Below are 56,484 nucleotides of genomic sequence, written 5' to 3' on the forward strand. Positions count from 1 at the left end.
ACTTCCTCTGCTTCAATTTGTGCCCGTTGCCGCTTGTCCTGTCGCTGGGCACCACTGAAAAGAGTCTGGCCCCATCCTTCTGACACCCACCCTGCAGATATTTGTAAGCATTTCTAAGGTCCCCTCTCAGCCTTCTCTTCTCCAGGCTAAACAAGCCCAGCTCTCTCAGCCTTTCCTCATAGGAGAGATGCTCCAGTTCCCTATATATATATATAAATAACCCACGGGAAGGAACTGCTGTTTTGGGGGCTAATCACTGAGGCGGGGGGGAGGGGGGGGGGGGTGGATAAGCGAGGCGAGGCAATCTCCAGAGACTTTGTGTGAAAAGGGGAAGAAATCTTCTCCGTAGAGAAGGGGGGGGGGGGGGGGGGGCTCCCGGCCGGCCCCGCTGATGCTCGGTGACGAGCAACAGCCGGCGAACGGGAGGGAAGGCGGCGGGGCCCGGCGGGCGGTCGGCGGCAGGAGGCCGCCCCTCAGCCCCGCCGCTACCTGCGCCGCGCGGCCACGCGAGCGCCACCTCAGCGCCGCTCCGCGCCTTCAAAGGCAGCGGCCGCAGAGCGGGAAGGCGGCGGTGGCGGCACCGGCCGCGCTCCCCTCAGCCGCCTCCTTGCCCGGGAAGATGCTGCAGTCGCTGGCGGGCAGCTCCTGCGTGCGGCTGGTGGAGCAGCACCGCTCGGCTTGGTGCTTCGCCCTGCTGGTGCTGGGTTACCTGCTCTACCTGGTGTTCGGCGCCGTGGTCTTCTCCTCGGTGGAGCTGCCTTACGAGGACCTGCTGCGCCAGGAGCTGGGCAAGCTGAAGCAGCGTTTCCTGGAGGAGCACGCCTGCCTCTCGGAGCAGCAGCTGGAGCAGTTTCTGAGGCGGGTGCTGGAGGCCAGCAACTACGGCGTCTCGGTGCTCAGCAACGCCTCGGGGAACTGGAACTGGGACTTCACCTCCTCGCTTTTCTTCGCCAGTACCGTCCTCTCCACCACGGGTAAGGGAACGGCGGCCCAGCCCGCCGCCGGAGGCCTTCCGGGGAGGCCCGGACCCCCCCAGGGCCGCCTTTTCCCTCAGCGTGGGGACAGCTGGGCCTTGTGGGCTGGGGGACGGGGCTTGCCGCCCCTCCACCCCCCCACCCCCCCGCCCAGGGCCGCGGGGCTGGTGCGGGGCCGGCCGGCCCCGCACCAGCCCCGCGGCCCTGGGCGTGGGAGGGGTCGTTTTGGTTCCGGTGCGGTCTTTACTTGCCCAAACTCTCTCGTGTGAGAGGAATATTTGATGTAAGACGCATCACCCATCTTTTAAACCCACCCTGCTTAGCGCTAAGAGCCAGATGGCCAGCTCCCCCCCCCCCCCCCCCCCCCCTTTGAAAATTTTGGTGGTTTTGAAAAGCCGGCCAGGTTGTCCCTTTCTTTCTTTGAACTTTTAAATGGTTTTTTGGGGGGGCGGGTGTCTCTCCTTAGGCTCTTGGCCTGCTTTGCATTTCTTTCAGTCTGAATTGGGGGAGGGGGAAAACGCTAACCCCAGTATTATAATGAAGTTAAATTTCAGTTTCATTTTACCATCGGTTTCCGTTCAATATGTCCATGTGAAAGACTAAAAGATAATCATAGAATGGTTTGGGTTGGAAGGGGCCTCACAGATGGTCTAGTTTCCACCCCCCTGCCATAGGCAGGGACACCTTCCACTAGACCAGGTGGTCTTGCTCCCAAATAGCAATTTTCGTTGGTATTTTGAAAAGCTCGAGAAAGCATTCCTTTGGCTGTAGTGTTTTTTACAAGCACTTATTTTTACAGCAGTTGTTTTTCACGTGAGGTTGTAGTAGACAGCCTTCTCGTGAAGGATGTGTGCAGGCAGGTGTGCCAGGCTGTGGTGGTTTGAATGTGGCTCAATGAAATGACAAAGGCTTCTCAAATAAGAAAAGCTGTAAAAAAAGAAAACCTTAAAATTAGTCCAGCCAGAGGGTTTTGAGTCTTGGCAGTACATTGATACTACTATAAAAAATGCAATGCTTTTTTTTTTCTTCCCCCGAGTAAGCACTCTTTCTATTAAGTGAAATATAATCAGCTGATACCAGTAATGGCATTTAATAATTTACTTACTTGATCGTGTTTCAGTGCTTCCTGACTGATTTCAAACAAGCAGTGCCTGTCCTGAAAATAGTTGTCATTAAGTGTAGAGATCAGGTTGTCTGCTTGTAACAAGGAAGTTGTTTTTTTAAAAAAGTAAAATAGGGTTACGAGTGTCCTTGTAACACCTCCTCCCATCTTAATAACTAGAGTTTGTAAGAAGAGAGAAAGTGACATGCTTGTGGCAATTAAATGCTTTCAGTGAATAGATTTCTAAGTGTTAATCAATGTACAGTAATACTATTGGTGAGAAGAGCATGGAATTGTGATAGTACTTCAGCTCTTAAATCTGGGGGTTTTTTGTGGTGGTTTTTTTTTTTTCTTTCAGTAAAACCATAAAGCACTTCAAACTTCAGGTGCTGAATTGACCTTATGATGCCCATTTCCATTCCTAATCAATTACACTTTCTGGGACTATAAAATGTAAATGATTTTATCCAAGAGCTATTTTTGTATGAAAATTATTTTTCTATAAAATAATAACTCTTGTTTTCAAAAAAGTTATTTGAAAAGGTTCTGCTTTTTCATTTGTTCTTATACAGTATAGTGTATGTAATGTCTCTTTTTTTTTGATCAGACAAAAATGTAATCCACAGTCTCTGCAGTTTATTCTTTTTAAAACTGGCAATATTGATTTCTGAGATGAATCAATCAAATAATGTTCACAATCAGGACAGTGGGGATGGGACTGAGTTGGTAACACTTTAATACTGCCTGCTAAGACACAGCTACAGGGTGTTTGGATTGGGTAGTATAGCTCAGGCAGAGACACCGCTTTGCCGAGGCATAACCTGGCCCTGCATGTTTAGCTGATTTGGCCGTAGAGGCCCCACAAGGAAAGTATTGAAAACACGGGGTACCACTGCCCAAATTGAAAACCTTTCAGAAAACTCCACTTAAATGGCATACAATTAGAAAGCACAGAGGTCTGAAATGCATGCGTTGTCATTATATCTGTGAATTTCAGAAACTGAAATTCATCTAGTCATCATTAACAGAATAGACCAGGCATCAAATGGTGTTACGTCCTTCTGTGTCCGGTAGGTCTTTAGGTTGGACCCCTTTTAACAAAATCCATCTGCTTGTTCTATGCAGTGGCCTTCAGCTTTAGTTGTTTTCTATTTAATGTAAATAGGAAGTTGTGCAAGTAGACAAGTATAAGTGCAGACCAAGATAATATGTCCACTGCTTGCCCAAATTCTTTCCAGAGTGCACAGATTTCTGGTGAGGTGGATTGCCCCCCCCCCCTTCGCCCTTTACTCTGCACCTGTGCAATAAATCTTTCAAGTCTTCTGAAATAGTCATTAAAATGAAAGACAAGCAAGAAGTAGAACCGGCCAGGTCGTCTTGAAAAGCTGTTTGGAAGTGTTTGAACGTTCAAGAAATGCTGTATTGTTACAGACTATACACCTGAAATGACCTCTCTTTGCCAAGTACAGTAAGGACAAATGCAGAAAGGAGAACCCTGGTACTGATGGTTCCAGGTGAGGGTTTCTTCTGTGACAGGAGAAGTGAAATGAAATTGCAGGGAGCACTGGAATGCTCTGTATGTTCAGCTGACTGAATTTGTGATTCGCTGTGTAAATAAATGCACACCTACCCCCTTGTACAGAGGATAAGGGTTATTTCACAGCCTTTTAGTTTTCTGTATAAAGCCTGCAGGGAAAGTGTTTAATTTTGGCATCCCCAAATCCATTTCTTGTTTCCTTCCATCCTTATTATATTCTTTGACTTCTTACTGACTAGAGAAAATCCTTGAAGAAGATTATAAAGCCAGTTAAGAATTTGGAAAAATTCTTAAATGGGGGGAGTTTGCAGGATAAAGACAGTAAGGCAAATTGTTACTTGAAAGCAGTTGATATCGCTGCACACATGGACTGTCACAGGACTGTCACAAGCTGCCTGGAGGACGGGCAAACAAAGGGTAGTGAAATGGGCTGCGGGTGAGGCTTCAGCAGATTACAGCAGTGACGGGCAGCAGGTTATTCTTCTAACAACTTTATACTTCCCTGTGCAACTTAAGCAATCATGCAGAATGCCAGATGAGCAGTGTGCAAGAGGAAGCAATTTGGTCATTAATCATTGACAACATAAACACTAAGAATAGGCAATTGTGTGCATTTAAATAGCATCTGTCTTGAAAACTCTGTAATTATGACCTTATGCACATCTATGGTCATCGCTTGTCTTGGTGCTAGATGTCATGAATGATCTTGCTGAAGCAGTTGTTTATGGTTGGCTTTGTTGTGGGGCCATCTGTATGAATATGTGCTTTACTTCTAACAACAAAAATGAAGTTATTTTTTGCGCTCACTCTCCCAGGTAGTGCATTTTCACTGTTCTTGGCATGCTGTTAGGCTCCAAGATCTTACCCCCATATTGCTGCAATATGGGAATACCCCACTACATGAACTGTAAGCAGAATGGAGTAAAAAAAGCAATCTATATTGGTTGCGTTGCAAGATAAGGAAGAGTAAAGTGCCTTTTGTTTGTTGAAGGGACACAGACAGGGAAGGACAGGAGATGCCAATATAAGAACTTAGGGCATCTAGTTTTATGTTTGTCAGCACTTTATGCAAAAGGACCATAAATCTTACGCTGACTGTCCAGCTTTGAGTGTTTCTGCCTCCACCACAAACATGACTGTAGGCTTTATTTAAAATCTGGATACCAGAGATGCTGAGTAAAAGCTCGTTTGGATTCTTCTCTGTTGTGATAGAGTTGGCAACGTGCACGTTACAAGGAAGGTAGGATAGCCTTGTCCTGATCTAGGGTTTTGCAGAGGAAGAGTGAGGAAAAGTTGCGTCTTCTGTGATGGCAATGCACCTTTTTCATTTGTTGGTCAAGATCAGGCTGGACTCTCATCTGAGCCACAGGAGTCAAGACAGTAAGAGAAGGGAGGAGAGGGCTGTTAGTATTCAGCCTGAAGAAGAGAAGGCTGCGAGGGGACCTTATAAATGCCTACAAATATCTGAAGGGTGGGTGTCAGGAGGATGGGGACAAGCTCTTTTCAGTGGTGCCCAGTGACAGGACAAGGGGCAATGGGCACAAACTGAGGCACAGGAAGTTCCGTCTGAACATGAGGAGGAACTTCTTCCCTCTGAGGGTGACGGAGCACTGGAACAGGCTGCCCAGGGAGGTTGTGGAGTCTCCTTCTCTGGAGATATTCAAGACCCGCCTGGACGGGGTCCTGTGCGGCCTGCTGTAGGTGACCCTGCTTCGGCGGGGGGGTTGGACTAGATGACCCACAGAGGTCCCTTCCAACCCCTACTATTCTGTGATTCTGTGATTCACCCACTTCTGAAGCCCACAGTGTGGTTGTCTGCAGGGTGATTAGTGCATATCAGCATCTCCAGAATTCAGCTGGTTTCAGTGTTGGCGCTGAGGATGAGTGTATTATGCTACGTTGCAAGGAGAGACGCCCAAGATCCATGACGTACTAAAAGCAGGTTTCTGCTTGCTGTGTTCTGAAGAGAGGAAGGAACATCTGTGCAGTTGTTGTAGCTAAATGCTGACAGTGGCTATTACCTTGAAACTGCTTGGTTGAAGGACTAGTAGAGAAACAATCTGGCTTTTGGGGCAAGTTTTGCGTTTAAGTTAAATAGCTTATATGAGTCTTACTGTCAAGCAGTATGAGGAGTTAATGTTAATGCACATATCATTTGATTACTAAGGGTGTTCTCTGTTTGGTCTGATTCTCATAAGCGTTGCTGCTGATGATTTGCAAGAGAAACTAAACTATGCCTGCATTTGTGAAAGATAACAGACTGGGAGATTGTGCAGGAGTCAGTGGACATACTACAAAAGAAGGTGCAGTCCAGAAGAAGAGAGCAGGGAGAGAGAAACCTGTCAGTCTTTGTCATTTTCTCCACATTCTTCTGTCAAGAAGTGGTGTTACTCATTTTTCTTCCCCCTGAGAGGAACAGACGTCACATCCAGTGCATATTTAGTGTGCAGTACAGATCTTAACAAATCCATGGAAGGTTAGGGCATGCCATGAAAGCATCATGATGTCTTTGTAACACTCGGTTGTAAGATTGATATTCTCTTACAATAGAGCGCTCGGGTGGAATAGGCTGCTTGGGTCTTTCATACTTTATGGAAGAATGTCAATTTAACTTAATTAGAAAGAGGATAAATCACAGTGGCTTTAGGGAAAGCAGAATTTTTTGTCCCATACTTGAATTTAATGTAAAATGCATATTTTATTTTTCTGGCATCAGAATATGTGGCCTGTGTCCCTGAGGATGCCTGTATTAGCTCATTAACACACCCCAAATAAATACATTTCATAATTCATACCAAATGTATGTCTAGAGACCTATCATAAGGTTCTCTGCCTCTTGTATCAAAACGTACAAACTGTTATCATGGTTTAAACTCACATTAGTCTCACTAGTATTCACCTCTGACTCAAGCAGAAAACTGAAGGCTTCATTGTGCTACTGCTCTGACTGTAGAAGTCATAGATCATTTAAATACCTGTCATAAATTGCAGCTATTCACCAGGGTGGGGATGCCAAACTTTGGGAAGGAACTTTGTTACTTAGCAACGTCATATACAGGAAAAGGTAGTTTGCTGGGGATAATTTAGGAGACAAAGCAAGTTTGTGCTGGGCTCAGCAACAGTATGGTTTTTATCCTGGAGTGCTTCTAAGAAAAATAAAGGAAGTGAAGAGGTAGGCTGAGAAAGATGCCAGAGGAGAAGGATTGCATTCAATAGGCCAACTGTTTGGACACTGACTTAGGATGTGAAACCTTGCTCCAGGAGAGTGGTTGAATGCTACAGGGTGTTCTGGGACAGGGTAGTAGTTATAGATAGCTCCTGATCCCTTCCAGATAGATCAGTAGACTGTCCTGGAACCAGGCGTCCCACCTCTCAGATTAAGTAGTACAAACACAAAGTGAAAGAGTCATTCTGTCTGTCTGCCTGTCTGCTTTCCTCTTGGGGAAACTGTCATATTCTAGTCTGGCCCCAGCGTTAAGGTGATGTCTTCTGGGACGTGGGAGGTTTCAGTTGAGTTCTGCTTAATGCCATTCTCAAGACAAGGATTTGAACTGAGGTTTTCTAGCTGTCTTTAGGAAGAGGAAACAAAGAGACTACATCTAGGGAAGCTGTAAGAGGAGGTAAGATGAATATGTGTAGACTAATACTGAGAAAGTAGATTAGATGCTTCTGGTCTCCCTGTCTTGCAACACAAAAACATGGGAACATTGAACAAAACTAAAAAAAAAAAAAAAATCAGAAAAGAGGAGACTTAACAAGTTTAACAAAAAAACCCAAAATAAACAAACAACAAGCCAACCCACCAAAAAAAGCACAAACCAAAAATCTCTTGTGTGAATGTCTCAAAAATACCTGTATTTGTCAAAATTAATGATAACAAACTTTATGGGAAGGATGTTAGGTTCCGTGCTTCAGGACACAAGCCACTCTTTAGTTACCAGAGATGACAGTTACAGCCAACAGACCAGTCGCATGATCTCTTGTGTGCCCAGGACAAAGGGACAAAGTTCTTGTTTTCCCTGCTGAAGTAGGCAGTAGCGGATAGGAAATCCGGGTTCCAGGCAGGGTGGCGGTTCCAGGTTTATCATGTGAGTACAGCAATTGGCTGTGCCAAACTCCTGCTTGTGCTTGCTGAAACAAAGGGTGGCAAGAATAGCTCTAATCCAGTGTTTATGCTTTGCAGGCCAATGAGTAGTAAAAACCATGTCCTGGTAGAAATCTGAGAAGCCATGGAGTAGCATGAGTGTAATACTGTTTGGAGCAGTGCTGGCTGCTGACGGATGGAGTGTCTCTCTTACAAGCTCTGTCCTCACTTCCGTGTCCTGCCTTTCCACCTGCCTTGTGAAATTCCCAGTGGTGAGCAGCCAGCCCAGCAGCTCTCCACAGGTGAAGGACTGCAGCTGCAGCCTCTGTAGTCCTTCTATGTCAGGTCTAGGATCATTCTTCCTCCATTCTTCCCGAAATAAAAAATTTACAATAATAGTAATAAAAAAAAAAAAAATCACCAAACCAGTCCATTGAACTTGGTGTGATACACAAAGTGTAACTGGGGTAGAACTGACTTAATGGTGTTCTACCCTGGGCTTATTAATTGAATCATTTTTTGTAAGTGTTAACTTTGCTATTTCTCTGTTTTTTCTTAATTTAGCTATGTTAAAATTATTTGCTGTTTATTGTAGATAAACAGGTATTTTTAAATAAGTCGTCTTTCAGATCTGTAGTTTCTTCTGGTTTTTTATTTGTTGGCTGGTTTTTGTTCTTTCTTTGTTTAACTTTGGTCCATTGCATCACCATTTTAATAATCTATGGGTTTTTCAGATAGAAGAACATCATAATCTATGGAGAAATGTCTGCTTTAGCCACTGCTCCAGGCTGATTGTAAAGTAGGCCACAAGCTGCTATAACAATATGAAGACCAGGATATTTCTTGGCACGTGTGGAAGTGGAATTTTAACAGTTTGAGAAAAATTAGGATACCTGTGAGAGTTTTGATGCCTTCAGGATTAAAGAATAGCGATTAAACGTTTCTTGAGAATTAGCTGCCTGAATTCCTACTGTCTCTCTGGATCTGACCTCAGCTGCTTGAAGGTCGTGATGTTTGTACACAATCCAACAAAAGTCCTAGAGTACTTACTGATGATGGCCCAGAAGACCCTAGGAGAAATGTGTCAGTTTGCTTTTTCACTGAAGCACCTAGCTGAAACCTTAAACAGATTGCATTGCTTATGAGGACAAAATGATGTGGTCCTCATTAAGACCAGGACTGAGAAGAATGAACGGAACAAATCTTTTTAAGTGGCTGTGTTTCAGAAAAGTATTGGAGTGGCTTTTGCAAGAACATATGGATTTTCTCTCCCCTGGAAAGAAAAAGATACACATTCATCTCTGAAAATAAGTATGCAAACTTCCTTGCAGGAAAAGCACATATGGATTGAAGGGTACACCAGCTGTCACCAGACCCCAAACGTTTACTAACTGATGCTTCCTAAGAGATTATCATAGTCTGTACTCTAAATTGATGCTGTGCCAGTAGCTTCAGCAGCTTCAGAAGGTATCACAGCGTCTTTGAGGCACTGAGGGAATGCAGATGCAGAAGTAAGGCGATCACCTAGGCAGTATTCCCTGGCAGCAGCTGAGGGAGGAGGTAGGGCTGGGAAACAGGCTTTGCCGGTGGAACAAGCCGACCCAGCAGTCTTCTGAGTACTGCTCAGGCTTGGGTGTGAGAAAGTGGGGCTGTGCCCTCTGACAAAGTTGCATGCTGTTTACCAGTAGAAACTTTAACAGCAGTTAAAGCTGTTCTCCTGAGAGTCCAAACTGTTGTTATGCTAAGAGCGAGTAAAGGCTTTCTGCATCATTTTACTGTCCTCTACTACAAAGTGAAACTTCTAGAGTAATGAGAACTTCTATACAGAATGTTTTCAAACATACTTTAATACCATTGCCTGTGCAGCTTTTGAGAGAAATGGTACCATGAGAGTGGGGTTTTGTCATCTCTTTTGCTCCTCGTGCATTTCGTGTTCAACACACGACATGTGTTTTCTCAAGGTGTTAAAAATAACTCCAGAAGCTAAAATGAAAACGTTAAGATGTACCTCTGAAATTCATCCTACGTGTAGTATCTAAGTACCTCCTTCTGTGTCTTTCAGTTATTTAAAGACTGTTTAAATCGACTTGGCTAAATAACCTTAAATTCTTTAACAGTAGCTACTTCACAAATGGTTTCTAAGAGTAGAAATATGAGTTGGTTTGAGGGGGAGAGCGGGACCAACCAGAATTAGATATTGACGTGATAGGGTCAGGACATACATTGCACCATTCTTTAGATACTTTTTTAATAAGCAGAAGCTTAATTCTAATGATGGATGAATTTAGCTTCATAGTTCTGACATTTGCAAAAGCAAATGTATTTCAGGCAACACTTAGATTTCAGGCTACACTTAACTTCTTTGTTGTACTGGCTGTATGATATTGCTAGTTGTAGTATGCTGAAATGACTGTAAAAGGAATCCTTTTCCCTACTTTACTGAAAATATTTTATTTAGAGGTTAAATGTTTTTCATTCAGTGCTTACAGTAAAGGCTTTGCATGTAGTCAGTGTGACTATATGCTGTTAAAGTAGTAAATAAGTTACATGTTTGCTTCAGCATGTTTCCTGCAATGTTGATAAAAGCTGTGTACCAGGCTTTTCATATAGAAACGTGCAATGAGACTGAAAGTATGAGCACGTGGTCTGTTGGGGAAAGAAAAGTAGTCTGCCCTACAGAAAATTCTACAACTACAAAGCCTGCTGGGAATTCTGTCACGAGTGCGCATCTGCTTTTGCATCTTCTGTGCTGTAGTACTGTGCCTAAAGTTGACACATGAGCATCCTAAAGCTGAGCTAAACACAGAATTACAGGGAAAAGGTCTCCTGCATCAAGGAGAAAGGGGGCAGCCAGCTCAACAAGGACTGTAAAATTTACTATTGTTTCAGAAAGTTCTTCTCCCTTTTTGTTACACACATGAGTTAAATACATACTAAAACCATAATTACTTCAAAATGTTGAGAAGATTTCTTGGTGTTAAGAGGCAAAAGTGATCCTTTAGAAGACCTTACGCCTGTTTTTGTTTTAAAGCCTGTACTGAATTGCCTCTTACATGACACTTGGTCTTTTACTTTCTTTGTTGGTTTTTTTTTAAACCTACGTGGCACCCTATGAACACATACTTTGCTCAGTCGAGCTTTTAAAGTGTGATTGACAGGCTTAGACATTGCAACATGCAGTAATGCCAAAGTCTACAGGCAAGCTGGAGTAGGTATCCTCCTTTGTTTACAATATAGTTTGAAAAAGGGTTTGTTACTTCAGAGTCACCAAATAAAAGGCAAGGCAAAGATTCAGATTGCATCTACTCCTCAATAGGCTGGGATCATACTATACATGATTTGAAAGAAAGTTGTAGTGAAAAAAACCCCTGTGTTCAGAAAGTAGCAACGTGTTCAGAGATCTGCTAAAAAATTAAGTAGCTTGGATGTTTAAGTCTTGGGGACTTCACTGTATAACCCTATACATCTCACTTCATAAAAGGGGAAAAAAGCCCTTAAAACTGCTTGTTGTATTTAAGATTAATGTGATAAGGCCAGGAAATCTTTACTCTGTATTTTGTTTAGTACTGGAATGCTGACTCAGCAGTACAGCAAAAATGATTAAGGCTCAAAGATGTATCATTGTGTTACTGTTTGAAAGACTTAGCTACTGTAAACTGTAAGAGCGATACATAGAAACTAATGTAGAATGCTGTAAATCATTTGAATCGTTAATAGTTGGCAATGAAGGTCTCTTATGTGAGGGTAAGAGATTGTTTCATTTGCCTATGTGCATTTGCACATCTGTTGAGAAATCCAGGCGCCCAACCTGGCTTCTGGTCCACTGCTGCAACTCTAGTTGGGCAAGCAAAGAAGCGTGAACACTACATGATGTTGCATTGCGTGGATGAACAATTCATGTTGATAAGAAAAGAGTAACTCTAAGGGTGAACTCCTGCCTTAGTTTATTATTGGAGTTATTATGCATTTACTTTCTGCCTGCCTACAGTGCAAAGATAAATGTTTATCTTCCAGTCATATTGTTTAGTGCAGCTGTTTGTACTTCGTGAAGCCAGCTGAACGTTCAGGTCATGCTTTCTGGGGGTGTTTGTCACCTGACAGGATTTTGTATGCTGCTTTGAGGAAAATGTCATTTAAACTAGAAGTTGTTACTAGCCATGAATCTCAGCCAAAGCAAAAATTAGAAACTCTCTCAGCCATCTCAAACAGAAGTTTGAGTCCCAGGTTTTAGCCTTGCATTGTACCATGTCCTTAGATGCTAAGAGGTAGATGGTGATAATCTTTCACACTTCTGAACACCTGTTATCAGTAGATCCTGAAGCATGAACGTATCAGGAACTGCTTTAGTCGTTAGAGCACTTTTATGCTGTTCTGCATCTTGTGAGATTAGAGTGATATTTCTGTAGGTACTATGCAAAAGAATGAACCAAGACAAAGAGGAAAAACAGTTTTGAAGGATCGTCTAAGAGCCATTGGTATGGTTGAGAACAGGAGTCCGTGAGTTTTGTCTTGCAGTTCTCGGCTCCTGCTGCTAAGGCTGCATTCCCACTTCAGCATGCTTTCATTTTCTTGCATTGGACTTTCTTCTTGTTTTCCTTTAGTAATTCTGCTCAGTAATACTAGAGGAAATTGAAGCTATTTGAATAGGGTCTTACAGAAGCTATATCAAATTGTGCAAAACGCTTTGCTGTACCTTTCCTTCAGTGAAGACAGCAGAAATATTGCCACTCCCTTCTAGGAAATTGTTCAGTTGTGTACTGTGTGTAGAAAACAAACTAAAAATCAGTTAATGCAGCCACATAACTTACAAAATCTATGAGTAGCCTTTGTGGGAAGAAGGCAGCGTTTGCTGTGCCTTAGCATGCTGGTTGCCTCTCCTTATACCTAGTGAAATGTTTGCTCGGTTTGGTGTAAAACAAAATGGGCTGAGCCTACCTAACAGCTCTGCCAGCGGAAGAAAGATAGCCTGGGCTCCTGATTCCCACTCTATGGTCCAACCTTATTCTCTGCGCTAGGACTGTTGCCTACTGGACCACAATAGTAAGCCAAGTCAGTTTATCAGACTGGAAGAAACCTATTCACTTTCTGCTTGATTAGTTTGCCCTGAGCTATTGCAGTCAGGTAAACTACAACCAATGCAAGAGTGGGCAGACCCACACAGAGAAAAGCATCTTCTTTCTTGGGGATTAGATTAGACATTTCATGTAACAACTTGGTTAAAGCACAGAAACAAACAGAAATGCGTGGCCATGCAAGAAAGGAGCTAGCAACCTAAGAACATGTTTTCTGTAATGATAATGCATCTGACAGTTGCTGGCTGCCCCTTGTAAAGGAGCATTATTTCAAGCAGATTAAAGTGACAGCTAGCAAAGCTGAAAGAACTTAATAAGACTCCTCTTTGTTAATACAGATGCCACCACTGAAATATTTCTATTTGGTGTACATCAGGTACATGCATCTCAAGGGGAACTTTATTTTTTCCCACTGAGTAACTAGTGTTATGTGATAAATTGCATCATCTTTGAAACTAGTAAGGAAGTAAAGCGGTCAAACTGTTGTATTTAGATACTATAATTAGTTTACAAATTCTAATCATTGACAATTACAGGGAACTGGGTGCGTTCATAGGGCCAGACACTTGCAAAGAAATCCCTCCCTTGAAAAGCTGTGTTAACTATCCATTTACACATTGCTGTCCAGGCTCTTCAATGCTAGGCCTTTATTTTGCAGTTACCAACCATTTTACATTCCCTGTCCCTTTATATAAAGGTCTGAGAAATGCCACTTAGAGCATCCTGCTTGCTTTAGAGTCACAGGTTGCATCAATCCATCTTTTTTCATGTAGGCCATGGTTTGCAAATGCAAGCTGGCAGGAGGGTGTTGAACATGAGAAACCTGAGTATTAGCAGGATTCAGTCTTCAGCCTGGCTGATTACTAAGTGTTTCTGGTATGTGTGCTACCTTATCATAATGGGATTTAAGGAAATGGGACTCAAAATCACTGATCAGTGTTGACTGTCTTTGACTGACATGGTGGGTCCAGAATTGTGATTGGGCAGCTGGAGCATTTTTTGTGAATTATCCTACTGATTTAATGTTGCCTGCTTCCATTATATGCAGGGCTGTCTTATTCTGTCCCTGAGAGGTTATAATGATGTATTTTCACTAGGAAAATAATCCTATAGTTGTTAGAATTTCTGAAAACATCAAATAGCCCACCAAGAGACATTTTTCTAACAAACTGGAGAGGTTTACTGTTTTAAAATAAATTGCCATTAATCTAAACAGACAACATAGTGTTTGAAAATCACATAGCTTTTAAGTTGCTCTGTCTTTATCTTTACATTGGTGGTTAAATATCTTGTATCTGTAGTTTGTCTTTCTAAGTGCTACATCACTATTTCTAAATAGCTGCTTCTACATAAGCAAGCCCATCTACACTTCATCCTCTTATGTTCATAAACAGTATGTGCAACTACAGTGCTGTTATTTTCTTTTCCTTTCCCTTTATTTGCTGGTAGGACATACAGTTGTGATTATCCTGATTCCAGTGTAACTGTTCAAATTTATGGTTCCCACAATTAGTGGTTGCTGTGCAGGATGTCCTAAACATGTGAATGATTCAGTAGGACTAGTTATATCTATAAAATTTGCTTATGGTTCAGTAAGCTGGTTCTCACAACAGCTGAAGTATTTCCACATTGGGCCTTGCAAATTAATGTTCTATTTTGAGCATGAAACCGTGAGTATATTCAGATGGCAGAGTACCATCAAGCATCATATTTATCACTGTGATTTAGAGTTTAGAATAAGCTGTCTCATCTGAAAAAGCATCTCACTTTAGCCCTTGTGTAAATATTGTCTCTACATTTCTCTTAATTACTATTTTTAAGTCAGAAATGAATATTCCAGATGGAATACGCCACATGTAAAAGTGGAGGCTGATGTTCTTCAGTTCTGTGTGGTTTTGTTAGTTGCTTTAGTGATTTTTGCTATTTGTGTGAAATTGATTTGCTTCTGTTCTGCTTTGTGTGCTGTTCAGTTCTTCGTGTTTCGGAGAAATAGCTATTAAAACAGAAGACAGAAATAGGATTTATTTGTATGCAAATACATTATGATGTCTGATTGATGTATGTATGAAATACTTCAGTATCTTGCAAAGATAGGTAAGGACTATGTGTCTTCCTCTGCCAAAAAAGGGAGCTGATGCTAGTAATTTCCCCGAGTTCCACATGTTAAATAGATAACAAGATTAGAAGTATAAATTCCTATTCCCCTGCTCTGTCTAGTAGATAACACTTTCTTCCATTTGAGGTTGCATTTTAATGTAAAGATGCTGCTTACAGAATTGATTTTAACTCCACAGCATGAAATAGCCTAATTTTTTAATACTGTGTGATAATTCTTTATTGCCCATAATACCAGTTTCATTCGCTGTTTTCATGCGCTGTTCTTTCTGATGGTGCAATAAAGCAATTTTTGTTTCAGAAGTGGAGGTGGAAAGCATACTAATTTGCAGCTGGTTGTTTCTTTTTATTCCCAGATCGTAGAAAGAACAACTGTGGCTCATTTCAGTGCAAGAAATGATAAGTTAGCAAGACTAGATAGGTATTCTTCACTAATTGGGTAAGTGATTAAAGCACTGCAGTAAATACCACTGCAACGCATTCTTTTGACACATCCCAAGGTGCATTTGGGATGGTAACAGGTGCAAATTACCAGTTTTCAGAAACCTCTTCCCAGTAGTGCCTGGCTTCAAGCGGAGTACTGTACTGCACAGGTGCTGGATTCAGCAGCAGCAGCTGGCACATCCCCGTGGTACACTATGCATAAACAATGTCTTTCAGGTGGTGGAGGGCTGAAGTAATTGATAGAACTTTAAAACCTGTTACAGAAACTTAGAGGGGGTGGGGAAAAAAAAGGTTGCAGCATGAACTGAAACCATAGTTCCAGACTTCAGACCTTTTCTGGAAGGAAAAAGCTCCATCTTCTCCCAGTCTCTTCAGAAAGTGTGTATCCTCTCGGCTTCACAGCCAGTTTGAGGCTAAATGTGTCTTAGTGACTAAAATGAGTTTTTGCATAGGTGTGAACTGCCACATCCGAAGACAAAATCTGGAAGTATTACTGTTGTATAACACACATCACCTTTATGCTGCAGTCAAGGTGAAAATCTCATCATGCTTTTTACCAAATTAACATGAGAAATGAGAAGATCACTATTGTGGACAAGCTACTGGCTAAATCTAGTCAATAATGTTGTTTTCGCTTTCCTGGTCTCTCTGCCAAAACATGTCCCTGTTAAGATTCCGCCCCCACCCCCCCCACCCCCGCACCCCAACTTTGAATATTTCAGATTAGGAATCCTGGGAAGAACCACAGAAAGGCTTGTGCTCCTTTCAGTATGTTGAAGTTGGTGTTGAAGTTCTTAAGAAGATTTTTAATGAGCCTGTTTCTTTGATTACATGTTAGTCTTGGTGATCAGTGGCTTTAAAATCCATTATTGTGGGAATGCTGCTTCACATGTGTTGCTGAACATAACAATGCAAAAACCCTTAACAAAAGACCAGCATAAAAACCTTGTCTTGTTTTCTAACGTTTCTGAGGACTACAAGGAAAGCTTTCCTAATAAAGCTCACTTGTATGAGGTGAACCTTTTGTCAAATTCAAGTTTCCGAGGCTTACAGTTTGTTCTATCAGGAAACATTCACAATAAAGCAGTCTGTTGGTGGGGCCCCTACTTTGATACAGATTTTTGACCATCTGTTGCCTAGCGGGCAAGTAAACCAAGAGAAGAATAATTGGAATTTTCCTGGCTGAATTCTTGGAGGAGCCCTTAGAAAGTCTCACCTTGCTTTTGACCTGTTGGTTGAGTTTTATTCAGCAGACTCCGTTCAAAAATGAATCTGGGACAACAGGGAGCATAACTGTTGAAACAATATACAGGTTTCTTATGCTAAATCTTTTCTAGAGGCAGGTCTAAAGATGTGATGTTTGTGCTTTGGATAGGTATTTCTAGAAATGTGCTGTTATTGAGAGGTTGAGAAGGGGGTTGATCTGAACACCAGGTGAATCCTGGTTTGATTGCTGTTTAACCCTTATAGGGTCTTAAATCCAGGATAACACTAAGAGGAACCAATTTCTAGTGCAAAGTCTTTGGGTTTAAAAAGAAAAGTGCTGTTGACTTTAAAAAAATATGACAAAAAACTGATAGAGGGGATTGTAAGAAATGTGAAACTATAATAAAAAGCCTTAATATTTTCTAGTTTTTAGTAGTCTTTAGTACTGTAACTTGTATTTCTGCATGCATAGTGATCTAACAATATAACTGTTACACTAATCCCTGTTTTCTCATTAAGGAATGTAGTGGAAGGACATGGGCACAAGCTATCACTTAGTCGTTAGACAAAATAATTAAGTGAAACAAAAGTGGTCTTGATTTTCAGCAAATAATTGGGATAATTGTGGGATAAAAGAGACTCCTAAATAACTCTACTCCAGACAGCTCAGCCTTGGGAGGGCAAATGCGCTAAGCTACAGAGATAAGGAGGCACCAAGAGAGCAACAAGACTGGAGCAAAACAACCTGAAGGACATGATATACGTGATGCTAGAACTGAGTTTGCGCAGAAACAAATGTCAATCAGTGAACAGCGTGATGAAGAGGATGGGCCTTCATCTTGGGACCCCCGAAGACCACCCAAAGATACTAACAGACATGCGTGAAAGATATTTACATATGCTAATTAGTTCCTAGAAATATAATGAATAATTACCTGTGTGATTGTATTTAACCTGAAGCAACAGGGTGTCTGGCGCGCACGTTTGGAGGAGAAATCCCCCGTGTGCCCGGCGCCACAATAAAGAATACCTGCTTAACAGTATACATTGTACTGTTAGGTTTTTCTTACCGGATCTTCGAATCAAAACCCAAACAGCAAACCCAGAGATGCACGCATCTCTCTTGCCTATCAGCTGTGATAGAAGTAAAGCCTGAATGCTTTGCCACAGAGGTTTGGCAAACCTCTGTCTGCTCAGTGCACTCACAGATTTAGCTTTTGCTCCTGCCTTGAGCACTGTGAAGCACGTGGAGGGCATGAAGTCTTTAATGACCATTGTTTCCAAAAACATGACTGAACTTGTCAGGGCTCTGTGGGAGCGCAGGTCCAGCCCACACAAACCTCATGCCAGGCTGCAGGTTTAGCATATTACAACAAAAAGGAGTTTCTCGATGGACAGTATGATAGGAGCTGTATAGCTTACAGCCAGGGTTTGAAAAATCTGTTCTTGAAGGACAAGTGGGAAAGCTTTGCCAGTGAGGGCATGGAGAACCCAAGCTCTTCCTGCAGAGAGCATGTCCTTTTTGAAGTCGTGTTTACTGGCCTTGGAATGGAGTATGTGCCTCACCTGGAGTCCTGCCACCCTTGTCTCACACGGTAGATCCCTTTGTAGTGGCAAGCGATGCGTGCTTTCGTGTAGGCTGCGCTGGAAGGATCTAACAGTTTCCTTGGGTTGATAATACCTGCTTTACTTATACGTAATTTATCCAGGCAGGATTAGCAAGATCCAGTGTCGGGCCATGGCATGAAAGAATGCTATCATTTTCCACTTAAAGTTACTATCCTTTGGGTTGTATTTCTTTCCAGTACTTTTGATGGGAAGAGACAGTATTGCACTAAACACTCACTAATAATCATCTCAGATGCAGGAGAGACCTACTAATTTCTGTACTTACTCTTTTGTCTGTATCTGGTTCCTGTGCAGTGGGTTCCATCTGCTGTGGTGCTGCTCTAGTACAACACATCCTTCTTCTCTGCAGTATCTGTACTGAGCACTTACTTATAATCTGCCCAGTATCGATCTTAACTGCTGATGTGGGAATGACTTCATTAGCATCACTGCTATATGGTTGTTATGTTTTGGACTTCATAGTTACTATCAGTAAATACTGTCTAAACCAGCAGTCATTGTAAATGGTCAAAAAATTACTGCTTTCTAGCCATTCAATATGCCCGTCAGACTGTAGTCTGCATCTGGCATGCATTGCCTCGGATGGTGGTGTTAGCAAGACATGGAGGACCTTTCCGATGAAAGAAAGTGTAGAATATCTGGGTTAGAATTAGAAAATTTTAGCATTTGTTTGGTTTGGCCCAGAGTTATGTCTGGTGTGCCTTCGCTTCATAGAGCGTTCTTGTATGTTGCTGAGTGTACTCTGGTTCAGGTGGCCTCACAGACTGTCAATACCATCGTCGTTCATCTTAATGAGTCATGACGGTAGTTCAGAAACTGTAAGTGAAAGTCTGTCCTACAAAAAATCTGGAGCCCGTCAGAGAGGCGGAAACACTTCACAAATGGGGAACTGTGCTTTTAGGGCATAGTCCTGCTGAGCACGCGCACGGGAGCTGATGCTAGAGAAGTGCAGTTAACTTTGATTTCAAACTCTGAAGACAGCTGAAGTCTGCCAGATTTCTTGGCCCTGCAGTAGTGTTTTGATTCAGATCAAGAGTCAGCTACACTGCTGAAACAAATCTCCAGATCATTCACACTTGTGGAGCAGTTTTGGAGTGCGCAGACTGGACTTCTTTTCAGTGGAACAACCTGAAACAGGCGCTCTTGGGGAGCAGTGAAGCACGGCCCAGCATTACTGGGCATCCAGTCTTTGTGAACAGAGTAGAGCAAATCTGAAGTAAATCCTGGCTTCATAATGATGAATTTAGGTCCATGCTACCAAGTATTCCACGCTATGGATCCACATTTAGTGTGCTATAATACTAATTTAAACAAGGTGACTATGCAATTTTTTTTATGTTGATTTTTTTTTTTTTTTTTTTTCTTCTTCATGTTGCTACAGTTTACATTCCAGTAGTCCAAATAGTTGGTTCTGGGCAGAAATTGGCAGGTGCTTGATCCTTTAAGTAATAAGATCAAATGTTGCCTTTTTTTATTACATTCAGATGAGATTTTAAGAATAAGATCTTGGCTCCTCTTACGGCTATTTTCGTGTTTTAAAGGACTAGTATTGCTGACAAGCCCAACAATGCAAAAATGTTTTCCTCATCATGACATCTTGTAATTTCTCCTACTGCCTTTGTGGGATGTGAATAGTATAAAAAATGATCACATTTCTAAAATGAAAAATTACCATCTATAAATATATAATTTCCAGGGGTCTCCCTGAACTGACTGCAGCTTTTCTCTTGCTGATTGAAATGACAACAGAGTACTTGTATTGCCCCATGTTTTGTCGCTCAAATTTGATTGAAAAATGTTTTTAACGTGCTTTTTTGTATTCATGTTCATGGATCACAGAAGCAGCTAACTAAGGTGAAGCAAAGCTATTCTTCCGTCAGTCTTCAAGAATGTGGTTTTTTTTTTCTAGTTTGATAAGACATGTCTATATTTTAATCTCTACATGAGAGAAAATGTAATAATTCATATGAAAGAATGTCAGAATTTGAAGAAAGACGTAAAAGATTATTTGTGCTTTATTGTCATTTTCCCTGAATATTTAAGGTGACAACGGTTCCTCCTGCTGCATAATTGGTACAGAAAAAAAATAGAATTGGAAAGACATGCCCGGGCCACAACATCAATATTCCCACTGCCTATAGCTGGCGTTTATATAAAAAGGTGCACAGCAACCTTAATACAGTACAGGGTACAGAAATTTCTCCTCGAACAGACAATTCTCCAGCATTGGCAGCTAGGTTGGAACAAAGACAACAACCATCTTAACACATTTCCTAGCTGGAAAGAAAAAGAATATTCATTGGAGACCATAGAAATGGGTTAATGGTAAACATGAATAATGTAAGGATTACTGTGCCATAATTTCGGAATTTTAAAATGTTCTTGGGAATTTGGGAGTTCCTAGGACTGCTAAGCTGCAGAAGGGGATAGCATGTGTTGCTCTAGAAAATTGTAAGTGGACTTACAATAGCAAAAAAGATACAGGAGTTCTTGTTACAAACAAAGGGCACTGTAAGTTTTCTGTAGTTAAGAAAATAAATAGGTACGCCGTGTATGGTTTTATTCTGGTCTCAATTGTTAAAAGTCATCTGAAAAGACCTAATGCACTTTCAATTTTCCTTGCATAATTAAAGCTGAAGGAGAGCCAGCAATATGCCCCAGCAGCAAAGAGGGCTAATGGTGTCCTGGGCTGCATTAGGAGTGTTGCCAGCAGGTAGAGGGAGGTGATCCTTCCCCTCCGCTCAGCACTGGTGAGGCCACACCTGGAGGGCTGGGTCCAGTTCTGGGCTCCCCTGTACAAAAAAGGTACAGAGCTACAGGCGCAGGTCCAGCAAAGGGCCACTAAGGTGACGAAGGGACTGGAGCGTCTCTCCTGTGAGGTCTGGGAGAGACTGGGATTGTTCAGCCAGAAGAAGAGAAGTCTTGGGAGGGAGCTCATCAGTGTGTATAAATACCTGAAAGGCTAGGTTAAGTCATGATGGTGCTGGTGGCACATGGATGCTGTTGTGTTGCACACTGCCCGGTATCATATCTCATTCTTTTCCACCTTTCCATTCGTGTTCACTGGCTGCCTTGTATTTTATAATAGAGTTGTATGTTTTGAGGGAAGGAAATATTTTTATTCTGTTTTGGTAGCACAATAAGTATACAATAACTGAAAACACTATAAAAAGTAGTGATATTCGGGAGTACTGGTGGATCAGCTGGCAGTGTACGCTTGCAGCCCAGAAAGCCAACCATATCCTCGGCTGTATCAAGAGAAGTGTGGCCAGCAGGTCAAGGGAGGTGATTCTGCCCACTCTCTTGAGGCCCCACCTGGAGTACTGCCTCCAGCTCTGGGACCCCCAACATAGGAAGGACATGGATGTGTTGGAGTGGGTCCAGAGGAGGGCCACGAAGATGATCCGAGGGCTGGAGTACCTCTCCTACAAGGAAAGGCTGAGGGAGTTGGGGCTGTTCAGCCTGGAGAAGAGAAGGCTCCGGGGTGATCTTAGAGCAGCTGCCAGTACCTGAAGGGGCCTACAGGAAGGATGGAGAAGGACTTTTCACAAGGGTGTGTAGTGATAGAACAAGGTGGAATGGCTATAAACTAAAAGAGGGCAACTTTGGATTAGATATCAGGAAGAAATTCTTCACCATGAGGGTGGTGAGGCCCTGGCCCAGGTTGCCTGGAGAAGCTGTGGCTGCACCCTCCCTGGCAGTGTTCAAGGCCAGGTTGGATGGAGCTCTGAGCAGCCTGGTCTGGTGGAAGATGTCCCTGCTCATGGCAGGGGTCTTGGAACCAGATGATCTTTAAGGTCCCTTCCAACCCAAACCATTCTATCATTCTATGATATTTATTATGGGATATATGAAATACTTTCATAGGAGTCTTAGTTGTAAATATTTATGTATTAACTTCTAAATGCTCACTACATTTATTTAAAAATAGTATACAGAAATTATTTGTTAAATACTGATTTTTAGTGTATTTTTATATGGATCATTATTTATTTCATTTCTGTAGAATTTATTTTCCACCAGAAGTGGCACCCTGTGCATAGGTCCAGGTCAGGAAGTGCTCTTGCTGTCCTTTCCTGTGAGACTCTGAGAGAAGGCATGGAGTTTGGGATTGGGCTTATTGCAGGAAAGGGGCTAACTTGTCAGAGGGCTAAGAAGAAAACTCAGTAGGAAACTGGAATCATTACTCCTGCTCCTGGCACAAGTTGTTGGGTTGGTTTGTTTGCTTGTTTATTTATTAACAGTCCTCATGCTTTCTGAATGCAAATGTGTTACATGTCAGTATGTAGCTATATCCACTGTCCCAGCAGTTATTTAGGCTGAGCCAGCTCATACTAGTCAGAACAGGAACTGAGTATCAGTGTTTTGCCAGCACCGGTATAAATACAAACATTTTCCCCAGTTTCATTCATCAGCGTCCCCTTTGCCCAGCGACTGTGGATGCAGTTTGTAGCTTTGTTTCTTTGGGCGGGTGAAACTTTGCTTCCTGTGCAGGAATGGATGCAGCAGAGTTAATACGCTTTGCAAGATACAAATGTTCTGACGTACAGCTGTTCTTGTAGAAGTTGGTTTTCAAACTGGCTTTGAACATAGATGCCAATATATCCATGCCATTGGCTTGTTTCTTGGGTTCAGATGTTGCTGACAGCCAGCCATATTACTCATACAACTTTATTATTAGACTATGTTCAAAGTCATTTCAGCCTTTCTGCGTGCAGCAGGTGACATTTGTGAGCTGATTATATGAACATGGTCCTTCTGAAGGCAACTCCAAACCTAGCTAGCAGGACATTGATTCTGAGGAATTAGCAGTCTTTCGCTTGGGTAACTAATGGCAGCAAAGGACAGTCTCAGAAGGAATTTAAACCATGTACCATTAGCAGATACACACAAATCAGTGTATTGGAATTTTTTTTTTTTTTAAGAAGTCCCTTGACGCTAGAAATTGGCAAAACAAAACACTTCTGAGAAGCGATAAGGTGGGAGATCATTATGGAGAAGATCTAATCCTGGTGGTTAATTTAATTGTTTAAATATGTTTTTAGCACTTTTATTCTAGTAAGGTTTGAGGGATATATTGTTATTGAGGGGAGCTGGAATAGCACCTTACTAAATCACTTCAGCTGGAAGTTTAAATCACCCTTACTGGTGCTATGTGAGGATAAATCTAATGAGTGTTTTCTTTAGTGACAAAACTGGTTTAAGAGGTTTCTGCCACACCCTTCATCACCTCCCTAATTATGCCTACACAAATCTTTGAGGGCCATGCTCTAAGCTTTTATTAGTGAAATGAATTAGGTTTCAAACAAATCTCACTTCCCTCTCCCCCCCCCCCCCCCTTATTTTTTAAACCCTGCTAATTTCATCAGTTCGGTTTACAGCACCTCTTCCTCCTCCCTACTCCAATGCGCACAAAACCACTTCAATTAGCTCAGCTGAGGAGGTAGCAAAATGTAATGTCCAAGTGGATTTCCTCTGCTTAAAGATGCCTATCATAGTGGAATTTTACCTCTTCCTTTCTGCCATATAGGGTAGCATGTCTCAGCCTGGCTGGAACTCAAAATTCTCGAGTTTGTTTAACAAAACTGTGTTGGTGAACTTTTAATTTTTATCTCTTTTTATCGTGTAACTCTGTTTTGATGTCTTGTTTTAATGGTATTGCTATGTCTCAAACCTCCAACTAAGAATTCTGAAAAGTTTTCTAGCAGCACAATGCTACTGTTTTGCACATTTTCAGCTATGGACCATTTTTCATGTCTGTTTAGTCCCTCACATTTTTTCTTTTTCTATCTGTATTGCAGGCAAGAAAGGCTTGTGTACAACGGTGTGCTGAAAGGCTGCTTAACTACCTGCCTATCAGCCATCTTTGAAGCTGGTCCTTCCCAGTGTGCACCCTGTAGAAGCAGAAAAAGCAGAATAGCTTTACTGAAAGAATTTGATTCTGAGCAGATGCTTTGGCACATATAGATATGCTGCATAACATAGCATATCGTTTTCTAATTTCTTTTGTTCTATATGGTAGGTGACCTTGTGCCACAAATTTATGGCCCGGTGAATTGCTGTACTTTACGTGAATTTCCTAATCAGCTACTTCAATCATAATGTTGTTGTTTGAACTTTGTAGGGCAAGTTTCTGATCATATGCTCTTCCTTGCAGTAGAAAAAGTACTTGAAACTTACTTGTGATCTCTCTTGCCACACAGATCTACCATCACCTGACATTTCCTTTTTATCTTTTAAGATAATAGATCAGCTATGGAGAAGGATGTATGTTAAACACAGAGGAAAATGTCAAAGGTTTATAAACATAACAGTGTAGGAATTATGTAAATATTTTCATTGACCTTCATCATCATCATATTCCAGAAAGTCATGTTACGCTTGGGATGGATGAAAAATTTTTGTGTAATTTTAATAGATAACATATGATTCACTTTATCTGTTGGGGCACTGTGAGATTATGAGCGGACTTAAAGGGCTGACTTCTCTTCAGGGCCGCTGACTCAAACCAGCAAAGGGATGAGCACACTTGTGTGGTACCACAGCATTGGGGTTGCACGTTACGGCTCTGGCATCTGGATGAGTGTGCTGAGGAGGACATTGGACGTGCTGAAGATAACCGGCTCCCCGCCCTGAGAAGCTTGGTGGTGCCACACAGGCCTGGTGGTGTTGCAACAGGTCACCTGGGGCTGGGGGAGCAGTGGCTTGGCAAAACCTGTGGTAGGAAAGAGGGAGAAGAGCACCTGGTAGAAGAAAACAGACACAAAACCGTTGGCTGTTTAATTTATGAAGGGGGAGGAGTGAGCTTTTAATGGTGTGGACGGTGGCCCCTATTCATGGAACCAGCCTAGGAGAGCAGTCATGGACAGCTGATGCCCTGGGGCTGTAACAGAGGGGCAAGCGAAAGAGCCAGTGCTGCAGCCTGCATACACACATTCCAGGCTTCATCACCATAGGCTGGGAGAGGCTGGCTGGGGGAAATTTTTGAGGGCTGTGGCACCTCTGTTTTGCCTGTTGCTTGCCTCACTCTGTGTCGAATCTATTTACAACATTCAAACATTCACCCTTCAGGCCAGCCTCTGTCTGGAAGCCCAGGCGGGGTTTTTACAACGCAGAATGGCAGGAGCTCTGCACTCTGGCACTGAATCCTTAATTCAGGGTCCTGAAAGACCTAAGAAGGCCGCTGTTTCTTAACAGGGAGAAGACAAATTAATGAGCTTCAGGAGGGACGGAGTTATGAAGAGGCAAAGCAGTGACAGTACAGCGCTGCCTAGATTGGTCAAAGCAGTATCTGAGAAGGGTGGAAGGAGAAAACACTCAGGGCCAACACTGCCAAGCTAGCACAGGGTGGAAGAGTAGTGTGAAATGCTCGTTGCTGGGTTTGAAATAGGCTCTTATGAGTTGGATGTTGTTGTAAGCTACCTAGAGACTCTGGAAAACAAAGTGTGATGGTATCTAAAAACTGAGGGAGCAAAAATATCTTACCTGGAATACAGTGGTCACAGAATCACAGAATGTTAGTGGTCAATTCTGCATATTTCTCTACAAAGTCATCTAACAGGTAAGAGAGAAGAGAAAATAACTAAAAGACAAACTTACACAAGAGGGATACAAACCACCGAAAAGTATAGAAAAGTCATGACCAAGCCTTTTTGGAAAGATACAAGAGCAAAAGACTTAACTTGATAGACAGCAAATGGAAGAGTAAATATTTTATTGAATGCATAGTAAATATTTTATTGAATGCATAATTGACCTGTATAACTCGCAGCATCAAGATCAATGTAAAAAGATTTAAGCATTTTAAATGATTTTTGAAAATAAGCACTTTTGTAGACTATGATGACATTCAAAGTTACATCAGAACAGGTAAAGACATTTTGTGTATTTATGTAAACTTATAACAATAGAAGTCCTCCAAGTCATGAGGGTAGATGACTTTTAAGGAAAAAATCCCCATATGTGAACAGAACTGAAAGTCAGCTGTCTACATCTTGTGGGGTTTTGATCTTTGTGTGATCAATCAAATATGGTCTGTCTCAAGACACTGAGCTAGATGGAACATTGATCTTATTTAATTTGGCAAATCCTGCTGGTCTTGCATGCGTATTTTTCTCTGAGCTGTTTTGAAGGAATGGTAACTCTATCTATGAAAAGGCAATAGAAGGGATTATATGTGAGTAATATCCTTTTGTCACTGGTGTCACTTTACTTCTGAGTTTGGGCAGGTTATCTGAGGGTTTGGGTTTTCAAAGGTCAGTGCTTTTGAACGGGTGATTGTTACCTGGTATTTGAATTACACAAGTGAAAATACAGCATTCGGTAAATCTAGTCTGTCTTCATAATCACTAATATAGTTATCAGATATGCTATATGGGCAATTTAATTCTAGTCACCCACAGCAAATGTCTTTGATAGATTAAAGAAATATCTTCATTTTAATAAAGGGGAATATGTGTAGTCCCCTTTTTTATGAGCATCCTTTTGTCATAACAAAAGAATGTCTCAGGATTGCAACTGTAATGCTTCTGAACATGGTAGTTTCCACTGAAAAAGGCTAATTGGCATACATTTTATTATCTGTTATTTATGCAGAACTAGCATGTGCTGTGCGCTTTATGGAGGGGTTATAGAAAGCCATTTCCCTGAAGAGGTTACAGTACAAAGAAGCTACAAACAGGTGCAGGCGCAGAGGTGGGAGGGAACGGAGTGCAAGTGTCTGGAAGCAGACATGGAGTATCTCCTGCCTCAGATCTGTAATTTCCTCTCTTTTAGTGTATGGCTGTGTTGGGTTTTTTTTAATGACTTTTGTACAGGGATGACTAAGATTATAGACATTGTTAGGAAACGTCACATAAGCAATTTCATACTGTGAAAAAATATGGATCTTTTTCCTCACCACTTGCCATAGCCTCCTAAATTGTGACTTTTAACTCAAGTTTTTCAATATGATTATTCCCAAGCAGTGACTCTGTGTCGTGAGTGGCAAGCAAACATTGATCACTCATCCATTGCTTTTGAAAGATATCAACCTCTTACTGCTGCTGGTTGGGTGGAGCGTATTTTCTGTCCCCAGGCTGAGCCAACGCACTTTAGTATTATAGTTCCTGTAGTTGTTAGCAGCTGAGGGGCAGATACATAATCCCCTGAGCTATCCCTTAAGTGATGTGACAACCTCATCAGGATGGCAGAGCAGACCTTAGAAGGCAGCATCTGCTTCAGGTACCTCAACTAATTCTGTGAATTGGGAAGATTTCTGTAAGGGTTAACCAGGCAGACTCATCTGAGCACCCTTGCTGCAAACTTTCCTGTAGTAAAGTCTTTCTCATTCTACACTTTCCTCCAAGTCTGGGTGCATACTGTGTAGTACTTGGAACGATAATGTCTGTCCTTCAGAAGGAAAGATGAGAGAAATATTGGAGAGGTAACAGAACCCCTCCTCGCCAAGAAATGAGCTGATTGCTGCCTGGGTCAGTGCAGAGGCTGGAATTAAATCATCATCAACCTGCTCTATGCATAATGAACTGCCAAATGTGTCAGAGTTTGGGTTTTTTTTGTATGCGTGATACAGATGTTAGGGTTCAAATTAGTGAAGGCTTAGATTAATTTTACTGCGTTAAATTTAGGAACATTGCAAGGGATTTTCTAGGTCTGTAAGCTCAATTTCTGCTTGTCATGTGTAACCTCATGATATTGCACCATCCATAAAGTTACCCAGCTTCATCAGGCTCCATTTTAAATATAGCTAGGTTCTTTCCCCAGTACTGAAAGCGGATGGCTGCTCCAGAACTCCTCTCTGAAGCTTAGAAACCTTTTTCTAATTTCTAAACTAAATTTATTCATGCTACATCAAAGGTATTTGTGTGACAATATTATTCTTTGTCTAAAGCATTTCTTTTCCCTTGATAGTACTTGTATGCTGATGCATTAACAGGGAGATACTGTATCACTTTTCAGCCTCCATTCAGCCACGCTGAGGAAGCCAACCACTTTTCTCTCCCTCTCATAAAATAGTCTCTATTCCCCTGATGGTTTCAGTAACCTTTCTCTGCTCTTCTTCCAGTGTGAATTTATTCTAATTTTATTCTTTAAGCGTGGATATACAGAATGAGGTAGATTAGTCCAGGTGAGGTCTGATCTGCTTTCAGGAAAACTAAGCAGCTGGTGTTGGTCCTCATGTGGATGTGAGATCGGAAAGATAGAAGACAGAGTAGGAGAAAATGGTTAGTTCTTGAAGTAGGGGAATGTCACAAGGGGTTTTCCTTGGAGGCCTGTGTTGGGGCTTGTGTTTGACATATTCATAAATGAATGGAAGAGGGAAGTAACAAAGTTTAATAAATATACAAAATTGCTTAAGGCAGTAAGGATGATGGAAGAGCTGCAGGGCAGCTGGGCTATAAAATGGCACTTGAAAATGAGTGCGGATAAAATGTTAAGCGATCTACTCAGCAAAACCAGTCATAGTTTCATGTGTGAAGTGATGGGTCCTGCACTGGTGGAACCCCAGATACATCCGAGGGACAAGATCCTGGGTTCCGATAGACAGGGCCAAGAAAGCGTCAACTCGGTGGTAGTCAGAAATGCCAGTCAAATGTCCAGCGTTATGAGGGACAGAGTAGAACACAAGGTGAGAAACTTTCTCTGCAGCTTTATAAATCTGATTCAGCTGCGTCTGGTGTGCTCTGTGCAGTTCTGGCTCGCTTAGCTCAAAATGGATAAAGCAAACAGAAGATGAACAAGGAAAAAAAGCCATTAATTAATACGGTTTTCTGGGGTTCAAAAGACTGAGCTTGGGTAAATTATTCATAATGTCATTAAAATTCAAATACAATTGAAGTTTCCTGTCGGGTTAGCTGACACAAAGAAGCTACACCTCATGCATTTCTTCTCTAAGACTTTGTATGTGGTAATGATGAGACGTTTTGCCTGTCTGGAAGTGTCTCTATGCATCTTAAAAAAAGAACATTTGCTACTCAGGTGGAAAGCTTAAAAGAGCAAGGCTTCTGCTATTAAATTCATTAATGTAGAGGGGAAATCTCATGTTCGTGTAAAAACTGGAGGGGCTTGCAGAGCAGCTGGTTCCACAGGGTAGCAGGTAGCGGGTTCCCAGGAGCCCTTGGGGAATGTCTGCCCAAACCAGTGCTGCACTGGGCAGACTGGGAGAGTGCAGAGTGAGCCCAGTTCAGAGACCAGAAGCAGCATAACCCTGTATGCACTGGGCTCTGCCTGGACTTCTCGAGATAGCTAGTTGTCATAGCTCTGGAAAATACAGCACGAATGTAAGCTGAACGAGCTGACAGATTTGGGGCTGCAAAATTACTGGGGCCTGTCTACGCGTGCTTGGTTTGCTACCTGTCTAAAGACTGCCCAAACTAGATTGCAACTGATTTCCTTGTTGCAATGAGAGCAAAATAATCTTTTATTTTTTTTTTTTTCTGGTTGGCAGGCAGAAGAAAGCATTCCTGGTTTGTGCTGGATTTACTGTTCTTTTCTGTGCCTGTGTTTTACATTTTGAGCCAGGCTGTCTGGCAGGGTGTGCTTTTGGGTGCAAGTGAAATTGAGATTGCTGGCCATGATCAGCCTGTACAACAGTGAATACATGCCTGCACTCTAAACAGATCACTATTGTTACTTCTAGTACGTAAATGACTAGGCAAAAATCCAGCCATGGCGGTTAGATTTTTGCTGTGAAAATATTTGTTCTGCTTATAGATGTATTTTGATGGACTATCATCTAAAAGCCTTGAGGAAGCATGGAAGTATGTAGCATGGAGTGCTGATTATAGTACTTCTATGTAATTTGAATTATTTTCGCAAAAGGTCTTGGAGTGTTTTACTACAAAGTAGATCTAGGAACTTTTTTCTGAAGTATGGATTATTCCACTTGATAAGGTGGGTAATAGAAGTGACATCACTGTGTAAAACTAAAGAAGAAGGTCAGCAGGAAAACCCCAAATAAAACGCAGGTTTCCTGGCATAGGTTCCCGCTCATGACTAGGCATTACTTTCTTCTCCAAAATAAGTGTTTATACAATTCCATTCACAATTCTGATTTTTTTTTTTTTTTTTACTTGCTTATTGCTTGTACTTAGGCTTTATTTTCCTGCTTAAAACAAACCTTTGAACAGCATTTGTCAAGAATAGCAGAATTCGGAATTAGCGATAGCGAAGCAGTTCTTTGTCTCCTGCAGTATAGCCAATGTCAAATGGGTACATGAGCTCCCAGCTTTAGCTCAGCCTGTGCTTCCTCTGCTTTGTTGCAGGTTATGGACACACAGTGCCTTTATCTGATGGAGGAAAGGCCTTCTGCATCATCTACTCGGTCATCGGGATCCCGTTTACACTGCTTTTCCTGACAGCAGTGGTACAGCGCATCATTGTGTATGTCACCAGGCGACCTGTACTGTATTTCCACATTCGCTGGGGCTTTTCCAAGCAGGTTGTTGCAATCATCCACGCTATAGTCCTTGGGTTCATCACTATCTCGTGCTTCTTCTTAATCCCAGCAGCAATATTTTCTGTTCTGGAAGATGACTGGAATTTTTTGGAATCTTTTTACTTTTGTTTCATTTCCCTGAGCACCATTGGCCTTGGAGACTATGTGCCAGGAGAAGGCTACAATCAAAAATTCCGAGAGATGTATAAAATCGGAATTACATGTAAGTGTTTTCTTTTGTAAAAAAAATCAAAAATCGGACTTTTCCTCTCCATTCTGTGGATGGTGATTGGTTTGTGAGCTGTCAGCTAGCAAACTGGGCAGTGTAGGTAGCTGTGCCAAGAGGAAACCTTTAAATAAGGTCCATTTTCTTAGTTAAGAAAGAAAAAGCTGAAACCAGAATTCTGTTGTTCTAGACCATAGCTACTTATTCTGTTATTAATAGTAGCAAAAATGCTCTCTTTACTGTTATGCAAATGGTTACGAGCATCTGGCGCTACAATTTTAGTGCATCACAGAGCAAGGACAATGGTCCTTGTAACCTCAGGACATCTCATAAGGTGAGACGACAGGTGGACAGAGATGAATCAAGGAGCAATGGGAAATGAGGCAGAACAGCAAAGTTTCTGACTCCAGGTGTAACAGAAGGTAGCTGAAGCTGGCACTGGGACACACCACCTGTCAAAGAGAGACAAGTAGGCTGAGATGATAGCAAAGCAAGACCACAAATATTAAATTTGAATTGTTTAATTATTTTGACACAGAAGAGAGACACGGTGATCAGTGATTTGATCAAAGTGGAACTAAGGATGATCAGTGATTTGATCAAAGTGGAACTAAGGAAATTATCTTCGTGTTGGCATTCTGCGTGAATGTGTGCTGAGGGTAGTATTCTCCAGTGACAGTGTTTTGAAGCATCCCAGTTTGTGATGCAGCTTCTGTCTGTGCAGTCCTGCATCATCAGACACGTGGGTTAAAAGATCTGAACGGCCAAACGAAACCTTTCCTGTCAGGTCCATTTCTTAGGCTGCTGTGCATTTGTCTGTGCTCCTGCACGCGATCTAGCAATCTCAGTGTTGGCAAAGTGTCCGTTAACTTGGGTTTGTGTTTCGTCTAAAGAAAGATTGGGCCCTGAATTTTCATTTCGTGAAGCAGGGCCTTGAACTAGCCAACAGAACACTTTATTTTATTCTCCTGCCAGGCCTGTTGTCATTGCAGATTTCCCCCCTCTACCCATCGTGTTGTCTTACCAGCAGTAGCTTTTAATTGTTAGCCTGCTGATCTGCAGAGCTGATTGGGGGATGCTAAATGATGGAGAGTGGAGAAAGTCGCACGTAGTAAGGGCCAAAATGCTAGTTCTTCTGAAAACTCAAAAGCAAAAGAAAACACTATGGCTTACATTGTCCTTTCTGAAACTTGAGAACACTTAGGAAATAAATTGCAGGAAATCCTAAAAGGAAAAGTGGCTTTTAGGCAAAGTTATGGCCTTAGAATATGTAATTTCAACAGGTTTTAAGGTCATAACTTCTAAATTATTCTTTTTTCTTTCATGTGAACAATTTAAGGAACCAAATAGGATATATAAAATGTTTTCTGTTGCTGAACCTAAATTTTCTTCAAGACAAGAAGTGGAGTTCTAGATCAGAAAATTCTTAGCAAGTGCTACAGGCTTTTCAAAAAATTTTGGGAGAACACAAGTGCTGTTCTAAATCAAGTGGTGATCAGCTGGAGCGAGTTTCAGAGGTGATTACAAAATTCTCAGTGCAGATTTATAGATGCCTTTTAATTGGCATAGCTTTGTCATTTCCTTCTTATGTTAATGCGTAGCTGCCATTTGATCTCATGAGAGAAAGCTTAAAAACAATTCATAAATGTTAGCTGTAGCGCTGATTTAGATCAGTACCTGGTATTGCAATATCGATTTAGTGGCGCTCCTGGAAGGAGGCGGGGAGTGTTACTGCCAGTGATTAATCTGTAACTACAGGTGAAATATTTATGCCTTTAGGTAACAGAACAGTGACCATATGTAGAGTATAATAATTAATCTGTGTTGATCTTTCAGTACATTTAATGTTCAGCCTTTGGATGAACATGTTGTGCTAATAAATACACATTTCTGTTTGATTTACTCAATGAAATGACAAAATCTTCAAGTAGTCATGCTTCTCATGAAATTGTAATGATCAGTAGCAGCCATCTAAGGAAACGCTGAGATTAAAAAATACTCATTTTAACACCTTCCCTGAAATTCAAAGTGTGTATGTTTGAAGAGGGGAAAAAAAAAAAAAAGCACAGTGAGCTATCAACCATACAAAGCTCTGTTTCCAAAAGTCCCAGTCTGAGAGCTGACTGTCACCTTTAAAAATCAGTGAGCACACTACCATAGTCATCAGTAGAAATCATTTAAGTAACGCTTCAAGTTTGTATAGTTTATGTATGTTACTAAACATTGCAAATAATCTTCAAGGTGTCATCATATATAGCAATTTTGTCAGGTTTTTAAAATACCAACAGTAATTTTATAGTAATTTTTCATTTTTATTTTACTGGTTTTGTACATTTTTCTAATTGTTTTTCCACTCATTTCAGGGTGTTAGATATCTTCTTGTAATTTCAAAGGAAAATAATTCAAAAGTTTTCATGAAATAGAAGTGATGTGTCCTGCTAAATTGGTACAAACAACAAACAACCATAATTAGCTGCCATGTTTTTACTTCTATTTGAAACACATAGGAATATTAAGGGAAAAAATCTTTTGCAGAGAACTTAATGATTAAGATTGTAAGTGGGGGAGCATGCATGTGGTAAATTTTAGTATTCTGTTTCATGTAATACCTTTAGATATTTTCCTCTTGAACAGTTGTAACAGAATTAAAGCCACTAGCATTACTTTTTTGATTAATGTGAGGTCTTGTTGATTGTAGAATTAAAAAAAAGAAAAAAAGGATTTGACAGTCCAAAGTGGGTTACAGAGCTCTGAAACTGGGTCATAAACAAAATCAACGTACTGTTCAGAGATGACAGGGGTGGGAAGAGTCACAGGGTTAAAACTGTTCCAGCTCCGTTTAATTTGCTAATAATTAAAACATTTTTTTGTTTGTTTCTGCGTTTGTACCCAGGTTATCTGTTGCTGGGCCTTATCGCGATGTTGGTGGTTCTGGAGACTTTCTGTGAACTCCATGAGCTCAAAAAGTTCAGGAAGTTGTTTTATGTGAAGAAGGACAAGGAAGAGGACCAACAGCATATAATGGAACATGACCAGCTCTCCTTCTCTTCCATCTCAGACCACGCAGCCTCCATGAAGGACGATCAGAAGACAAACGAGCCTTTTGTGACTTCCCAGTCCCCAACTTCCAATGACAGCTCTCTAAACAATTAATACGGGAGTATCCATACCATTGTTTTGGTGCATTTATGCTACTTACCATAAGAAATAGAATGCCTCATAATTTTTTCTGAAAACAAAAAAAGCTGGAAGACTGTGCTACTTTAACAAGGATTCATCACTTCTGACATAAAGACTGCTGGGGAAAAATGTGGGAGCCGCCTTGGGAATAGGGAGAAAATGTAGGATGTGTCTGGGAACATAAGGCCATTTTGCTTGAGGGATAAAGAGTTAGGTGTACCACTTTCAGAGATGCCAGAGAGAAAGGCTTGCACAAACAACTTCATCCAGCATCTTCAGGAGAGTAGGCCTTCACTGACATCCAACTCATTTAGCTGCATGCCCCATCTTGCAGCTGGGTGACGCAGCAAATTTTGGGATGTGCACTTTAGATTGTTAGAAGTGTCGTCACAGATTTAATCCAAACGCACCAAATATCTTAATCTGGAAAACATTTTGAAAGCAATATCTATAGATCTGCTGGAGGGGGAAGTACCTAGATCATCCCTCTATTACTCAGCAGCTTGCAGGTGCAAATAATAACTCTAGAAATAAAAAAACAAGGCTCCCATCCCTCCTTTGCCCATGCCATTTACATTAACATTTCCTACTTCCTTGAAAGGCTCCCTGAATCATAAGAAAACTGTTGTCCTGAAGAGAGCGTGCCTTGAGTCTTCCATACTGTTTGTCTTTGTATGAAATACTTTTGTAAACTCTGGGAGGTAGCAAGACCAATTTAAAGTGCTGGGTGAGACAGGGTTGTAGGGAAGGGTGACAGCTGCATTTCAGTCCACTGTCCTCTGAAATGGGTAGGGATGGGGTTTTTAGCTATGTGGAATGGAAGGACAGAGAAAACTGAAATTCAGCATGTGCCACGATTGGCATAGTCATGTGCTTATGGCATTCTCCTAGTAGGTAGTTGAAATCTGTTCAGCAGCAGCAGGGCTCGGTGCTGTTTCTTCCAGAGTCCAACCCAGTGCGTGCTCTCTGCTGAGCTGATAGGTAAGTGGAGGCAGAGAAGTAGTGTCACCATTGAATGTAGCCCCTTTTTTCTTCTTTTGCTTTTCTGACTAGTACTCAGAGCACTTTGGAGGAGAAGGGAATGTTTCAGGGCAAAACAATTTTTCAGTTTTTCATATGGCAAGAAAAAAGGAAAAACGTCACATTTGGTTCAGATGGAACTGAATTTTTTTCCCCTTGGGAAAAGTCACTAGAAAGTAGAGATCTCGCTCAACTTCTGAAGCTGGAACGTCTTTGGCTGTAAGAGAAGAGGTGTTTTAGTCCAGCTACCAGACACTGTGCTGAATGCAGGGACCTCCGAGTGAATTTCAGTGAGCAGGAGATGAGACTTAAGTTGGTTGTAGTACTCTCTCTTCTGGCCTTAAGAAACTACAATATGGAAATCTTGATAATGCTTCGCAATGAACAAAAGATCTGGAGCACAAATAGCCATATTAGGACAGCCTCCCACATAGGAGTAGTGTAGAGGAGAGCCTTTTCCCTGCAGTGCGAGCATGCCAGATTGCCTGTAATTTGGCTTCTAGTGTTTAGAGATGAATAATATTTTACTGTAAGAGAAAAAATGCAGTGTGTCTAGATTTAGTGCACATGGGAATAAATACTTGAAAGCAAACCCAAAATATACTGTGCTTGAGCTTAATTATAGCCAGCATCAACCAGATTTTGTATCTTTACTGGAAAAACTTAGTTTATGGTTAAATCAGCTGAAAGTGTTCAACTAAAATTTATATTTATAGAAAACCAGAGCTAAAGGTTTTGGTTGTTTTGGGTTTTATAGATTAGGTGAGAGCATACTGTGTTTGCATGTTCCCAGGAAAGTGGCTATTTTTATACTGCTTAAGTTAACACAGTTCTATTTATAATGAATGTTAACCAATATATATGTACATATATACATAAATTTATTTATATACTGTACATATATCATAAATCACCAGAGTTTAACAGACTTAGTGATGGCATTTTAGATAATTTTTTTTTTCCCTAGGCTTCTCTTTTTACAGTGAATAATTGAAAACTATGGCATTAAAATGACACTGACATAAAATTAAGAGTACTGTACCATAAGAAACATTTATACTGTTTTTTTCAGTGGGATTTTATTGATTGTTTTCAGTACCTTAAAATTCAAGATTTGTTTTAGTTTCGATGTAACATGAAGCTCTAAAGGATATGCACAGATGCTAAATGATACACAAAGTTAATTATGCAGCGTGTACACAGTTGCAAAATGCAGACACATGAAATGAAAGCACAGAATTCAAAGCAGAAGCAATGAACTAAGCAGTATACTGTGATGTAGGTGAGTATTTGCTATTTTAAACTTAAATAAAAACTCTGGCTTTTGCCTGCCTGCACTATGAAGTGGGGATTCTTTTCTTTAGTGGGGTGTGTGTGTGCACACACTGCAAAAATCCTGCTGGCGTTTGTCAAGATTGTGCATCCTTTCGTTAGCCTTCCTCAACTGAAGGAGGGACCGTTAATGCCAGAGTGTGTTACCTAACCTTGATATTAATTGTAGCTTAGTATTGTGTTGATTATTCCTATAGAAAGAAAGCATTCCGAAGTGTGTTTGGTTTTGTTTCAGATGCTGACTGATTATAGCAAATAAAAAATAGTGGCATAACATGTATCTTGTGTTTATAATCTTGCTACTACGGTACGTGAGGAAATCTGAAAAGCCATCATTGCGGGTTATCAGTACCACTGATGAAAATAATGGCCTTCACTTCCTACAGCTTTTATGTCTTCATGTGGAGCTAACACGCAAGATCCAAATAGTTAAAACTGGAATCCAGATTAGGAGAAAGATTATCGTGCAAGAACCTTAGTATAAAGTGCATATCTTTCCCAGAGGCAAACTGTGAAGTGGGTGCATGTAAACCAAAGTGAAGAGCATGGGTCGTAAAACAACGGTGATGAAGCAAAAGCTGCCGGAGGGAGTTAGAAGTGCGAGCAAATAACTCGTACACAGAAGAGGATAACCTGGGTCCTATCCTCACTGTCCTGTCTTCAACTGATCCGGGCATATATCCCATTAATATCTTTATTCCCGTGCTACAGTTGACATTTGCCATCTTCTCGTTGTCTTTCAGTCAGCAAATTTTCGTATTATTATTATTTTAATTAATGTTATTGTTGTTATTTCAAGGGAAAGAATTGGCAGGCCATTCAGTTATGTTGGGAGAAAGAAAATGGAAAACCCCACTTGAGTTTTGATTGACGGCAACGTTTGTCCCTTTGTGAGCATGTCCTCTTCCCTAAGGGTTTCTTCCCAAGATTCGCCAGTGGTGCCTGGTGCAGGTGATCGCAAGACTTGCCGGCGGTTGAAATGAGCAACTTTCCATTTCATTTCAGTAAATTTTGTTTGATCCCACACAGGATCAAATAAAGATCACTTACTACTTTGCCCCAAAGCAGTTTGAAGTTAAGTGCTTTGCAGTAACAGGGCAGCACTAGCACCTTGGCTGCATGGAATGGTCTCTTGGAAGAGGGAAGGAAGGCAGGGGAAGGCAGCCTTTGACGTGCCATTACTCGGACATTGCCGTCCTCTGGGTGGGTAGGGACATACACAGAACCTGTTTGCTGATGCTAAATCTTGCAACTCCGCCTTGCCGTTTGCTTTGTAAGTAGTAATCAGAAATGTACTGAGATGAATGGTAAGCTGCTAAAGACATTACTGCCCTAATACTTTTCCATTATTATTCATTCTTCTAGATTCTGCTTTCTACTGAAGCAAAAGAAAGTGACTCTAACTGGAAGTGGTGTTACTCCAGGTGTGCACCAGTACAAAAGAACAGGGTGGAGAGTTGTCTTCTCTGTGGAGAGTTCCACTAGTAACTGTCATTATCATAACATGTATCAACAAGCTCCTAGATAGCCAAAGAAGTTTATCTTCATGTTGCCTGTTTCAAACAGAAACAGTCATTTTTGAAATCACTGTGAGTAGCTCTGCAAATTCACATGCTCGCTAAAGCATCTGAAGTACTTGATGTGTGTCGGTTTTAGTGCCTACAGTGTTAGTCTCATCTCACCTCCTAAGTTATCGTTCTGCTATGTTCACAAGTCCGTGGGGCCTGATGGGATTCATCCCAGAATTCTGAAGGAGCTAGTGGATGTTACAGCAGGACCCCTCTCGATCATCTACCAAAGGCCTTGGGAGGCTGGGTAGGTCCCTGCAGACTGGAAGGTAGCCAGTGTTATTCCAGCCTACAGAAGGCCGTGAGGGAAGACCCAGAGAGCTACAGACCTGTTAATCTAACCTAGGTTCCTGAAAATTATAGAGAAGATTATAGTGGTATTGAAATACCTTTAAATACCTTAAATAATACTAATAATACCTTTAAATAATGCAATCATCAGGCACAATCAACGTGGGTTCACAAAGGGAATGTCTTGTTTGACTTTGATATTCTTCTGTGATGAGGTCACCTGCCTAATGGATGAAGGGAAAGCGGTGAATGTAGTTTTTCTGGATTTTAGTAAGGCTTTTGATACTGTCCCTCACAGCATCCTTCTGGAGAAGTTGTCCAACTGTGGGATGAGCAGGTTCATGCTGCGCTGGGTGAAGAACTGGCTGAAGGACAGAGCCCAAAGGGTTGCGGTGAATGGGGCTACATCTGGCTGGCGACCAGTCACCAGCGGTGTTCCTCAGGGTTCATTCCTCAGGGTTCTTTCCTCAGGGAATGGCTCAAAGCTGCGTCTGTCAGGGAGGTTTGGACTTGACATGAGGAAAAACTTCTTTACTGGATCAGGCTTCCTCGAGAGGTGGTCGATGCCCCAAACCTGTCTGTGTTTGAGGCATTTGGGCAATGCCCTTAACTACACACTTAGACTTGGGCAGTCCCGAACTGGTCAGGCAGTTGGACTAGATGGTCGTTGTAGGTCCCTTCCAACTGAAATAGTCTGGTCTAGTCTATTCTATTTTATGCTACTTGCTTTTTACCATGGATTTCTTGTCCCAATTATCTTCAAAGGACATCGCGTTGCCACTGATTATGCGTGCTGTGATGGAGTTATTTTGTTGATGATGAGGTGGGTTTGTCAGAGCCATTGCCTTGGCTGACTGTGACTACCTCACATGTGGCAGTTGAGGACAAATGACGGATTTAGGTAATGAGGAGGGACAGCGTGGCTGCGAGCAGGTGCACGGGCTGACAGCCAGCGTCAGGACAAAATCATCCTGGCAGACTGCTAAGTTACCACATAGTTTTCACCAGGCTTTGTTGCCTGTCAGTAGGAGTCAGAGGAAAACGCTGCTGGAGGAAGGAAGGAAGGAGGAAGGACATTGCCAAAAGTCATTTCAATTTGTGTTGAATAGAATTAGCTTTTTCACCATTTGTCTATAGTCTGTGGCTCTGTTACTTCAGTTGCAACGTACAGACTACGAGTCAGGGAAACGGTTTGGCATTTCCCCGGTGTAGACGGTCCCTGTGCTTCCTGAAGCAGGGAGAAAAGTGAACCCTCTGCCTTCGAAAGTGACACCCCTACTCTCAGGGAGGCTCAGAGCTCCCCAAACCCGTTTGGTACTAAGCCCGGAGGTTTTGTAGTCTTGAGCATGTGGTAGGTATGTGCAACTAGCCAGAGTAGCACGTAGAAATGGGACCCCGTTTCTCTGTGTCTCATTTTTTGAGACTGGTCAGCGCACTCAACCTTGTGAATTTATCTTCCCCGTTTAATAAGGTGACTCCCAACATTCACTGACCATCCCTAGGCGCTCACCAGCACCTTGCTGGGTCACTTCAGCAGGCGGCGAGGTGGGGTCAGGAGAGCAGAAGGGACTCTATGCCACCTGCCCCAGGGAGGAGCAGCGATGGCAGTAGGTGAGGGGACAGCTGGGCGCTGGGAAAGCCCCATCCCTGCCCGTGAGGATACGTGAACTTCAGCTGCAGCCACCACGACGTGTACCAGTTGGTTTCTAAAGCTGGTTCCAATGCCTAGCGTATAGCGACAGTACGATTGACCCGGCTGCGCTCGGTACATCAGCCAGAGTTCGCGCTGCTGGTAACGTAATGACTGTAATAGCTCACCTAGAAAAATTGAATTATTTTCTTTTTCTTTTGAAGTGCATCGTTGCTGTGCTTCTGGGCATTATTTGGACTCTAATTTTATTCTGGCCTGCAGTGCCACATTATCCTACAGCTGGAAAGCTTCTGTCTCAGCCACGCGTGGGCAAAAATTAATTGGCATGCTTGCATAAACAGAAGGCAGCAAACTATAATATCAGTTTAAAAGGGGAATTAGCAAATCCTAATTCTGCATTCCTGGGCTGGTTTCCTGATTATGGGCAAAGATCTGTTAAATTTGTTTAGTGATAGGCAGCTGTGATCCGAGGCATGCTTTCTGAACAGAGATGCAAAAAATATTGATGTCCCGTAATAAAGTACAGTATCACCTTGGGGATTAAGTCCCCCCAATGTTTAGTTAGCTGCTTTTGCAGATTAATCCTATTTGCATGGGGTAATAAGGCCTTGTTTGAAATTTGTTATGCAAAAATTAAAATCTATGCTTCATTTAACTCGAATTCCTATTGCATGTTCAGAGAAAAGAAAAAATCAATAGGAAAGAAGAAGATGACCTTATTTCGTACCCCACCTCCGAGGGAGCTGGAGCTGGTGCTGCTGCCTGGGGCCGTGCAGAGCGTGGGCGCAGTCGGTCTTTGCCCCGCAAGGTCTGAAAGCCACATCCCCGGCCTGGAGAAGATGGGGAGCCCCGGGAGGCAGAGCGAGCCTCCCCGGGATGCGAGAGGAGAGACCAGAGCTGCTCCGAGGCCGAAGGTAGACAGCAAAGGCAGGAGGTAGAGGGGACGTGGGGGCACTGGGGGTCGCAGGGGCCGGCAGCCTGCTCCAGCCCCTGGGGAAGGACCTGCGCCTGCTGCAGCGTGAAGAAAGGAGTGAAATCATTCAATAGGAGGATTAGCAAAGGCGGGGTGGTGTGCTTTTTGATAGTGTTTAATTTTTAATCTTCCACAGTGAGTTATGGGGGACTTTGAAGTGTGCTGCAAAGAAACGCAGAGAAGTAGGAACAAGTGAATCCGTAAAAATTAGGAGGTGTTGAGGGATAAGATGCACTTCTGTCTTTTAAAGGCAGAAATGGCCCTTGTGGTGCTCTTCCCTGACCTCTTGCAGGACCCAAGACGCGTTGGCAGTGGCTGTATTAGGACAGATTAGATTTCCAAGCCTGATGGAGACTCTGCTTCAGCTCTCATCCCCTGTCCCAGAAGCTAATTACCTTCTCTGTTAAAAAATTTCCTGTTTCCTTTGTCTGGCTGCACAATTCCTAGTCAATTCTTCCAAAAGCAGCATTTCCGTAGGGCTTTGTTATGTTTTTGTCTGCTAGGTGACAGACCATATTACATTAGCTGTCGGCTTGCCCTGAGAAGGTGAGCATCCCTCAACGTCCTCTCTAGCAGCCGAAGCAGGCTGAGCTGCTCTGGGCGCCGAATGCAAGCGTCTCGTCAAAAGCTCAGCTCACTCCTGGCTCAGTTTTTCCAACACGTGTTTTTCAGCGCAGGCACTGGAACCAGGGTGCCGTGCTCTGCCGGCACCCAGGCTGGTACCTCTGCAGAGGGGCTGGGCGGTGGCCACGGAGCGGAAAGGGGAGATGTCGTCAGCTGCCGTGCCCCCACCACCCAGCTTTCCCTCTCCCTGGGGCCACCCAGGTTTTCCTTTGCCTCTCTGTTCTCCCAGCCCCGTGGGGCACGGCTGGGTACTTGTCCCTACGCCTGCTACCCCTGAGGGAGATGCAGGGGGTAGGAGAGAGCCTGTGGCAGCTCCAAGTCCCCTCTGCCCTAGATAGTCCTCAGTGTCTGAAACAGAGGTGCTGATTTTAAACACGGTCTGCTGCGCCCTGTGAGAGCTGGGAGCTCTGTCACCCCCTTCCAGCCCATCTGCCCAGTCTGGGCTGAATCATAGAATCATTAAGGTTGGAAACGACCTCTAAGATCATTGAGTCCAACCATCCACCCAACACCACCATGCCTGCTAAACCATGTCCCGAAGTGCCACATCTACACATTTTTTGAACCCCTTCAGGGATGGGGACTCCACCACTGCCCTGGGCAGCCTGTTCCAATGCCTGACCACTCTTTCAGTAAAGACATTTTTCCTAATATCTAATCTAAACCTCCCCTGATGCCACTGTAGGAGGAGCAGGAGTTGTTTGTGTCTTGTGTTGACCCTCAGGGTGCGAGGGGTTGTCAGAGCTTGGAGAAACACAGGCTGACCCGTCCGAAGGGAGAGTTACACATTTACTTCAGGCAATAGGGGTAACTCCTCAATCCCCCCACCCTCCTGGGGCATCAACAAGGTGCTGAGCACCCGTCTGAGAGTATAAATGCACCCTTAGTGGGGAGTGAAGTACCTTGCAGAGCAGGTGTTGCAGAGGGAGAGGAGATGTATTAACTTCAGGGTACAGCTCAAAAAAACGATCTGTTGCATTCACTGGAGCTGGTTGAGGGCTGTGCCATCCCGTCCCCCTGCGACAGACAGTGCCCCCGCGATGTGCCTCGGGGACACTCATGCTGCTACCCCCTTACTGAGGTCTGGCTCTGATTAAAATGCAGCCGAGGCTGCAATTTCCTTTGAGAGATGAGGCAAGAGGCCTAACTCCAGGATGCTGAGATGGGGAAGGCAATGGCCTGTCAGGCACCCAGGACCGACATCTAAACTATCCAGAAACCTGTGAGTGTCTGCCAAGTTACGGATTAGTTTGATGGTACAAGTATTGCTATATCTCATCTTCTCCCAAAGGAGGCTAATAAGATTTACAGTTTTTTTTCTTTGCATGTTATGCATTGAAACAAAAACTAATCACAGAATCACAGAATGGTCGGGGTTGGAAGGGACCTCTGTGGGCCATCTAGTCCAATCCCCCTGCTGAAGCAGGGTCGCCCAGAGCAGGCTGCACAGGACCTTGTCCAGGTGGGTCTTGAATATCTCCAGAGAAGGAGACTAATCTCAAAACACGAATAGTTTTTCCAATGGTTTTAGTCCTGAATGCCCTTAAATGTGAGCTTGGTGACTAAACAGAATGACGTATTGATCTGTACACGAGCAGGAGACTGACACGGAGTGCCTGAACGAAAACAGATCCACTGGGCAAATAGTTACCCAGGACTTTCTTCCCCAGCTGCAGAATCTGAGCCTGGGGGAAACTGCCAGAGCTGATAGCCGGAGCAGACAAGCAGGAATAAACAGAAAACACACAACCCCCGTTCAGCAAGACCCCAGGAAGGTCATTTCACTGCGTCCCAGAAGCAAGAGGGTGTGTGTGACGGAGCGGGATAGCTAATGCTGTCAGCCACAGCCGTCTGCTTCTGCCGTTTCTCTACCTTTTTATCACTGTTACACTGCGCAGCCACCCTGTAGTCTGGGGCTACCGCCCTTTTTGAATGCAATCCAAACTTATTTTTGAACAATTTTTAGAGGCGTTGCATCAATTTCAGCCAGTAGTTTTGCACCTCTCTCAAAAGGAATCAAGTTTATCTTGTTTCTGGATTTTCTAAACGCTGCTGCTGATAGAGCATGGCTCTACCACGCTATAGAAATGCAGCCAGATTCTGTCCCCTTCGTGTCTGTGCTACTGTTTTACCGGAGCTGACAGTGTCGACACCCGGAGTTTATCCAAGAATCAGAAGCATGTACAAGACCTGGGATTTCTCTCTCGATCCCAAGAGCCCAAATTCAGCTCCTGAATGACAAACCGATCTCCGAAGGACTGTGAGGAAGCAGGAACGGGCGTTGAGCTGGGAGGTGAATTTCTGTTCCTCCCTTGCTCAGATTCAGTTTGCATTCTTTGCCCCACGCAGCAGCCATGGTACACGCTCCTGTGCGAGCTTAGCGATTTTAACGTAAATTTTGCAAGTTTCACATCCAAACTTTAATGCTGGGCACAAGCCATAGCACAAACAGCTCTTCTTCTATAGGATACTGTTTAATCTGAAAGCCCAGCTAAATGGAGTACAGGAAAATATTTGTGACAGGCTGGGAGGTGCTGGATAAATATTGATCATCTAGAGGGACAAACTCAAAACAAATGGAGACTCCGGCTTCATTAAAGCCACAGCAGAGCTGCATATGTTTTTAACAGGCTTAAGTCTTACTCGGCTGTCGGTCTTCTGGGAGATGCTGCTGTCAGATGGTGTAGTCTCAGCACACCCAGTGTGTTTAGTGGCTGGGAAAGACTGGTTCTGAAGGAGGTTTTGGGTGAAGAGTACTGCTGAGGAAAAAAGACTTCATGCCCATTTACACTGCAGATTACTGGCTGGGAAATACTCCTGGGTAAAAAATACGCACTTTAAATAACAGCTCCTTTGGTTACGTTTAACTGGGTTGTTACCTCTTGGGATATTTATATGCAATGTGTTCTATTTGTTGTCACTTAGTAGGGTTTGGTTCTCCTGATAAAACCAGAAAGCCCGGACGAGCATTCAGCTTGGGAAGGGTACAGGCTGAAAGCCCCCCTTTACAAATACTCACGGTTTCTGTAGGTAAATTTCCCCCCAGCTCAGAGAGTCTCTCCCAGGCCAGATATACTGACCTGTGGCAATGTTTGCAGGACTGGACTCAGTCGAGGCCAGAGGAAAAAGTCCACCAGTTGCAAGGACTTCTCAATTGGGGATGGCAATGCCTTTCTTCGTGGTGCTCTTTCCTTCTGTCTCATGCTCCGCCAGCTGCCAAACACGAGCATCTTACCCCGTTGTACCTAATGCAACTTCAAATTTCACAGAAAAGAGCAAGCAAAATTGTCTCAGCTGACCTGGACCACTCCGGGGTCCGGGGGCACGCAAACTGGTGGGGCGCCTAGAAGTGGTCTCTGTGCCACCGAGGCATCCACGCACCCGGACCAACACCCTGTCGCTGCCTGCAACAGCTGCAGTGCCCTAAAGAAGAGTAAAAATCAAAAGAAACATGAACAGTACTGAGCAAAATAGAGAAAATCTGTCCTGGACCCTGGCGATAACCAGGAAACCAGCCTAGCATGGAGTTGAACAGCTAAATCTAGCATCGCAAACACGGGTGACCAAGTCTCCTTTTGACTGGAAGGCTGAGTAATACTGAAGGAATTGAAACCCCATATCTTACACTGTTGTTTCCGAAAGTGAGAACCATCCCTGCATTCACGCGATCCCTTCTGTAACCCACTCCGACGTTATCTTGTAACAGTCAGATGCCTTCTCCCAGCATCCCTGTTCAAAGGTGCTCCAGCACTTTATTTCTTGAAGTTAAATATCTTCTTCTTTCCAGCCTTAATACTTTCAGGGTCAGTGTATACCTGGTAGATCTTGCAGCAGCTTTTGTCTGAAGGGAAATAATTCCTCTCCCTTCTTGTATTTATTGCTCAAATGTAATCCAGCCCTCTCTCAGTCTTCTGCCAACACAGCTACACAAGACAGGCTATTCACCCTACCCTGGTGAAACAGAGAGCCTCATCTCTCGTTTCTGAGCAGCCCTTTTCCCAATTGACTGTTTAAAACCATCTTTTAGAAAGGCAGGTGAGGAGAAGCAGCTTGCTGAGGTGCCTCAGCCAGCGCCGGGGCCTTCCCTGCGGCCGCGGAAAACATCTCAGCGGCACCTCCTGGATCTGCTGCCGCGTCTTCCCCGGCTGCCGAGCACACGAGGCTTAGCAGCAGCGGCTTCGTCTGCGGTGCACCCAGCTCACCCTCCTCCCCAGCATCCCGCTGTAGCATCTCAGCACGCGGCAACAGACCTGCTTCTTTCACCCCAGGTGAATTATGCCATGCTTATTTGCCATCACATTTCACGGTTTTACTAGCCCCAGGGCTACCTAATTCCTCCTGCGAAATAATCCAGTCATCCATTATAAACACAGGCCTTGTCTCGCACCGTAGGCATGGAGGGAAGTGGGCTAATTGCAGATACCTCTGTGTGTTGGTAACACCCCTACCAATTAATCTTCTTGTACTGTCCTCTTCACCCACGTCCTTACGCTGTTGATAATTCTTGCAGTACATCCCATCTTTACAAACAAATCTTTGTGAGTCACTGCACTAAATTCTTCCGTAGAGGAGGCCAGCCAATCTATGCTATTGACTGGAATAACCTTTTTTGCAGCCCTCTCCATCTGTCTGCATTTGTACATAATAACCAGCTATTTCTACAGTCACATTTTCTCATTCTTTTCAGTGAACATGATGGGTTTTGTTATCTGCCTAACTTTACCCCTGCTCATTGATAAAATGTAACCAAGGAGATGAAAAACACTTGCCACGTGTGCTTGAAAGAAAAAATAAATGGCTTAATGGATACAGAAACCCTGGCTTTACATATCCTGAAATACAAGCTCTGACATGGTTTAACCTATTGGGTGTTTCTTCTCGTTGTCCTTCCCTTTCTCCCGGTAAGAGGTGGCTGCACAGAGCCTGGACGCGCCGCTCCCCAGGCGAACAGTGCCTTCTGTTCGCACCACGGCTGCCAGTAGATCCCCGAATCCAGGTGCCAGTGCTGAAGAGTTAAACAGGACACCCTGCATAAGAGGGGAGCGGGTGGGTGGGTCTGGTGGTCCCCTGCGTCTGGAGGGGACGCTGTCCTGGGGCCGGGCTGGCCACACCATCACTTGGCAGGCAGGACCGCAGATGGTCCGGAACTCAAACCTCCTTCGGCGCCAGCCCGTCGACCCGCCACGGTCATTAATAAAAGTGATCATGCCAGATTTCTCAGAAAGGTCAAGCAGACGCTGGCGTACAGCTAACACCAATTCATTTTCCGCCGGTAATTTAAAGTTGCCGTTTGCTGGCTTTCCAGGTCTGCCAGCTCACCGCAGAATTTGCTTCACAGAATCACAGAATCACAGAATGTTTGGGGTTGGAAGGGACCTCTGTGGGTCATTTAGTCCAACCCCCATGCCAAAGCAGGGTCACCTACAGCAGGCTGCACAGGACCACGTCCAGGTGGATCTTGAATATCTCCAGAGAAGGAGACTCCACAGCCCCTCTGGGCAGCCTGTTCCAGTGCTCCGTCACCCTCAGAGGGAAGAAGTTCTTCCTCATGTTCAGCTGGAACTTCCTCTGCTTCAGTTTGTGCCCATTGCCCCTTGTCCTGTCACTGGGCACCACTGAAAAGAGTCTGGCCCCATCCTCCTGACACCCACCCTGCAGATATTTGTAAGCATTTAGAAGGTCCCCTCTCAGTCTTCTCTTCTCCAGGCTGAACAAGCCCAGCTCCCTCAGCCTCTCCTCGTAGGAGATGCTCCAGTCCCCTCATCATCCTCGTAGCCCTCCGCTGGACTCTCTCCAATAGCTCCTCATCTTTCTTGAACTGGGGAGCCCAGAACTGGACACAGCACTGCAGACGGGGCCTCACCAGGGCAGAGTAGAGGGGAAGGAGAACCTCGCTCGACCTGCTGGCCACACTCCTCCTAATGCACCCCAGGATCCCATTGGCCTTGTTGGCAACCAGGGCACATTGCTGGCTCATGGTCAACTTGTTGTCCACCAGCACGCCCAGGTCCCTCTCCGCAGAGCTGCTCTGCTTCCCGCAGAAGGCGGCTGCAGCTCCGTGTTCATGCAACTTTAATCATTTCCACCTTGGGATGGGGGTTGTTTGTTTGTTTGTTTGTTTGTTTAATCATCTCCTGCTCTGTTGTGCCGAGCTCTTTCTCAGTGCCTCGCACTCCCCCACTCTGTTCCAGTGCCTGCTGTTATTCTTGGCATCCGAATCAATGCTAACTGGTGTGTAATCAGCCTGTGTTTTACCGACCGACATTTGTTCCACCGTCAGCTTTCATTTCAGCTTCTGCTCTGATGCCAGTTACTCTTCTGCTCTCCGATGCGGAGCTCTGATTGCTTTGCTGGGAGCTGTGCACCACTCTTGGGGCCACGTCGAATTATTTCCACGTCCGTATCAGTGCAGCTTGTTGCCCAGTGTCATGTCCTGGATTTTTACTAATCCATATACTTCGTCCACTCCTACTGTGTGTCTGCGTGTCCCGGCTTTTACACACCCTCTTCTATTCACAGGTTCATGTGGTTGTAATTCTATGCAGAGCATTTCTTAATTTTAAGGCTAATATAATTAAATATTAAATATATGGCTGCTGACAGGCACACTCATACATTATAAGATGCCGGTTTGAGTGTTTTGGCATAGAGCTACTTCAATACATTCTGCTTGTGATAATCCAAATGCTAAAAACCTATTTATTTCACCCAATCCCCACTTTTCCAAATTTGTGTTTTATTGATCACTAAAACCATGTGTTATGCCAAACAAATAGAAATGTAGCTACCTAGGCATTTATCTACCTATTGTCTGTGCTAATTGTCTTTTCCGTGGTGTAGATTGTGTAGATCAGCTTTGATTTTTGTGAATAAAAGGCCACAATTAAAATAACCTTAAAGAAAAGCTGGTTTCTAAGTGTCACAATTCACAGAATCCCAGCATGGCAGGGGTTGGAAGGGACCTCTGTGGGTCACCCAGTCCAACCACCCTCCTGAAGCAGGGTTACCCTGAGCAGGCTGCACAGGACCACGTCCAGGTGGGGTTTGAATATCTCCAGAGAAGGAGACTCCACAGCCCCTCTGGGCAGCCTGGTCCAGGGCTCCGTCACCCTCCTCTCCCACTCAGAGCACTGTCAAGTCAGCTTTTTAGACCCACTGCCTGTTTTTGGAAGAAGCACCTGCATGCCAAAGCCACCTTGGGCGCTGGCCCTGAAGTCCCCCAGACAGCCCCACTGGGCACAGCAGCTTTCTCCCCCACCAGGCTGAAGTTGCGAGGAGCGAGTGGCTGCTAGTGCTGGCCGGCCATAACGCAGCGACCGCTGGGACCCAGCCTGCCACAGATGGGGACAGCGGCTGGAAGCCCTGGAGATCTAAGAATAGTCAGATGCTGAGGGACTGGGAAGGCTCATACGGACATCTCACACTTCTTAAACATCTAAAAAGAATCCTCAGTCCCTTCATGCCACTCACAGCAAGTGTTCTTAAAATTTTATCCTAAATGCCAGTCCCTATGGAGTGTGTCCTGACTCCCAGCCCATGTCCAAGCCCTGTGACAGTGATCATAGAACCATAGAATGGTTTGGGTTGGAAGGGACCTTAAAGATCATCTGGTTCTAACCCCCTGCCATGAGCAGTGACACCTTCCACTAGACCAGGTTGCTCAGAGCTCCATCACACCTGGCCTTGAACACTGCCAGGGAGGGGGCAGCCACAGCTTCTCTGGGCAACCTGGGCCAGTGTTTCACCACCCTCATGGTGAAGAATTTCTTCCTAATATCTAATCTAAATCTGCCCTCTTTTAGTTTATAGCCATTCCCCCTTGTCCTATCACTACACACCCTTGTGAAAAGTCCCTCTCCATCCTTCCTGTAGGCCCCTTCAGGTACTGGCAGGCTGCTCTAAGGTCACCCCGGAGCCTTCTCTTCTCCAGGCTGAACAGCCCCAACTCCCTCAGCCTGTCCTCGTAGGAGAGGTGCTTCAGCCCTCAGATCATCTTCGTGGCCCTCCTCTGGACCCGCTCCAACACATCCATGTCCTTCTTATGTTGGGGGTCCCAGAGCTGGATGCAGTACTCCAGGTGGGGTCTCATGAGAGCGGAGTAAAGGGGCAGAATCCCCTCCCTCACCCTGCTGGCCACGCTTCTCTTGATGCAGCCCAGGATACAGTTGGCTTTCTGGGCTGCCAGCGCACATTGCTGGCTCATGTTGAGCTTCTCGTCCACCAGTACGCCCAAGTCCTTCTCCTCAAGGCTACTCTCGAGCCAATCTCTGCCCAGCCTGTACTTGTGTTTGGGATCACCCTGACCCACGTGCAGGACCTTGCACTTGGCCTTGTTGAACTTCATGCGGTTCATGATGCACGCTGACGGCTGTACCCATGTACGCTGACAGGCATATTCATTCCTTCTTGCATAGCAGGGGACAGCTGTGAAATACTGAAGTGTAGCCTGGAGACTGCAAACTCCACGCACAAATTTGTTGTGCCAAACAGATAGCAGTTACTCACAAAAACTGTGAAGCAGGGTGGAAGGCGCCATGGCGTTTGGGCTGGCAGGGAGGGCATGGTGCTCGCGACGTTCAGCTGTGGTTAACGCGGCAGGAGGAGTGGGGTGATGCAGACAGAGCAGGTGGGTTCATGTGTCACCTAGTCTCTAGGAGCCCTTCTTCTCCAGCCTCGTCCTTCTTCCCCAGCGTCACATGGCTGATACCTTCCACCCCAATCAGGGACATGGCGTTTCATCGGCCAGCACAGGAGAAAAGCCTGCTGGAAAGAGCTGAGTAGCCGGGAAGGACACTCACCCCAGAGAACCAGAACAGGAAAATTGAATATAACTTTTATTTTTTTTAAAGTTTCCCCAATTTAAGAAGCAATGAGCTAAAATGCTAATAATCAAACAAGAAGAATCACGATTCTTGCCTTTTAATGCTGTGAATAAGGAAGAGATACAAGAGTGAACAGAGGATAAAATATTCTAAAAGAGATAAGATGCAACAGTTCATTTTAAAATAATTAAAGATGACAGCCTGGATCCCAAGATAAGGAAAACAAGGATACGAAAGGAATCATCAGCTCAGTAAGAATCTGGCAGCTCTTTTGTGTGGCCTGATGTGTTTTCAAAACTAGACAAGATTGTCTGTTGGGCAAATACCAGTGGAGAGTAAACATAGCTGTACTTTTTTGTAACAGATAAAGTAGATACTACCTTAAGGGGGGAGGTTTTATTCCTCAACGGACCAAATCCTGCCCCCAAATCGCACTCGATGCTTTCTTCAAGATGTTGTCGTTTTCTGTTAGCTAAACAAGTTTGTGAACTGTACCGGATTAAATGTAAGTGAGCAGGCACAGAGGGACCTGCTGAGCTCCTGAAAGAAAAAAGCAAGTCCTCTGGGGTCCAGGCAGCTGGCATGGGTAACGGCGATCAGTGGCCGGGTGGGGAAAGGTTTGAAAGGCGAGAGCTTCTCCTCTGCAGAGGGTCAGGGTAGCTAAAAAGGAATACAGCAAAAAGCTAAGCAAGGTGCGCAGGAAAAACACCCGGTGGAACAAGTCCTGGCAGCGTTAGCTGTGGAGTGACGACTTGCAGCAGAGAGCGATGGTGGCTTTTACCAGTGCTGGTGGGCACAGGAGGTGTCAGCAGCCTATCTAGGTCAGTGCATCCATGTATGTGCTACAGCTTTGGCCTCACCCCTGGAGAAAGGTAAGACCCAAGTGCGCATCCCCTGCTTGCTGCACCTTTCCCCAGCCCAGGGCCAGAGCTGTGGAGCATCGTGGCCTGATCTGGGGGTGCAGGGGCTGGAGGAGGGCTGTAGCTGCTGCTTGGGGTGGGTGCAGCTGTAAAGGACTGAGGGGGATGCTCAGCAACAAGCTGAGAATAGAGAGAAATCAGAGGGCTGTGCTGGGAGCAAGTGTAAGCCAGGAGATCAATTTTCTCTTTAGTCTTTCACAAGGGCTGTTTGGAGACCTAGAGAAAATGGCTGAACTGCCCTGGGACTAAAGGATGAGTTTCCTATCTGAGAGGAAAAAGGAAGGCAAAGATAAAACCCTTGTTATGAGAACAGCCAAATATATTCCTTTGATCTAGCTGGGTTTAACCTCATCCATATGTTTATCAGCCTCCTCTTATCTGAGCCATATGTCTTCTTGCAGCTGCATTTCCCTTATCACACAGCAGCAGAAAAGACCCAAAATGCCTAAAAAGCATGTCACTCTTTCATATGCTTCATAAAACCCCAGCTGTCACCCATATCACTGTCATAAGTCCATAACTGCCATACTCTCCACTCGATTGCCCACTCCTTTCTCCTCCCAGCCTTTCCTTTGCCCTTCTCCTCCCTCTCCTCTGACTACCTCCTGCTGTACTATCCCCTTATGGAAGCCCCTGAACTCTCTCCCTGCTCAATTCACCAAGGGAATGGCAGCTTTAAAACCCATTGGCATGCAAATGAATCTCTGGCAACTTTAGAAACCCAGCTGCTCTGGTGCTTCTCAGAAGGAATCGCCCCATGGTTATGCCAAGCCAATAGCAAACAGCTGACTGCTGCAAGGTGTCAGAGGTTAGGGGTGAATGCTGATGAAGCTCCAAAAAAATGAAGCAACCTTCAAGAAAATGTAAGCTGTCAGAGACTGGGAGACTGATATGACCCTACCATGCTTATTTGGAAGAGATTTCTGCATGGGGACATCCCCTCAAGCCTGTGGGGAGGTGGAGGTATATGTTGATGTCCTAAAACACACCTGTAATGATGTGACCTCCGTTTGATCTTCGCTTAAGGCCAGTGCTTGGCTCCATTTTGATCGAGTGAAATCTCACGTAGCAAATGTATTTCTCGCATGCAACAATTCAAATGCATTTCCTGCTTGCTGCTGACCCGTCAAAGTAGGACACGAGAAGCCATGATACGTGTGCAGAGCCTGTGAGAAGAAGGTGATGGTCTAGGGATGAGGCACTAGGAGTGTACAAAAGAGCAGACACCCCGGCCAGGCTGAGTCTGAGCTGGTGTGAAAACCTCACCCACACCATGGCTTGTGGAGTGTGGGGACGTGTGATGGGGCTCTGCTTGACCCCACAGCCGTGCAGGAGCTATAGCTGTGGAGGGGGGCACAGGACATAAGCATAGCAGATATTATATTTTTTTACTGTTAAGCCAAAATTCACTGAGGGAATTGCCTAAGGTGTGCAGAATTGCATCTTTTGCGTGTTTGATTTGTCAAACCACCCTTCATGCGACTGGACCGGGAAAGGTTTGCGCTGCGTGGCTGCAGCCTGCCGGAGCTTTCCCTGCTGGGTTTATCCTTAGCTGGCTGTCAGCTACAAATGTATCTGTATTCTTTTTTTCCATCTACTAGACTTCTTCCTCTCCTAAACTTTCTTCATGGGTGAGTTAACAGAGTGATCCACTGACCTAAGTGGAGACTGATCGTTGCCTGCACCCCAGGAGTTCTCTGTATTGCTGAAGTTTCATTTCTGGCCTGCTAACCAGGGAAAGCGTTGGGCAGGGAATAATGTGGGGAGGAGCACACGAATGTGGGAAGAGGGTAAGGACACAGACACAAGACAGACTGACATAAGCTTCTGTGTACCACTTCACAGAGGGGAAACAACTCCAATAAGTGCCCAGTTTTGGCAAGTCCCTCAACCTTCCCTGAGCAGTGTATTAATGGCACTTCAGGGCATGGTTTAGCAGGCACGGTGGTGATGGATTGACAGTTGGACTTCGTGTTCTTAGAGGTCTTTTCCAACCTTAATGATTCTATGATTAATGAAGGGAAACAAGTGGGACAGGGTACGGCCAGAACACCAAGGTGTCACTGGGGCATGGCCATCACCCTCATGGCTGTGCTCAGGAAAGGGCTGCTACAAAGGACAGTGCAGCAGAAGGGTGTGAACAGGCTTAGACCGATGGTCTGCAAGAACACGAACTACTTCTAAACACTGCTTCTTTTACTAAATCTTTATTTGACTCCTTTATTTTCATGAAGCTGGGTGTATGTTAGGAAGATTGACTAGGACCGCTGCTGATGAGTTCAGTCCATCTTCCTTCCACCCTGACACCTTCTGGACCCCTCTGACAAGGGAAACAGGCCCAGATGTATACGGTATGGTTATGAAAATAGGTTTATTGTCCTGCTCCAGGTTGTGTTGATCAGCTGCATGGATGTTTGACATGTAACCTAATCACATGGGTTGTTTTACCTGGCAATCCCTTTTCACGCCTTTTTCTTTCCCAAACAAATGACCTGCCTTTATTTAATCTTTCCACACAGGCCCCAGCTTTGCTGATTTGGCCTCAGTGGCAGCCAATAGACCAGCATCTCCCTATCTCTTGAGGTTTCATCTAAAGGGAGTTCCCAATGCTTTTATTTCACTCTCTGAAATGCCTGGTAGTTCTCTCCGGTCCCTGTTTGATTAGTGCAGTCCCAGCCGTGGCTGCTGAGCTGCTTCCCCCCTTCCATCCTCTGCGATGTTTGCCTCTCTCCCACTTTTTTTCCTGTTAGTTCATCCCTAGGGCTGGCCACCTGTATACAGACCTTAACAGGCGAAACTTCCTTCCAAAGACTGCAGAGTACAAACCCTTTATGGCTGTGTTCAGGTTTGCTGCCTTGAAAAATGATGCTTTCCATCCTCTGTTCTACCAAGAAGTAAGGCTGAGTGAAAGAATGAGTCCAAGGAGGGCAACACAGCTGGTGGAAGGGCTGGAAGGCACGTCCTAGGAGGAGTGGCTGAGGGCTCTGGGCTTGTCTAGCTTGGAGAAGAGGAGGCCAAGGGGCGACCTCATTGCTCTGCCCAGCGTCCTGAGCAGGGGACGTGGGGAGGGAGGTGCTGAACTTTCCTGCCTGGTACCCAGGGACAGGACGCGTGGGAACGGTTCAGAGCTGCACCAGGGCAGGTTCACACTGGACACAAGGAAGCATTTCTTTACTGAGAGAGTGGCCAAACACTGGAACAGGGTTCCTAGAGAGGTGGTCGATGCCCCAAGCCTATCCGTGTTTTAGAGGCATTTGGGCGATGCCCTGAACAACCCGCTTTGACTTGGGCAGTCCCGAACTGGTCAGGCAGTTGGACTAGATGATCGTTGCAGGTCCCTTCCAACTGAAATAGCCTAGTCTAGTCTAGAGGAGAAAAGACAAAGAAATACTGATTTGAATCGTCTGAATTTCACATGTGTAATGCCAGTCTCTCCCAAGCTGTTCAGCTGGCATGAACACTACACCCAAGGTTTCACACTTTTGTCATTTTTTTGGCTCAGAAATACTTCATAATAAATATTTGGTGTTCTTTGGAAGAAATAAGACCTTTCCAGGTGCTATCAACTGTAAAGCCGTTGTGCTATTTGCTTTTTGTGCCCTGTGTGGCCTCACTTGCTTGCTGTGCCCTGTGTTTGCTGTGGGACTGGTTGTACCTCGCCTTGTCAAAGAGATAGCCAGGGCTCTCGTGCGCTGTTCACAGCAGAGTCAATTGTTTTAATTTTTTATTTTGGAGACAGTAAGAGAGAAACCACTCTCTCTGGACTTTCTGCCCAAGTGAAATGTTGATTTACTTTCTAATGAGTTTGGGCACAAGTGTTGCATGAAGCGTTGGCAGAGCCGGGGTGAGGTCCTGTGGGAGCATCCAGCAGAGCAGGAGCCTTCAAATGCCAAGCATGTGACTGAGGGAAGCAGGAGAGGAGAAGAATGGGACACGATGGGGCACCAGGGGAAGAAAGACTAGAGCCAGGGACAAAAGGTGCCATAAAGGAGAAGTAGGAGACGTAGGGGAGGGGCATTGATTTGACCTTTCATAAGGTTTTTCGAACCTTTCGTAAGGTTTTTCTCAAGGAGAGAAAGACTTTCATCCTCTAAAATTTGCTGTTGCCAGTGGCAGCTTCTGGAAGAAAAGTCCATAAATTACATTGTTTTTCTTAGTGGGAAGATGCATTTTTGAGGGGGAAATCTCACAGACCCCATGTTCTGAACCTCCGTGAGATGGAGTGCTCTGGCTATGAAACACTGACATCAGGCAAGATGTTGCTTCCACGCACCGAGCTCCCGTCTGAATCCCTACTTTGAGACTGTGCCAGCTCTTAGGAACTGACAAAGTGGGGCCCCATTTTAGAATGACCATGCATAACCATGTAGTAAACACGGTGTATTTGCCTCTGCAAGCCAGGAACAGAACCATAAATAAAAAGCTTTGCCTGCATGCACGGGCCATAACTAACAAGCGTCCACAGCCATCGGGTCCTTCCCCGCGTGCCATATTGCAAAGCCTGCTTGAGTCTCCTTCACCTACAGCATGAGCTGTACTGGCTTGTTTGTGCAAAAGTTGACACACCTCGTTTTGCTGTGCAGACAAATCCTTTAATTTATAGCCCCTGTTTTCTGACGTAAGGCTTACAAAAGCACTTAACATTCAGACACGCCACTTGTAAATAGCTGGGGACTGGGCTTCAAAGCTAGAGGTCGTGCCTAGATGATGTGGCACTGGGCTGTGAGAGGGATGGAGCTCACTTGCATAATTCAAGCACTGCAATCCTTTGTGGCTCTCCCAGCACTCCTCCTTTGCCTAGAATATCTGAATTACTTCAAGTGTTAGTTCATTAGTTCACCGTGTCCCCAGCACGTCTGTTATTGTGTGTAATTACCACATATTACAAGTTTGTGTAAGTGCTCAAAAAGGAGGAATTGTGCCTGTCTGAAGCTGACCATGCAATGAATGGATGGTCTGGCAGTTCAATTTCTCTTGACCCTCCACCTGTAAAAAGAGAGAGAAAGGGAAGGTCCCCCAACAGCAGGTTGCTGTGACAGTAAATGTACACCAATTTATTATCTATTCAGACATTGTAGTGTGAGTGCGCAGAGAAGTGCAGGAGAAGCGAGAACTCTCCTGCCACAAAAGAAGAGAAATACCGTGTAGTGAGACAAGACAATGAAGGTGAGTTAAAACACTGAATAGCTGCATTAAGCAAGCTCCTACTTTGTTCAGTGTACAAGTGGGTCCTGCAGAGAAAAGCAAAACAAAAAGCCAAAGGAATCCTATAGTCCAA

The 56,484-nt window shown here is 44.0% G+C and overlaps 1 protein-coding gene across 1 annotated transcript; it reads left to right on the top strand.

Moving 5' to 3' along the window:
• Positions 1-491: 491 nt before the first annotated feature.
• Positions 492-36,637, top strand: KCNK1 (potassium two pore domain channel subfamily K member 1). Its single transcript, XM_075412261.1, has 3 exons — positions 492-974; positions 30,427-30,822; positions 33,719-36,637. The coding sequence occupies exons 1-3, from the start codon at positions 620-622 to the stop codon at positions 33,976-33,978; spliced, it is 1,011 nt and encodes a 336-aa protein (XP_075268376.1). The 5' UTR covers positions 492-619; the 3' UTR covers positions 33,979-36,637.
• Positions 36,638-56,484: the final 19,847 nt, after the last annotated feature.

This window comes from Opisthocomus hoazin, chromosome 2, assembly GCF_030867145.1.
Source record: "Opisthocomus hoazin isolate bOpiHoa1 chromosome 2, bOpiHoa1.hap1, whole genome shotgun sequence".
Lineage (NCBI taxonomy): Eukaryota > Metazoa > Chordata > Aves > Opisthocomiformes > Opisthocomidae > Opisthocomus > Opisthocomus hoazin.

What these genes read in the sequence shown, in the direction of transcription:
- KCNK1 (XM_075412261.1), top strand. Translation starts at nt 620, where the DNA reads ATGCTGCAGTCGCTGGCGGGCAGCTCCTGCGTGCGGCTGGTGGAGCAG. An exon ending in TACCGTCCTCTCCACCACGG is followed by an intron (nt 975 to 30,426) that starts GTAAGGGAACGG and finishes GCTTTGTTGCAG; the next exon opens with GTTATGGACACACAGTGCCT. An exon ending in GTATAAAATCGGAATTACAT is followed by an intron (nt 30,823 to 33,718) that starts GTAAGTGTTTTC and finishes GTTTGTACCCAG; the next exon opens with GTTATCTGTTGCTGGGCCTT.